The sequence below is a fragment of the Triticum aestivum genome, chromosome 7B (genome assembly GCF_018294505.1).
Source record: "Triticum aestivum cultivar Chinese Spring chromosome 7B, IWGSC CS RefSeq v2.1, whole genome shotgun sequence".
Lineage (NCBI taxonomy): Eukaryota > Viridiplantae > Streptophyta > Magnoliopsida > Poales > Poaceae > Triticum > Triticum aestivum.
The window spans coordinates 645770343-645842431 of NC_057813.1; the positions used below are offsets into that span (position 1 = coordinate 645770343).

At 44.6% G+C, this 72089-nt stretch overlaps 2 protein-coding genes and 1 long non-coding RNA gene across 3 annotated transcripts; 2 read left to right on the plus strand and 1 right to left on the minus strand.

Annotated features, from left to right (window-relative positions):
* Positions 1 to 7548: 7548 nt before the first annotated feature.
* LOC123162330 (uncharacterized) lies at positions 7549 to 9068 on the minus strand. The gene is made up of 2 exons (XR_006481230.1): positions 8654 to 9068; positions 7549 to 7950 (listed from the first exon to the last, which is right to left on the minus strand). It is a non-coding gene; the product is annotated as an uncharacterized lncRNA (long non-coding RNA).
* A 10161-nt stretch (positions 9069 to 19229) lies between these two features.
* On the plus strand, positions 19230 to 20853 carry LOC123160954 (inorganic pyrophosphatase 2). Its single transcript, XM_044578804.1, has 3 exons — positions 19230 to 19457; positions 19699 to 20037; positions 20109 to 20853. Exons 1-3 carry the CDS (start codon positions 19305 to 19307, stop codon positions 20511 to 20513), a joined length of 897 nt encoding a protein of 298 aa, XP_044434739.1. The 5' UTR covers positions 19230 to 19304; the 3' UTR covers positions 20514 to 20853.
* A 1998-nt stretch (positions 20854 to 22851) lies between these two features.
* Positions 22852 to 34834, plus strand: LOC123158339 (inorganic pyrophosphatase 2-like). Its single transcript, XM_044576373.1, has 4 exons — positions 22852 to 22980; positions 33453 to 33698; positions 33944 to 34282; positions 34368 to 34834. The coding sequence occupies exons 1-4, from the start codon at positions 22852 to 22854 to the stop codon at positions 34773 to 34775; spliced, it is 1122 nt and encodes a 373-aa protein (XP_044432308.1). The 3' UTR covers positions 34776 to 34834.
* Positions 34835 to 72089: the final 37255 nt, after the last annotated feature.

The following is a 72089-nucleotide window of genomic DNA, read 5'->3' on the forward strand; positions in this document are numbered from 1 at the left end:
GTGTGTCAAAAACCATTACAAAACATCATGAATAGATAATTAAGTGACCAAATTAATAGAAGTTCATCATCACATTAAAACCAAAGTACATAAATAGTTCTCATTGAACAACATATAGCTCTCCAGAGCCTCTAATTAATTAAACATACATTGAAACTTTGTAAAACATTTCAATGTGAAAACAAATACGATCATAATCGCAACCAAGGGAATAATTTATCCAACGGCATAATGATACCAAGCCTCAGTATGAATGGCATATGTTCTAATCTTTCTAATTTTCAAGCGCATTGCATCCATCTTGATCTTGTGATCATCGACGACATCCACAACATGCAACTCCAATATCATCTTCTCCTCCTTAATTTTTTTCCTTCAAGAAATTGTTTTCTTCTTCAACTAAATTTAACCTCTCGACAATAGGGTCGGTTGGAATTTCTGGTTCACATACCTCCAAGATAAATAAAATCGATGTCACGTTGGTCGGCATAATTGTCACAAACAATAAATGAACCAAATAGTTATCAAATATAATATATACCACATCCGAATCATAGACAGGACGAGGGCCAACAGGGGCTGATACCAAAACCATTGCACTATATAATAAGAAGCAATAATAAAAGTAAGAAAATTATACAAGTATCTATCTAAACATACAAGTAAGAATTTTTTTCCTTTCAGAAAGAAGATAAGAACAAGAGGCTCACCACGGTGGTGCCGGCAACGAGATCGGCGCGGGCGATCGACGGCGGTGAAGATGGGGACGGGACGTGACAGACCACTAAACCTAGACAAATATTGAGCAAAATGGAGTTTGGAGGTCGAGCTTGGAGAGGAGAAAGCTTAAGTAGTGTGGCTCGGGCATTCCATCGAACACCTCATGTGCATAGGAGGTGAGTTAGAGCACCACAAAGCCCTCCCCTCTCCGGCCAAAAAACAGAGCAGTGTGGATTGCTCTGCTCGCCGGCGAGGGGGTATATATAGACACATCATTGGTCCCGGTTCAAGGCTTGAACCGGAACTAAAGGACACCCTTTGGTCCCGGTTCAAGCCACCAACCGGGACCAATGATGGTGGGCCAGGAGCGAGGTCCATTGGTCCCGGTTCATCCCACCAACCGGGACCAAAGGGGCCAAACGAAGCGGAACCAGTGCCCCCACGAGGCCCGGTAGGCCCCCTGGCCTCATGAACCGGGACCAATGGGCCAGGTTCGTGACTGAACCGGGACTAATGGGCTTATCTGGCCTGAACGAAAGCCCTGCTTTCTACTAGTGCAACTATGGTCCATAGGAACCAATCGAGGCGACGCCCCGGCATAGAATGGCGGCTCTAGCACAAGGGCGAGCAGGGCGGCCGCCCCGGATCCCTGATTGCAGAGCAGAGAACCCCCCTACTGCTCCCCTCCATCTCCTGCAGCGGCGCATTGCCATGGGAGGCAGCATCAAATTTCCATGTCTAGATGGAATATATAGGAGAGATTGGAGGGATGGGTCGCCCTGGACTGGCCAAATAGGCAACTACCACAGCTCGATCACAAGAAAATCCCCGCATAGCCGCAACAGACGCCTCCTGATCTCTCTCAATCCCTAGCGACCAGCAGCTGGACGTCCGCCCCAGCATCGACGCCGATGGACAATGGAGAAGAAGCCAAATGGATAAAGGGCGGGACCAGGGCCGGTAGTGTAACGACAGCGGTGGCGGCGACGGTTGAAAGAGACTGGAGTAGCGCCTCTACAAGTCCATACGAGTACGGCGTCAACCAGTAGTAGCAAGTACCAATTTATCCCCTTCCCAGTCTACAAGTTTGGACTTCTGTAATTTAAGCTGCTCTAGGTTGATGTTTAAATGTTCAGTATTTTCCATAACTCCATGTTAGTAGGACCAGAGATTGATTAGAGCTAGAATCTAGAAATGTAGAATAATTAATTCCATTGTCATAAATTGATGTGAAATCCATCAAGTTTTTTTTTTTGATGAAAAAGCAGCAGGAGCTGAACTTCATTGATGAAGAAGGAAAGTAGGCCTATGCTGTTACAAGGAAATGGCACCGGCAGCCATCCTGTACAAAACTGGTTAAGAGCTACTCAAGGGGGGTCAAAGAACTTCGACATCGGCTTAAGCCCGCCATACAACCAACATCTGGCATCGTCTAGTATCATGTGATTAACCTGTGTTACAGAGCTCGTTGTGGCATTGAAAATCCTTGCATTGCGCTCCTTCCAGAGGCACCGCGCGACCAACAGGCACACGGCCCTCCTGGTGTGTCTGTTGGCCTTCGGCAGTGAGGTCTGCCTTCGAAATCGCTACCGCAGGCGCCCCTGGTCGTGCAACTGAATGCTGTCGTATGGAAGCCCCAGCGCAGCCGCCGTTCTTGCCCAGACCATGGTGGAGAAAGGGCAGTTGGCGATGAGACGCGCGGCCGTCTCTGGAGCTTGCTGACAAAATGGGCGGAGGGGATCATGAGGGATTTCCCGCTTCGCCAGGTTGTCCGCCGTGAAGCACTTTCCCTTAGCGGCAGCCAAGCAAACGCCTTCGCCCGCGGCGCCGCCTTGGCCTTCCAGATGATTTCATTGTCCGTGGACTGGATGGATCCCTGGAACAACATGCGGTAAGCCGACGCGGCCGTGTACTCCCCAGAAGTAGTCCATTTCCATCTTATCGAGTCCGGCGTGCCCTCTCGGAAGACGATCGTCTGTGTTGCATCCCAGAGCTGACAGAGTTCTCGTAGGGCAGCCGGCAAAGGGTTGGCCTTGACGTATTGCATCCATCTGTCGTCCGTGATCGCCAGGCGACGCCCATTGTAGTGCCGGAAGAGGTTAGGCCAGCGGTCAGCTGGACGACATCCGCCTGCCTACTGGGAGCGCCAGAAGTTAGCCCTGGAGCCGTCGCCAACGTCGATCGTCGTGGAGGCTCTGAAAACACACTCGACCATGGGGTCAGTGGGTAGGTGAGCTCATGCCATGGCCTACCATCGTCAGACCAGGTCCTCCAGTGCCAGCGCGCTCGAAGGGTCGCTCCATGCAGCTGCAGGTCACTGATCCCCAAGCCACCGAAAGCCCTCGGTTTGCAGACGTCTCGCAAGCGCTCAAGGCACCTGCCAGCCGGAGAAGTCTCGTCTGCCGCCCACAGGAATCCTCGACGCAGCCTATCCACCATCTTGAGAAACCACTTTGGCTGAGCGAGGGCCATGATCCTATAGATGGCCATGGCTGACAGAACAGTTTGCACCAACTCAATTCTGCCAGGTAGGGCGATCAATTTTGCTTTCCATCATCGTAGCTGCTTTGCCAGGGAGTCAAGTACAGGTTGCAAGTCATCTTTCCTGAGCCGGCCGTCCGATAATGGCAGTCCCAGGTAGGTGACTGGGAATGCCTTAGTCACACATTTTGTATCTTGCACAACAGGGCTAACGTGCACGTCCTCACATCAGATGGGTGTGATAGCGCTCTTGGTCCAGTTCGTTCGCAGGCCCGAATGGAAGGCATTGAGTAGACTTATCGCAGCATGGAGTTCTGTCCTTAAGGGATTGATGAAAGCTACAACGTCGTCAGTGTACATGGACACTCGGAAAGGCATGACCTGCTTCCCAATATCTGCCAGGACCTTGCTTCTGCAGGCTGCATCGAAAAGGGCAGCTAGGACATCCATGGCAACCATCAAGTTTGTGTTCCTGAAGTATTTGATGGAGCCAATATCATTGCCCATCTTGGTATTATGAAGTAAGATTAAGATCTATCTTGACGGCGTGTAGCGGTATTGTCAGAGGGGCAGTGCAGTGAAGTCATCTTGAATAATTTTGCCTGAACTGTTAAACTCTTATGATTTCGGGATATATGGTTGTAATGGAAGATCTTCAAGGTCGACAAGATTCTTATGAACTTGTGTCATTCGTGGCCGTGCAGTTCCTGGACGTCCACATATCCCGCTACTATTTGGATTCAGGACAACCTCAAGTACACTCTCTACTTCATCTTTACATGGTGGTTTGCAAATTTAGATGGACAATATCAAATTTTAATATTGATGTAACAATGTGATTGTACAACCATTTCATCTCTCTGGTATTAAGGGAATGTTCAGAGTTCTAACAGGCTCTCTCCATTGTTTCTCCAACATTTACTAGATAGTGGCAATTTTCACTTCAGCAAGAATTGCTATTTGAGCTGATTGTAGGTTTATATCCTTGAGGAAATTGACTGTCGGCTGTTGTGGTTTTCTTGTGCAATATAAGCTCACCTTTTCTTTCTACTTTCAAGTACAACATTTATTGGGTCTGTCTCTAAATCGATAATCGTAGAGTTACAGATGCAATTGATTAGGACCCGGGGAGCACAAACCTTACTTGAGGATCACATGGAAGCAATTGCATGATGTATGGAAGTGAGCGTGCTCTATCCGGAACCCAGGGGACAAGACCCATTCCATATCTGAGGCAAAAACTTTCCAGATCTAGATCACAATAAAGCAGTTCGTGCCAAGCAACGGTGGAGCAGAAATGTGGTGGCTTTAGAGGCGCAGCCTTATGTACGAGATCATCAGAACATTAAATAGGGACTGGAGACCAACAATGTGACATGTGGATATCTGGTGCTACTTGACACCTCTATCAATGCAGTGCACAATGAACAAAAACATTCACCTAGCACTGCTACTGTACCTATTGATGCACATACAAGTGTTAAATCTTCCGAAAATTAAAAGCAATAAGATGATTCAGAGTGCCTTATAAATGTAGAAAACATAAACAACAAGCTTGTGTGGTAAAACACATATGAAATTCACAAGGTTCTTTGTAGGTAGCTTAACAAAAAATGTTTGCAAATGTAAACTATGTCCCAAACCAACCAGGAATCACTTTGCCTAAATCTGAAGCAAGCTACGGTAAACCAACAAGGCTAAGTGGGTACTTGTCTAGGTGAGTGCAGGACAGTGCACCAAAAAACATGACATATACAGGACCTGACATTTCAATAAAGCAAAAATATAAAATTTCCACTCTGATAGTTGTATGACTTGATAAAAATCTGTGTTGTAGCAAAGATATATGACACAGCCCACAGGGAGGAGTGGAGCCTAGGTCTCTCGTGGTGTGTTCAGTGAAGAGAATAGGCAATATTTTATCAATCTGTGTGACTATTCATCATCCAGGGTGCAGAATAAGTTATTCTTCATCCGAGGTAATCTTACGATCGCTTCCCAAATAAATTACGTTTAGAATATAAATAGTTACATGCATATTGATTCAATATGTAAAATTTGGTATTAAAAAAACAAAAATATAGGTTATAAGACCAGAAAAATCACATTTATGTATGTTTTACACTATGTTTTTACATTCGAAATTTTACGTAACATAAAATATTTTTTACAGCGAGTACATACTTTCTTATGTTCTCTTTCTATGTATGAAATAAGACAAAATTTACGTAACGTAAACATACGGTGCATGATGTCAAAATAGAGTACGTTACGTAGAATTCCAAATGTAAAAGCTAGTGTAAAACATACATAAAATGTGATTTTTCTGGTCTTATAACCTATATTTTTTATACAAAATTTTACATATTAAATCAATATGCATGTAACTATTTATATTCTATCTCGAGTGAAGAATAACTTATTCTGTACCCTGGATGATGAATAGTAACACTATATATATATATATATATATAGGCTTGCTATAATAAGCCAGAGCGCACAATAAGTAATCGTACGCTCCGCCCAGCGCACGAGCCAAATAGCGACCGGTGCGTTAATTAGCCCCAAACCACCCACTGCCCACATTCCTGGGCGGCCTATATACATCCATCGTAACAAGCCAATTCACATGGTAATGGATATTGCGCGTACTCCCCGTGAAGTGATACTAATTAGCAAAGGAACTTACTAATAAATTTACCATAATTAGCGAAGGAACCTAATAATCACGCATATCTGTTACGAGAAGGACTTTGTATGAAGTAGTACACAAAAAGTCTGTAGTTTTACCATGGTTAGAAGAATTGTGTGTTTGATTTACATCATGTGGCAATTCCATTACTATATTTGCAACTTGTGTTAATTCCATTACCATATTTGTGATCTATTTTACCATGATTAGAAGAATAGTTGGTTTGCAGGAACCAAGAATGGTAATTTCATTACCATATTTGTAACTTATGATAATTCCATTACCATATTTTTCAGCTATTTTACCATGATTAGAAGAATCGGTTGATTTGCAGGGGATGGTAATACCATTACCATATTTGCCAGTTATTTTACCATGGTTTCTGGATTGTGCATGGCATATAGTAATATATTTGAATCAATTACTATTTTTGCCAGCTTTTTTACCGAGATTAGAAGAATGACTAATTTGCGGAGCGGAGTCTCATGGTGACTGGCAGTAACCAATTTAATTTCGTTACTTTTTCTTGCATGTGGTATTACCTTCATGATTAGTGGGGTGGTTCAAAGCAACGGGAGCATGGAGTGGTAACCGAAATTACACACATTACTATATTTTGTACTTCCCTTTTACCCTCAAACAATTAGCAGGGTGAGGTTCCAACCGACCGGCGCGCAGAATAAGAGTTTTGCGCCATCGTGTGTGTGTGTGTGTCTAACCGATTCTTTAGTTTCGATAATACTTTTTTTTTAGGATCAGTTTGGATAATACCTAATCGCAAGAAACAAACAGCCAGCAAAGAAAAAACAATACTGTTGCATGCAACGACTACACGCATGCATGCGTCTGGTTTGATCCTAAAATTAAGGGATTCAATACCAGGTGCCTAATCCATCCATATGTATGCACCGTTCAACAAAGAAAAATATCCGAGCTTCAAAAATAAAATATCCATACATTCTTTTATGGCCCCGCAAGAAAAAAGGGATATATACTGTTTTTATTGAGTATACACTACTTTTATCCAAATGAGTGTGTACAGAACTTTTTTATTGAATATATACTGCTTTGTTTTGCTGGTATAGTATATAGTATATACTGCTTGGTTTCATAATTTGGATATACTGGGATTTTTTCAGTTAGAATGAGTAGGTATTGCTTGTGATCAAAAGAGGTATGTACTAGTTTTATTGAGTATATACTGCTTTTATACAAATGATCGAGTGTGTACTGTCTTTTGATCAGTATATACTGCTTGTTTTTGCGGGGCTAGGGTATATACTGCTTGATTTCATAATAGCCATATACTGGTTTTCTTTCCTTCAGAAGGACCATCTACTACTAGTACTTCATCGCCAAAAACTGAAAGAAGTATATACTGATTGGCAAATTTATCCGTGTATGTTAATCTAATGGGTATATGCTACTTCCAAAACAAATGAGTCTACTACAATTTGAAAATAAAGGGTTTGTCAGTTTTTAAGATCGGCCGAGTATGCACACTACTTAGCAACAAAGTAGTGTACTACTTTTTTAATCATGTCAGGCACATATTTACTTAGCGAACACAGTATCGTCGATTAGTAGTATATACTACTTTTTTTGTAAGCAAAAAGAATACACAATGGGATATCTTTGATTTACCTCAAGAAGTATCCATATTTTTATAATTGAACAAGGGGTATCACAGTACTGTTCACTATGCGTGTTATACACTCCCTCCGTCCCAAAACAAGATAAGTGTCGCTGATTTAGTACAAAATTGGTTTTAGGACGGAGAGAGTATATAAAACAAAAGTCACTCTGCTTCTTCCATGGTTACTAAAGGTACTTGATACATTGGTACATGATGTACAGAAATTTGCATCTTTATACAAACATGTACACCGACTAAGCAAACTTGACTATGCAACTACTTCTACATCGTCAAAAAGGTTTAAATGCTAAAAACTGGAGAAGAAAAAAGAGGAACATCTTCCAGCAAGCTTCAGATAACACATGTACTTCTGGAGGGTCGAGTACAATGGAGCTGCTCCTCGGTCAAACAAATCTACAGCCTTTGCATACATGGATATTCAATGGAAAACAATTAGCAACATAAGTTAGACTTGATTCAAGAAACATTGTTTAATTGTAAATTAGCTAATATCAAGCTATATATACAGAAAAAACTGAACTGGGTACTATGAGAAAAGAAACAGAAGAAAAATCTTAAAAATTGTTTACACTAGCAGCTGTAAGAGTAACATGATTTGCAGACCTTGTTAAGGTGTTTAAGAATAAAAAATTAATTAGGTTGATTGGGTGAGACAAAGGGCTTCTCATCTGGTACTACAATCAATTTGGCCGACCGGTGATGGCTTCACTTAAACAGAGAACTGGATTTAAGCTCGGCGACAATATACTCAATATACTGCCGAACATACTCACTTGATTTAATAGATTTTGCACTAACGGGATGATGAATGGGTCTCATATCCTCCGTTAGTCATAAAACTTGAGATGAGTATAACAATTAGTATTTGGCATCGCTAATACATTAACCCCTTAATTATTAGAAGAAAAAAAATGCAGAAAATACTGCACGGAACCAAGTCGTACAACTCGTACCAGATCTATGATGGTTTCTGCACTGTTGCGTAAAAGATAGATTTAGAAGAAGAAGAGCGGCTAGAATCAATGCCGCTCAAGGAGAGGAATTGTGGATATGAGGAATTTTGTATCTAGATGATAGCGAGACAAATCGATGAGGTATCTAACCAGTGATTTGTGGACTCCAAAGCTGCTTGCGGTTGGAGAACTTGGAGTAGACTTTTACATCAAGCAGTAAGAACTGGGTTCCATTGTTCTCATGGATGACACTCTGTTGTTGGAGACGCGGAAGCAGTGGCTGCCTGATTCCAGCCACCTAGAAACAGAAGCTGGGAGTTAAGTGCCTTGTACAAGATCCGATCTTAAAACATACCTGGTCAGTCAGGCCGCCGTTGTCCGGTGAGAAGATGACCCGCAGACAACGGAGGCTGCTGCCGAGCGAGCTACTTCCCTTGGAGGCAGATGTAATCCTCCAGCCGTGCGAGCCGCCGCCGCCGCATAACGCCAATCAGACGGGAGGAGATATGGATAAGCGCAGCGCATGTAAAAGCGCCTTAAAAATCGGATAAATGACCTTTGTTTGTTTTAGGTGTAGTTTTCTTTCTTTAACTAAAAGCTAAATGGCTCTGTGCGGTAGGATTCTATAGCGCCAGCGACCGCCACGTGTGTAGGAGTACGTACTTCTAAGAGTACCAACCACAGAACTAGTTAAGGTTTTCAACGGTGTAAAAGTTCTCTAAAATCCTGAAAAAAATACTGAACCAACACACCTACAATATAACATGATTCAACGGATGGATTGAAAAAATATGACTACATGTGTCCTGGACAAAAAGAACAAATGTTTTATATAATACTATTATATACTACTATTATATAATTGAAAGCACCATACGAGTCTCCACGTTAATCCTCAAAAACAAATGATAAATAACCATTAGATCTTAATCCTACGTCTAGAATTAAACGAGATAAGGAAACTCTATTCCATAATGTTTAGAAGTCCATGCATTCAAAGTGATCCATTCCACCCAAGAGTCCATAGCTACTAAGCTGGCAAAGAAATCGTGTGACGTGAAAAAAAAGAGGAAGCGTGCAATTCCCCAAAACAAAGGAAACATGCAAACTAAATCAGCTAACAAGCTATAGATTTTCTTTTTCTGGAAACATACATTTACACATGTCCCCACCCAATGCCCCACATCCTCTCTAGAGATATCTATTCAACCGATGCACTCCTAGCTGTAAAAAAAAAAACCCTAAGAGTTTTAACAACTACAGCCACATCTGATGGATGCTAGGGAAAATCTAGAATTTATTATCACAAGATTATGCCCAACCTTTCCATCACGTACATAGTCTTTCCTTTTCACATAGCCACGTTACCCTTCGCTCCAGCCCCATGTCTTTCCACTAGGAAAAAAGAAAATACGAACATCACGGATGGACGTTGTTCTTCTTCCCTAAAATCCGCGTACACTATTTTAGTGTACTCTGCATAGATCTAGGTACGTAAACTATTTTTTCTCATTGAGAAATCACCACACACACAACTACAACCGATACATGCATGTACTATACGCCATGTCCATAAATCACACTTAACTATATATTCCCAAATTTGTACTTGGCATGCACATAGTGCTTTCAGAAAATATAAAGAAATTAGTTTTGAAAAAGTTCTAAATCTTGGTCAGAAATATATTTAATAAAAAATTGCAGATTATATTCAAGAAATCACTAATCATTGTGAGTGTATAATGAATTATTAAAAATACATATAAGGCTTACATGAATTTAAAAGAGAATTTCAAGAAGTTTAGCGATCTTCCAAACATTTAAAAATATAAAAGAATGCGCTTCAAATGAGCCATGGACCGTAGGACGTGTGCGAAACTGATGAGCAATTGACTGGTGGGTGCGATGATGAATTAGATAGGGCTATGTGTGTGTGTCTGCGCGTGTGCGTGTGTAACACACACAACGTCGGAAGGACGCATGGATGGGGCTGAGAGTGATTGGCATAACTTACTACTGAGAGAGAATGGTTGTTTGTCACACATGTTTTGCAAAAATATTTAAATCACATATATGCATAAGGAAACATGGGTAACCGATAAAAACATAGAACGTCTTCATATGCATTTGGTCATTGCTAAATTTAGTATACATTAAATATGTGTAATGTAGTTGCTACCATATTTTGTTGTGGCACAAAGATTAATCTGAAAATTTCAAAGATATATGATAATCCGCTATGTTTTAAGTATAGGCATATGAAAATATAATATTTTATACGCTATGAAAATAAGTAGTAAATATAATGAAAAATATTCCATACTTTCGATTTATATGATATTTATAGTAAATAATTACTGGAACTTTTTATGTACAATATTATAAATTTAAAATTTTTACTAGCCCGTGCAGTAGCACGGGTTGACGACTTTGATGGGTCAACGAGAGAAAGTGAGTTAAAACCAAGTTCAGTAACCCAAGTGATATCTTCATTCATTTTGAAAGCTTCTCTGGACTGCATCTCCAAGATAAGTACTGCAAAGTTTGAATCAGAATTATAAGGTTTGACAATGATTTATAACATTAGTTAAACTAAAATCTCAATAGATTGATATTAATTCAATATTTTTACCTGCGACAGTTCCTTCTTCACATTTGCCCTTTCAGTTCTTTTGATTTTTTTGGAGAGCTTCTTGTTTTATGAATATCCCGCTTCTTTCTGTTTACAATATCTTCATCTGAATTCTTAGAAGATTTGTTTTTACTACTAGATGTTGCTTGTGTTGTGCTTTATGTTCTTCGTCGCCTAGATGACCTAAGAGTACTCTGCGGCTACCTGTCAGATCAGATCAGATCAGAGCCCCCGCGCCTCCATCTTCCCCCTCCCCTCCGCCGTCGTTGGATGAGGCCGCCGAACGAAGCCCTGGGCAGCTAACGGGAGCGGCGGAGGCCCTCTTCCTCCTGCGTCGCATCGGGTGAGGCGGGTCTCCCGCGATCTGTGACGCGGCAGCGCGGTCGTTCCTCCGGCGACGACGCAAGGTGGCGGGTGGTGAGGGGTGGACGCGACGGAGTTGCAGGCTTCGTGGAAGATCTGGTGGTGTCAGTCGCTCAGAGGGCTTGCATGGCCATGGGGGCGGAGGTCGCATTGGCCGTCGGCTTGGCCGGTCGGCAACGGCGGAGCAAGGCCGGCGGCAGCGGCGACGTTCTGTCTGGATCCCGGGGCGGCGTCCTAGGATGGTGGCGGCGGGTGAAGCTCGGGCTTCCCGCGACGGCATGGCGTGGTGCAGTCCCTGTCCAAGGCGGATCTGTGATAGCGATCTGATTGCAGATTGGTTTGGATCAGAGTCGGTGACGAGCGCGCAGGATCCATCTCGGCGTCTCTCGCGGTTTGGCGAGGTGGGGGTGGGAGCCCTCCTCCCAGGCTCCAGTGGTGACACACTCTGGCAGTGGCCGGTGCACCAGGGCTCCTACAGTGGCACTACTATTGCGGTTGGTCGCCGGATCTAGGTGGCTAGATCTGGGGCTTTGAAGGCGGTTGAGACGGTGCACAGGTTGTCAGGTGGATTCCTTGGGACGGATCCGGGTGAAAACCTGGTATTCGGTCGTTGGCCGGAGCCGGTGATGAAGATTCCCTTATCATCGTTTCCTTCATGAAGGCATCATCGAGATAAAACTCCCAACCCCACCCAATACCTCCGGGGAAAACCCTTGATCAGTTGATCAGATGACGACGGCATTCATGTGTCGTTACCCCCTTGGGGGCGACATTCTTGGAGATGCACTCGGGCTCGAGGGACCAGCGGTTGGCTTCTTCGGTGGAGCGGTGTTTCTTTCTACATATTCATGGCGGAGGTTCTTGGCGGCATGGAGCAACGGAGACTTGGCAGCTGATGTGTGGCGATGGACACGCGCAGGAGGTCGACGCTATCTGGCGTCGTGGTGGTGTCGGCAGCAGCTAGACCGGGCAAGTTAGATGCAGCAGTACAGCTCTGAAGATGGATTGGTGGCAGGTGGCTGCGGCGTCCTCACACCCAGCAGGCGTCCTGGTTGAGGAGCACGCCGGACTGGCGGGTGCCCATACCCGGCAGACGTCCTGGTTGGGACCTCAGGTATTAGATGTTAGGTTTGGCTGCGAGGTCTGTTTAGTATTAGGCCCAGACTATCAGCATCCCTTCATCAATTGGATAGGAGTAGCGACAGTTTTGTTGCCTAGACGATGGCTTCAGCCTTATTGTTGTATGACTTTATAAGGTCTTGTGTGAATAATTAATAAAATGGCTGCATGCATCGTCTAGATGCGGAGGCCGGAGGTCCTCCTACATTTCTAAAAGGAAAAAAAAGAGTACTCTGCGAAGACTCATGAACTCATGAATAGGTACTGGCGTATCCATTTTGTAATGTAGATAACAGAACAATCAATAGTTGTATTATATATTTCAAGGAATGATAATAACAATAATGAGCACCGTTAGAACAATTTCTAATGACAATGAAGAAATTAGACCATTTCACAAGAGATGTTTGTAAAAATTTAAGATAGACAGATAATAAATACAATTCAATAAATTTTTGTTGAGTTTTGCAACTCAAACTATGAGACAAACTATCTTTGACAGATAATATTGTGACGCCCCCGATTCAATCGTACACTAATCATGCACGCAAACGTGTACGATCAAGATCAGGGACTCACGGGAAGATATCACAACACAACTCTAAAAACATAAATAAGTCATACAAGCATCATAATACAAGCTAGGGGCCTCGAGGGCTCGAATACAAGTGCTCGATCATAGACAAGTCAGCGGAAGCAACAATATCTGAGTACAGACATAAGTTAAACAAGTTTGCCTTAAGAAGGCTAGCACAAACTGGGATACGGATCAAAAGAGGCGCAGGCCTCCTGCCTAGGATCCTCCTAAACTACTCCTGGTCGTCGTCAGCAGCCTGCACGTAGTAGTAGGCACCTCCAGTGTAGTAGTCGTCGTCGACGGTGGCGACCGGCTCCTGGGCTCCAACGTCTGGTTGTGGCATCCGAGAAGAAGAGGAAAACGGGGGGAAAGAGGGAGCAAAGCAACCGTGAGTACTCATCCAAAATACTCGCAAGCAAGGAGCTACACTACATATGCATGGGTATATGTGTAAGGAGGCCATATCAGTGGACTGAACAGCAGAATGCCAGAATAAGAAGGGGATAGCTAGTCCTATCGAAGACTACGCTTCTGGCAGCCTCCGTCTTGCGGCATGTAGAAGAGAGTAGATTGAAGTCCTCCAAGTAGCATCGCATAGCATAATCCTACCCGGCGATCCTCTCCTCGTCGCCCTGTTAGAGAGCAATCACCGGGTTGTATCTAGCACTTGAAAGGGTGTGTTTTATTAAGTATCTGGTTCTAGTTGTCATAAGGTCAAGGTACAACTCCAAGCCGTCCTGTTACCGAAGATCACGGCTATTCAAATAGATTAACTTCCCTGCAGGGGTGCACCACATAACCCAACACGCTCGATCCTATTTGGCCGGACACACTTTCCTGGGTCATGCCCGGCCTCAGACGATCAACACGTCGCAGTCCCACCTAGGCCTAACAGAGAGGTCAGCACGCCGGTCTAACTCCTATGGTGCAGGGGTCTGAGCCCATCGCCCATTGCACACCTGCACGTTGCGTGGGCGGCCGAAAGCAGAACTAGCCCCCTTAATACAAGAGCAGGCTTACGTTCCAATCCGGCGCGCGCCGCTCAGTCGCTGACGTCTAGAAGGCTTCGGTTGATACCACGACGTCGAGTGCCCATAACTGTTCCCGCGTAGTTGGTTAGTGCGTATAGGCCAGTAGCCAGACTCAGATCAAATACCAAGATCTCGTTAAGCGTGTTAAGTATCCGCGAACGCCGAACAGGCCCAGGCCCACCTGTCTCCTAGGTGGTCTCAACCTGCCCTGTCGCTCCGCCACAAAGTAACAGTCGGGGGCCATCGGGAACCCAGGCCCACCTTTACCGGGATGGAGCCACCTGTCCTTTGAGCCCCCTCATCAGAATCACTTGCGGGTACTCATCGAGCTGACCCGACTTTAGTCACCATCTGTACAGTATGTAAGTATGTATAGTATATACCCGTGATCACCTCCCGAGTGATCACGGCCCAATAGTATAGCAAGGCAGACTGACAAGAATGTAGGGCCAATGATGATAAACTAGCATCCTATACTAAATATTTAGGATTGCAGGTAAGGTATCAACAGATGTAGCAACAATGTCAGGCTATGCATCAGAATAGGATTAACGGAAAGCAGTAACATGCTACACTACTCTAATGCAAGCAGTATAGAGGAGAATAGGCGATATCTGGTGATCAAGGGGGGGGGGGCTTGCCTGGTTGCTCTGGCAAGAAGAAGGGGTCGTCAACTCCGTAGTCGAACTGGGGGTCGCCGACAGTCTCGGGGTCTATCGGAAAGAAGTAACGGAGAGGGAACACAATAAATAACAGAGCAATCAAAGCATCACAAAGCGTAACATGGCAATACACGGTGCTAGGTGTGCCCTAACGCGGTAGTAGGTGACACCAGCGAAAGGGGGAAACATCCGAGAAAGTATCCCCGGTGTTTCGCGTTTTCAGACAGATGATCCAGAGGGGGATAGTTGCGTGTTATCTATGCTAGGGATGTGTGGCGGACGAACAGGCTGTATATCGGAATTCGTCTCGTCGTTCTGAGCAACTTTCATGTACAAAGGTTTTCCATCTGAGCTACGGTTTATTTTATATTAATTTTAAAAGTTTTAAATCATTTTTAGAATTTATTTAATTTATTTAGTTCAACATTATCCAGAATAGTGCATGCTGACATCATCATGACGTCAGCATGACGTCAGCAGTCAACAAAGGTGTTGACTGGGTCAATCTGGCATGTGGGTCCCACTGGTCATTGACTCAGGTTAACTGAACCGGGTTAATTAGATTAACTAAGTGATTAGGCTAATTTATTTTAATTAGATTAGTTAAACAGGATCAATTAATTAATTAATTATTAATTATTAATTTATTTATTCTAACATTTTTCTTTCTTTCTTCTTTTTTAACAAAAACGTTCTGGGGCGGGGCCCATCTTTCATAGGCCCTAGTGGCCATGGTGGGTTCGGGTGCCGCGGGGGCTGCCCGAACAGGCAACGCGGGTGCGGACGTTGGGCACAACCCCAGCGAGCGCATGCCCACAGGCGCCGGGAATGGTGGCAGACCTGGCAGGTCGCCAGGCCGGTGTGGGTGAGGCCAGCACGGGCCAGCCAGGGAGCGAGCGGCGGCGGGCACGGCCCCGTGTGGGCGGGCAGAAGCATGGCGCAGCCGTGGCGCGAGCGGGGCGTGGGCGTCCGACAGGGCGGACCTGAGCAGAGGCCGTTGGGGCGCCGCGGGCGGCTCACCGGAGCGTGGCCACGGCGAGCAGGCATGGCGCGGAGGTCTCCGTGCGGCACCGTGGGGCGAGGACACGGTGGCGACGAGGCGAGCGGAGTCCAACTGGTCCCTGGCGCTGGCTGGGGCGCATGAGCGGAGTCGGGCGTTGGCAACCACGGGACGAGCGCGGGGAGCACGGCGTCGGGCGGGCGGGCGACCGTAGTGGCCGCGGTGACCGAACAGGGAAGGGGAGAGGATCTGAGGCCGGGGGAGAGGGCGCGGCCACGGCGGAGCGGGCGCGCGGCACGGCAGAGAGAGGAGGGAGCGGTGCGTGCTCACATGGCCGGTAGGGAAAGGGCAGCGGGGGTCGGGGTGGTCGATGAGGACGACGGCGTCGAAGGAGGCAGACCGGCGGGGAGGAGGAAGCAGGCCGGCGGGGGAGCTCCGGGCGCCGGCGCGGTCCACTAGCCGCGACGGGCGATGGCGTCGGGCACCGAGCGAGGGAGAAGGGGATCGGGCTCCCGATCCAGATCCAGCGGGGGTGGGGGAGAGCGAGTGGGGGGAGTGGGGGTTACGTTTAGGGTTTCGGGGTCGTGGGGGGGGGGGGGGGTTAAGTGGGAATGGGGTGGGTGGCCGGTTGGGCCGGTTAGGCGGCCTGCTGGCCTGCTGGGCCGAAGCCCATTGAGGAGGGGTGTCCTTTTGTTTTTGTCTGTTTTATCTATTACCTTTTTATTTATTTTCTTTTCTGTTTTCTTTTATTTCTTTAATGGTTACAGTTTTATAAAATACACAAATGGTTTCTAAATTAGTATTACTATATTTATTACTACCACATTAATTTGGGTAACTAAATAAAATAGTTTAACATTTTATAAATAATAAAAGGCATTTATTAAATTGGTTATGTTGCTGTTTCAGTCACATTTGAGTATTTAAACATTTTATAAAAGGGTGGTTTCTCCACCATAATTTCCTATGAATTATTTGGTTCACTCCGAACATTTTAGTTTCAACGTTTGAAAACTTTTGTTGTTTGCCATAATTTGAATTTGATTTTTGAACCGATTTTGGAGCTAACGAGAGATCAGCAACAGTAACGGAGGTGACGTGGCATCGTTAACCGGGGGATTACTATAGCCTGATTATCCGGGCATCACAAATATACATTTAACCCAGAAATTGAAACATAGACTAATTAATATTGAATATGACCAAAAAAAAATACACTAAGGTTTGGGCTAGAATGCATGGGAATTGAGTTCTAGGGTTCTAACATTTAACAAACATCCGGATGCGGTAATTTATTGTCAAAATATAAATATACCGAAAAGAACTTGCGCATGGCTACTAGCCTCAGAGAATTATTGTTTGAGAACTTTGATTCCGTTAGTTGATTCGGTACTCAACGGCGTTGAGTAAAGGAAAAAGAAGTCACGTATTTCATGCCTAGAATAAGTCAGAGAGAAAAAGGAAAACCTCAGAGGGAGTCAACCAAGCAGAAAATAGGAAGAGAGATAAAATGATTATTTCTCGAAGAACTGGTACCAACCTGAGAAGAGGGTTTCCGGCATAGATTAAAATCGCGGGAGAAACGATTTCACGGCGGCCTCTCCCAGCAGCTATAGCGGCGCCATAGCGGGCAATCACGGCAAATAGCGGAAAATTTTACCGTGGGAGAGATGATTTCTGGAGGGCTTTACTGATTTTTGAGCCATTTAGAGGGATATGTGGAGGTTTTCGCGGCAGCAGCCATAACGTAGCGGCGAGGCTCCCGGGCAGCTATAGCGCAATTTGGATCTATGGTTTCCGGTGAGGCGTTGGCGGAAGGTAAGAGACCAAGTGAAACCGAACGGAGGTACTCCCTCCTTTCCGGTTTATAAGGCTCAATTCAAAAATTTCACCAACCAAGGTAGATGATGAGTGGTGGAATACTTTTTGTAGTTTGCAAAAGCACCTAATTAATACTCTTGTTTTTCTTAAAAAATTATGTTTATCAATGCATTAATTGCAATGCATGCATGCATAAAGTACATGTATTGGTCAATTTTCTCTCAATATTTGCATGCAATGATTTAATGCACCTTGTAATCTGAACATGTGATAAGAAACAACCAAATTGAGCCTTATAAAATGAAAAAACTAAAATTTTGAGATAAGCCCTATAAACCGAAAAGGAGGGAGTAAATGGCTAGTGGGTCATGGGGTAAATCAGTGTGGTGCCAGTAAAATATAGTTTACTTACCGCGGCTGTCCCCACAACGACATGACGTTATTGGTAATACACCAGAACACCAAACGCAATACAACCAAATACATTTTGTGTGGGTTTGGCTCCCCACGAATCTTGATGAAAACCATCAGTGGATGGTTTACCGGTACCTCCCAACGCCTGCAAAAAAATGCAATTCGAAGGAGAGTCGCACCCGACACCCTTCAGCGCAAACAGATGCATCCTGTGATGTTACAAGGAGCCCCGCTTCAAGATTCGTGAGAGAAATCGAACGGCTGCTGAGACGTTCGCTCGAACCTGCAGAAAAACTGACGCTCGATTTGTAAGATTTGGTTTATTATCGTAATAGAAGGGTGTTCGCGCTGAGGGGATCCTCCCATTGAACGGTTTGGTTTGCTCAGGGGAACTACTGTTCCCTTCACGATCTCTCCTAAGCTGACGTTTCTTGTTACGATAATGATATCTGACAAACTTTAGCAAGGAAAAGGGTGACCAGCGAACTTTTCTTTATGGCATGTTTACGTGGTGGGAGATAGCAAATCCTGCCGCAATTTTTCTCTTCTTCATAGAAATTGTCATGTGTTTATGAAGAAATTGTCATCCTCCCACAACGTAAATTGTCATCTAAAATGTTCGTAATTATCATCCCCTCGGTCATTCCCGCGTCCTTTCTTGTTACTCTCTCAGGCAACGTATGTCTTCTTCTCCCAGGAAACCAGGGAAAAGGCAAGTGCGCCACGCAGGAGCCGTTATAACCGCCTGAAAAGCGGTGGCCGAAAAAGTTTCTTTTTTTTGAAAGCAACGGTGGCGGAAAAGTGAAGGAACGCACATAGTACACTCGATCGCCCGCTCCCAGAATATTCCCAAGAACAATCCTGGCAATTAGTAATCAAATCCAGCCTCCATTAATTAGCTGGTGCGCCTCCCAAAATTAACCCACCCGCGCGAGTGGAAAGCGGGGAAAAAGGCCAGATCTCGCGGCAATGCGGACGGCATCACGGCGCATTACGACGCTGCCGTGCCTAATAATCATACTCCATTAGCAATAGTTTCCGTTCGCCATTCCGATTCATGGCCTTACGGAGGTCGCCCGCCGCTATAAATACGTCGGCCGTGTCCCTCGATCCGACCACTCCAACGCACCATCATATTGCTCTCTCGGTTCTGGTTGAGTTAGATATCTCTGGGGTGCAATAATGGCCGCGAGCAATGACGCCGGCGTGGTGGTCGTCTTCGACTTCGACAAGACCATCATCGACTGCGACAGCGACAACTGGGTCGTCGACGCCCTCGGCGCCACCCAGCGGTTTGACGAGCTCCTGCTCCACCTCCCATGGAACTCCGCCATCGTAAGCCTCTGTTTGTTCGCATCGAACAGTAGGTCACGTCTTTTTCTGTCGCAAATGCACCTGGTAATCGTTCCAATGATTGCTCTGGTCTTAGATATCACTTTACGACCTTTTGCAAACCAAATCTCAGCAGCTGCAGTGCGTATTTCACTCTAAATATTTAAATTTTCGTGGAGTGCGTGCGCACGTAACGAAGAAAAGCCGCGATTTTTGATGGAATTGTTGCGTTCTTTTTTAAAAGGACGCCATGATGGGCGAGTTGCACTCGCAAGGCAAAACGATCGACGAGATCGCGGGCAGCATCAGGACGGCGCCTCTGTCCCATCATGTCGTGGCGGCCATCAAGGCCGCGCAGGCTCTCGGCTGCGAGCTGCGTATCCTCAGCGACGCCAACGCGTTTTTCATCGACACCGTCCTTGCGCACCACGGCCTGGCCGGCTACTTCTCGGAGATCAGCACCAACCCGGCCAGCGTCGACGCCGGCGGCCGCCTCAGGATCACCCCGCACCACGACTTCCGTCATGGCTCCTGCAGCAGCCACGGCTGCGCCCTCGCCACCTGCCCTCCCAACATGTGCAAGGTGACGCATCAGACACTTTCAGATTTCACTGTATCTTTTTTTGCCTGAACATTTTTGTGTGCAAAAATCAGGGCAAGGTGATGGAGGGGATGCTGCAAGAACTGTCGGCGGCGGCGGCGGCAGGGATGAGGAGGCCGAGTAGAGTGGTGTACCTCGGCGACGGTAGGGGCGACTACTGCCCCACCCTAAAGCTGGCCGAGCGGGACTACATGATGCCCAGGAAGGGCTACCCCGTGTGGGACCTCATTGCCGGCGACCGGCGGGCCGTCCGCGCAGGCGTGCGCGGGTGGGCCGACTTCAAGGACCTGGAGACGGTGCTGCTTGACATCATACACGAATGCGCCGCGGCCGCCATGGTGGAACAAGACGGCGGCGATCAGGTGGTGGTGGGCATGGTGGTGCCAGAGTGCCGTGCCCTTTCGGCTCCCAAGATGGCGATGGCAGTTCTCCCCAAAGCAATTCATGCGCCCAACTGACACGCATCTTTGCCAAACAATATGGATGTTTGGTGACTCGATGGAAGCATGGGAGATATAATGGCTTTTCCCAGCGTAAAGTAGAAAAACTATGCTGCTCCTGGTTCCTTACGTCTACAGCAGTAGCTTAAGTGTGGGACATGATTAGCTCGATCATATACTTCTCTTGGAACTGGAAGCCAATGGACGTACTGCATGCACCGGTGTAGGAGCCAGCTGACATCCAGAAGCTGTTATATCCCTAATTTGGGTCAATATTAATCACTTGCCTCTTTTAGGGAACCTTAATGATTTGCCTGGAAAATAATAAAATTAAGAGTATCGATCAGTTTTTCTGTCATCGGTCCCCACCCTTTCATGTTAAGGTCCTGCTTGTTTCATAAGTCCTAGAACCATTTTTAGTCCCAATTAAAAAGTCGCTAGTCCCTAAAAAGTCCCTACCTGTTTGGTTCCTGGGACTAAACATCGACTAAAAGACCATGTTACAACTAAAAGTCCCAAAATGACTCTCACTCAGTGTCTTCTTTCATAAGTCCCAAATGCCCACTTTAAGTCCCTATAAGTCCCTCCTGTTTGGTTTAGATGGGACTAAAAGAGACTTTTTAAAGTCTCTACACCAATAAGTCCTTGTAAACAAACACCCCCTAGCTCACCGTTCCCTCCCTGGCGTATCCCCTTCCTCCCTATTTCTTGGCTGGTCGACTGACTCGTTGCCGCACTATTTCATCACGAGATACTACCCCAACAATGACCTCCCCAAGTCCAGTGGTAGCTATCCTCCGCTCACCACATCTCTCTAGTCATAAGGACAAAAGGACAGATGATAGCGGGTGGGGATAAAATAAAAAAACCCACATAATATATAATTTAATAACATTAGTTCTTAGCGCTTTTCCTGTTTCATTTCTTTTCATTCTTCATTTTTTGTTTGTTTTTGTTTTATTACCTTTTCAGTTTATAAAATAGAAATATGTTCAAATAATTTTGATTATTTAAACTGTGGCAAAGAGGCAATAACATTTTTTTAATACTGAATAAATTTTGGCTACATGAACATTTTAATAAAAATGCAAGAACACCTTTGAAAACCAGACAAATCACCTTCTGACCTATTTGAGGTAGGTATAAGAAGTTCCTTCCCTTTGATAATTCTAATTCCTTAATATAGGGTAAACGAAGATATCAATTTTTGAGCTGTTTAAGGTAGGAAACTATCAACTAAGGTTCTAAAGGAAGGAACTACCTATTTCGACCGAGGAGCACATGCCATTCTATAGGCTGGTTCAGAAATTGGGGAAGCTTGGTTTGAACAACCTACTGAGTATTAGCTATAGCACTTACTCCTGGAAATTATATTGAAACACAAAACTGGTTCAAGATTACGATGAGCTTTGATTTGAATAAGTCCCGTGTTTTTTTTATTTTTTTCTATTTATACTTTTGTTCCCTTTTTTAAATAAAATATAAACATCCATTCCTCTAGTTTTTAATATTTTTTTCTATATCTTGAATTCTGTAAGGAATGATTGCAATTCTTGCAGCGGTATCCATGGTTACTACTCTTTCTTTCTTGTCCCGCAAAATAGAGATTGCGCCGAAGCTTCTATTTATAGGCGAGCCATCAAATAATTTTCATTATTCGGAATAGGGTAAAGTGGTAAGAACACTTGTTGAAATAGTGAAGTAATTTTGAATACTTGAACATTTTTTATTAAATTCAAGGACACCTATGAAAATTAAAAAAATCACTGAGTAATAATGCATGAATAGTTTTGAAAATTGTGTGAACATTTAAATTAGTTTGTGATTTTTTTAGTAACATTTTCAAAATGGGCTAACAAACTTTAAAACTCGACCAGCACCAAAAATTAATAAATACTCCCTCCGTAAAGAAATATAAGAGCGTTTAGATCACTACTTTAGTGATCTAAACGCTCTTATATTTCTTTACAGAGGGAGTACTTTTTAATGTACTTAAATTAATTAAACAAGTAGAAATGTGCACAAGGAAGGCAAGCAGATCAAGTTTACCTTTGAAGAAGAACACGGAGGGATATTGGTTCCAGATATTGCGGCAATGATGTTCTGTCGCCATTACGCATGAATACATGGGATTTGAGCACCAATGGTGCATGTTGGGAAAACGAAAGACATGAGCTATACCAAGCAAGAAAGAGGGGAAACAAAGGATCCGTTTCGATCATGAAGCTCCCACCTCAATCATGGATCAAGGCACACTGACATGTCCCCTCGGGAGCTCAAACCTTACTTGAGGATGAAATGGAAGCGGCTTCATGAAGTACGGAGGTGAACATGCTCTGTCCGGAACCAAGGAACCATGACGTGCATATCGACGACCGATTCTAGATCTGAAGGAAAAAAAGTTCCAGATTGGGGCAAAGTAAAGAAGTTCATGCCAAACAATGGTGGAGCAGAAAATGTTGTGGCTTTAGGTGCACAGTCTTATGTACCGAGATCATCATAGTTTTAAAGTGGGACTGGAGACCGACAGAGTGACATCTAGATATCTGATGCTACTTGACACCTATGTCAAAGCGGTGCACGATGAATAGAAACATTCACCTAGTGCACTACTTTTGTTCCTACTAATGTACATCCTAGTGTTAACTGGTCCAAAATTAAAAGCGAGAAGATGATTCAGAATGTCTAATAAAGGTAGAAAACATAAATAACATGCTTGTCTGGTAAATCAAATCTGAAATTCATAAGGTTCTTTGCAGGTAGCTTAATGTAAAAGAATGTTTGCACATGTAAACTATGTACCCAACCAACCAGGAACCACTTTGCCTAAATCTCAAGCAAGCCACGTTAAACCAATAAGGTGAGTGGGTAATTTTCTAGGTGGCTACAGGACAGTGCATGCAAAATCATGACATATATACACGACCTGTCATTTCCATAAAGCAAAAATATATGGATTTCCACATTGATAGTTGCATGACTTGAGAAAGGTCAGTGTTGCAGCAAAGATATATGAACATGTAATTACATTTAGATGAACATGAGAAATTATAATAAAAAGATTATGCTCAGAATTGGCAATATGGCCAAGAGATTTGAGCCCACGACACAGGGAGGAGCGGAGGCTAGATCTCACGCGGTTTGTTCAGTGAAGATTGAATAGACAATTTTTTTTATCAAAATGTGAGTATCACTAATATGGGTCAATCTGAATCACTTGACTCTTTTAGGGGACCTTAATCAATTTCCTGGAAAATAATTAAATTAATAGTGTTGATTAGTTTTTTCTTGGCATAGGTCTCCACCCTTTCATCTTACATCGCCGTTCCCAACCTCGTGTATCCCCTTCTCCCCCTATGTTTGGCTGGTGGACTGACTAGTTACCGCGCTCCTTCGTCATGAGATACTACCCCAACAATGACCTCCCCAAGTCTAGTGGTAGCTATCCTTCGCTTACCACATCTTTCTAACCCTAGAGAGGGCATAGTCGTAAGGACGAAACATCAAATGGTAGACGTGTGTAGATAAAATTAAAAAACCACATAATATATAATCAAATAGTAGTTGTTCTTAGCGCCTTTCTTCATTGCCTTTACCTCTTTCTAAATTGCGGGATTTTCTTGTTTCCTTTTGTTCATTCTTCCTTTTTTTTGTTTGTTTGTTTTCTTTCCTTTGCAGTTTAATAAAATAGAAACGTGTTCAGATAATTTTGATTATTTAAACTATTGTAAAGGATTAATAATTTTTCTAAATATTGAATACATTTTGGATACATGAACGTTTTTTATTAAAATGCAAGAACACCTTTGAAAACCAGACAGACAATTTCTGACCTGTTCGAGGTATGAATAAGCAGTTCCTCCCCTTTGATAAATCTAATTCAGTTAAGATAGGGAAACTAAGATATCAATTTCTAGGACGTATGAGGCAGGAAACTCTCAAGTAAGATTCTAAAGGAAGGAACTACCTAGTCCGACCTAGGAGAACATGCCATCCTGTAGGCCGGTTCGGAAATTGTGGAAGCTTTGTTTGAACAACCTATTGAGTATTGGAAACAAACTACAAAGCTTACTCCGGGAAATTATAATGAAGCACATAATGGTTGAAGATTACGAAGATCTTTGGTATGAATAAGTTCCATGTTTATTTTTTCTTTTTCTCTTTCATTCTTTATTTTTATTTTTCAAGTTATCCATTTTGTTTCCTTTTCAGTAAAATAAAAAATAAACATCCATTCCTCTAGTTTTTCCTATTGTTTTCTATAACACTGGCGGGAAATTTTGTTTCCTTTTTCTCTTTCAGTATAATAAGTTCCTATTGTTTTTCCTAGTTCAGATAATTTGAAAATGATATAGAATTATTTAAAGGAATGATTGCAATTCTTCTAGGGATATCCATGTCTTTGATTCGTTCTTTCTTGTCCTGCGAAATAGAGAGTGCGTTGAAGCTTCTATTTACAGGCGAGCCTTCAAATAATTTTCATCGTTCGAACTAGGTTACAGTGGTAACAACACTTTTTAAAATAGTGAAGTTAGTTGAACATTTTTATTAAATGCATGAACACCTTTCAAAATTAGAAAAAGCAATTTGTAATAATGCATGAACACTTCTGAAAATTGTGTGAATATCTACAAAATAGTGATTTTTTAGTTACATGAACATTTTCAAATTGCTCAAACACATTTGAAAATTCCACCAACACTAAAAACTAGTAAACACTTTTTAGCCTACATAAATTCGAACCGGTTTGTGAGGGCCATTGTCCAGGTTCGCGAACCGCGACTAAAAGGTCGTAACTAAAGCCCTACACCTTTAGTTCCGGTTCGATCGGGAACCGGGACAGATGGGGCTCCACGTGGCCGGAGCAGCTTGCCCAGGCAGGGGGGGGGGCTTTTGTCCCGGTTGGTGCCACCAACCGGGACCACAAGGCTTCCACGCGTAAGCTGTTTAGTGGCTGGGTTTTTTTTCCTGAAAGATGGGGGGGGTGGGGTTTTTTGGGGGTTTTGTAGGGTTAATTTAGGGGTTTCATATATTGTGTTAGATCGCTAACAGAGACGAGTGTCCTCTCTTATCTCTGTGCTTGGTCGACGCTACATATAGACTCGACACGCTAGCTAGCTAGTAAGCAAATGACAGAAACCATTAAGTACAGAAGATCGTCATGAACATATACACAGAGAGAAGTGATCAACCTCTCCTTCTTCGATAGATTGGTCGAACAACAAGTTTTCGTATAAGATCTCTTACGTCCCCTAACATATGAACTCAACTTCCACATGGTATTCCCCGTGTTTGTCGATGACGTGGTCAAGAAAGAATCCCGCCAATTCCTCGTGAATATTATTGCTTATGCACTTCATATTGTTGTTTAGAGTAGCCCCGCTCGCAGGTGGTGTGGTGGATGAACTCGCAAATGTAGTATCCACACAAATCATTCCCAAGTTCCTGCCATAACCACTTTACAAGAAATAGAGGTCAATCAAACTGATAAGCAAAGCATGCTAAATGGTATTGATGAAGTTAGCTAGAATCAATGGGAGATGCGTGGAACTAGCTAGTAGCCAGTACTTACTTTCGGGTGGTCAAATCGCAGTTGTGCCGGCACTCCCGGGGCTTGTGCGGTGAACTTTTTCCAAACCCTGCTAGACAAAGAAAACAATTACTTGATATCAGGAAATGAACAAAGTTGCCGATATGGTGCGATAATGATCGATTGAACTTACTGTCACGCCCAATATGCGATACTATCCTAAAGAGACTCGAAGGTCCCACCAAGGATAGAACCGCAAATTGATACGCTTTTGCAAGGTGGATATCATTAGATCAACATTACATAATAGATGGGGATACATACAAAAGGCATAAAATGCCACACGAATACAACATCATCTTACATAAGAGCACCATCCGACTACGGATGAAACACAAACAGAAACTCAAACGACATCCACCCTGCTAGCCCAGGCTGCCGACCTGGAACCTATCCCCTGATCGAAGAAGAAGCAGAAGAAGAACTCCAAAAAAGCAAACATCGCTCTCGCGTCATGATCATTGCATAACCTGTACCTACAACTGTTGTTGTAGTAATCTGTAATCCACGAGGACTCAGCAATCCCATTACCATGGGTATCAAGACTAGCAAAGCTTAATGGGTATGGAGAGGATAAGTGGTGAGGTTGCAGCAGCGACTAAGCATGATATGGTGGCTAACATACGTAAATAAGAGCGAGAAGAGAAGCAAAGGAACGACCGTGAAGCTAGCAATGATCAAGAGGTGATCCTGAACTCCTACTTACGTCAAACATAACCCAAAACCGTGTTCACTTCCCAGACTCCGCCGAAAAGAGACCATCACGGCTACACACACGGTTGATGTGTTTTAATTCGGATCTGGTGTCAAGTTACCTACAACCGGACATTAACAAATTCCCATCTGCCACATAACTGCGGGTGAGGGAGTTCCGGACTAGGGGGTGTCCGGATAGCCGAACTATCATGATCGGCCGGACTCCAAGACTATGAAGATACAAGATTGAAGACTCCGTCCCATGTTCGGATGGGACTTTCCTTGGCGTGGAAGGCAAGCTTGGCGATACGGATATGTAGATCTCCTACCATTGTAACCGACTCTGTGTAACCCTAGCCCTCTCCGGTGTCTATATAAACCGGATGGCTTTAGTCCATAGGACGAACAACAATCATACCATAGGCTAGCTTCTAGGGTTTATCCTCCTTGATCTCGTGGTAGATCTACTCTTGTAACACACATCATCAATATTAATCAAGCAGGACGTAGGGTTTTACCTCCATCAAGAGGGCCCGAACCTGGGTAAAACATCGTGTCCCTTGTCTCCTGTTACCATCCGCCTAGACGCACAGTTCGGGACCCCCTACCCGAGATCCGCTGGTTTTGACACCGACATTGGTGCTTTCATTGAGAGTTCCTCTGTGTCGTCACCGATAGGCTCGATGGCTTCTTCGATCATCATCAACGACGCAGTCCAGGGTGAGACCTTTCTCCCCGGACAGATCTTCGTATTCGGCGGCTTTGCACTGTGGGCCAATTCGCTTGGCCGTCTGGAGCAGATCGAAAGCTACGCCCCTGGCCGTCAGGCCAGATTTGGAAGTTTGAACTTTACGGCTGACATCCGCGGGGACTTGATCCTCGATGGATTCGAGCCACAGCCGAGCGTGCCGCACTGTCACGGCGAGCACGATTTAGCTCTGCAGCAGGACAGTACCCCGGAGGCCGCACTCGAACCCGCTCCGATCTTCAATTCGGAGCCGGCTGCGCAGATCGAGGACTGATGGCTAGACACCGCCTCGGGGGCTGCAACCTCTACGGCGATAGAGCCGAACACTGACTTTGTCCCTCATAAAGCTCGTGACTCCGAGGTGCCGGACTCCTCGCCGGACTCCGAACCTCCCGCGCCCCCTCCGATCGAATCCGATTGGGTGCCGATCATGGAGTTCACCGCAGCGGACATCTTTCAACGCTCACCTTTCGGCGACATCTTGAGTTCGCTAAAGTATCTCTCGTTATCAGGAGAGCTCTGGTCAGACTACGGCCAGGACAGTTGGGATGCGGACGACGAAGAAATTCAAAGCCCACCACCACCCAATTAGTAGCCACTGTCGACGATCTAACTGACATGCTAAACTATGACTCCGAAGACATCGACGGTATGGACGACGATGCCGGAGACGACGAAGAACCAGCGCCTACCGGGCACGGGAAAGCCACCCCAACTCACGACGTATACATGGTGGATACACCAAAAGGAAGCGATAATGAGGAGAAACGGGATGTGGCGAAGGATAACTCCCCCAACAAACAACCAAAACGGCGACGCAAGCGCCGCCCGAAGACCGGCCTCGATAAAAATGGCACCCATACGGACTCGGCCCTAGAGCAGGGCGAAGCAGTGGATGACGCACATGTCACCAAGCAGCCAGCCGGACATGATGAACTGGACAAGCAACCCATCCCCGGCGAAGACGATCTCACATCACCAGAGCATACGAACCTTCATAGAAGGCTCGTCGCCACTGCAAGAAGTTTGAAGAAGCAAAAGCGGAAGCTCAAAACAACGGAGGACGCACTCAGAATGAGATGGAGCAGAGTACTCAACACCGCAGATAAACATGGCGCTAGTCACCAGACAAAGAGCTATCCGAAGCGCAAACTGTTGCCCGAATTTGACGAGGAGGCCTTAGAGCCCCCGCAGTCAAAAAAGAAAGAAGCCGCCTGGCCGGATAGACGACCAGATGACAGGCCAAGAGCAACAAGGGGCGCCGCACACAAGCCGGCACACGATCAGCATAAAGATCCTCGGAAAAAGGATGACCCAGTCAGATCCATCTATGGGTCAAAAAAGAAGACTCCAGGAAGCAACATAACCCGCCGAGCATTTGAAGACAACGGCACACCCAAATACAGGGGCGCCGCACACCCACTATGTTTCACCAACGAGGTACTGGATCATGGATTTCCAGCGGGATTCAAACCCGTAAACATAGAGGCATATGACGGAACAACAGACCCCGGAGTCTGGATTGAGGATTACATCCTACACATACATATGGCCAGAGGAGACGATCTCCATGCCATAAAATACCTACCCCTCAAGCTCAAAGGGCCAGCTCGGCATTGGCTTAAAAGCCTCCCAGAAAATACCATTGGAAGTTGGGAAGAGCTTGAGGATGCGTTTCGAGCAAATTTTCAGGGGACCTATGTCCGCCCTCCGGATGCAGACGATTTAAGTCACATAACTCAACAGCCCGGAGAGTCAGCACGCAAATTCTGGAACAGGTTCCTCACTAAAAAGAACCAAATAGTCGACTGTCCGGACGCTGAAGCCTTAGCAGCCTTTAAACACAACGTCCGAGACGAATGGCTTGCCAGACACCTCGGCCAGGAAAAACCAAGAACAATGGCCGCACTAACAAGCCTCATGACCCGCTTTTGCGCGGGGGAAGACAGCTGGCTGGCTAGATGCAGCACCAGCGACCCGAGTACATCCGAAGTCAGGGATGGAAATGGGAAATCACGACGCAGAAAAGATCAGCGCCGGAATAAGGAAAATGGCCCGAATAGTACGGCGGTCAACGCCGGATTCAAAAGCTCTCGGCCGAACAACAAAACACTGCCCCTCAAGGACAACAGTGACGAGCTATCCAACCTAAACAAGATTCTGGATAGACTATGTCAAATACATGGTACCTCCGGGAAGCCTGCAAACCATACCCACAGAGATTGTTGGGTCTTCAAACAGTCCGGCCGACTTAATGCCGAACACAAGGGGCTCGACACACCAAGCGAAAGTGACGAAACCCAAAAGCAGCACTCCGGAAAACAGAAGACTTTCCCACTAGAAGTCAAAACAGTGAACTCACTTCATGTGATAACACGAAAAGACAGCGCGGCACCTGCAATACCAGGACACCGCCCGCAGAATGGGGATAGACCCTACCAAAATTCGCCATAGCAGCACTTCCTTCAAAGGAGTGACGCCAGGCCTTTAAGCCAATTATACAGGCTCTGTACCACTAGAGGTTGTGTTCGGTTCATCCGACAACCTCCGTCGCGAAAAGCTCACTCTCCATCGCCCCATTCAAACAGTAGCCCTTAAGCACTACTGGGGCGCGCAGCTTTCGCCAGCCCTAATGCAATACCACATTATGCGTTTTTATGCTTAAGAATGCCCGGTCAATGTGGCATAATTTCATTAAAAAGTAACTCCGAGTGTTCCTCGACCACGGAGAACGTGAGACTGCTTCGACAGCCACACACTAATCAGACCTTGCAGGTCAAAGCCCCTAAAAACAGGTCATTCAGACCTCGGACATGGTTAGGCGAGTCCGGCGTAACTAAACAAGGGGCTTCCCAGCCGCATACCCCCTTTATAAGGGGCCGCGTGTATAAATGACAAGAGCCAATAAAGCTCAACTTTCTTCATTTTATTCTATTTTAATACAACTTCTGCACGATATTTCTTGGAAACTAAGTCCTTCTCTTTTACAGATGAAGCATGTGCTACACCCGTCCAGGATACAGCACAACGGAGACACAGGCGCAGACGTGCAGCAGGGACCCGTTGCAAGGATTCTTTTCAGATTAAGACCCTGCGTAAACCTTTCTTACTGTCTCTTGTTGATACACATCCCCTGGTTTCCCACCATAGCCGAGGAGGAGGCTGGCGTTTTGGCATCGGCCGCGTCAGAAGTTCCCGCCTGTACCTGGACACAAGGGGCTTAGGGCATTGTTCTGCCCGGTATCATAAAGACCGAACACCTCAGGGAGTGTTCGGCGTCTCGAGTTAGGCCTTATATGCATCAGCTCCGAATCATGTCTTTGGTCAAATGTTGGGTTTGCCCGGCTCCTGTGTTTTGCTGCCTTACGTTCCGCATCATCGGCTAACGCGGCACCAGGAGAACTACTGCGATTGTGCCCCGGTTCGGCCGGGCGAGCACCTCAGTAGAGAAAGCCGAAAACTGACTGTCATGATATAGCGAGAGACTGGTCAACCACTCGATCGACCATTGGAATGTTTAGAATTCCTCCGCTTTGATGAAGGACCGCTTCCCGGTCAGGCACATACGCGCCCCGAGTTCGGGAAGAGCGGTGCCACCAGGGGCTATATAGTAGCCCCACATTCGAGCTCCTATGGCTAAGTGAAAGTGATAAAGCATTATAGTCCGGTTGCCTAGTTTGCTACGCTATCACCTCCTTAAAAGGACCAAGACATTGGATTAAGTGTGAAAAAGCGCTTTTCTTTTTGCAAACACCCCCGCACCATGTGCGTGGGGGCTGAAGCCAAAGACTGCCATCTTTCAGATTATACATACATATACGGCCGCACAGGAGATAGTTCAATACTTGAACACACAAGTATAAAAAGTTATTGCATTATAAACATGATCTCAGAAATCAAACATGTCATTCAAACATAACATCTTTCGAGCACTGCGACTCTATTAAACGAGCGCCCTGCATGACTTCCTCAAAATAGTGCTCGGTGGGGAATCGGCTTTTGTCCGAACCCCAGGATGCAACAGCGGTGGCATCCATCTCCGCCCAGTATGTCTTACCACGGGCGAGAGCCATCCGTGCACCTTCTATGCATGCCGACCGCTTCATTGCCCCAATACGCGGCACCGCCCCAAGGAATTGCTGCAACAAGCCAAAATAACTCTTCGGTTTGGGCCTTTTCGGCCACAGATGAGCGACCACATCCGTCATGGCAAGTCCGGACAATCTATTCAGCTCAGCCCACTCAACCAGCCGATCACTCAACGGAAGTGGACGCTCCGGACTATGGAATTGAGACCAGAAAAGCTCTTCCATTTCGTGATCCTTCTGGCTTTGAAAGTGCACGACTGCGTCCGCCGCACTCGCCGCCAAGTCCAGATAAGGATCCTCCACACCGCACAATCGGCCCAGCTGAGCATACTTCGGATCCGTGAACTTCCTACGTAGCATAAAGGGCTTTCTAGCCACAATGTCTCCGACCTGACGCAGTTCCTTCTTCATAGTCAGCATCGCACTACGGGCATCCTTGGCTTCGGCGTCGGCCTTCTTCAGGTCCTCTTGCTCCGCTCGGCGTTCTCTTTCAAGAACCTCCAGGCGGTCGGTAGCAAATTTTAATTTCGTGGCCATTCCGGCCATCTCCTCCCTGCTTCGGCAGTGAGCAGCCTTCTCGACTTCTAGCTCTTCCGCTGCCTTCGAGGCAGCCGCCTCGCTTTTTCTGGCTTGCTCCTTGGCCCGAGCAAGTTCTACTCGAAGGCCTACCACAACAGCAGCACTATCTGCATCAGGCATACAAATTGTAAGGAATGGGCGTCAGCTCCCTTACTAGGCGACCGCAGAGCAACCACATACCTTGTGACTCATCAAGTCGTTTATTGACCAGCGAGATGTCCGCATGCGCAACGTCGAGTTGCCTCTTCAGCTCGGCAAATCCATCGGTCCGGCTGGCCACCGAACGTTCCGCCACCTGCATAGGAAAGGCGACAATCTATAACTGAGATTATGATCCTCGGCACGTTGTCGCTTTCGACAGCATACCAAGTCTCAGGGGCTACTATCTATACAGGGCGCACTTCATGTGCAAAACTGTCAAAAGGTATGTCATTTTTGCGTACCTCAAACCCCGTCAGCAAACTTCCGACGGCCTCATACAACCCGCTTTGGGCGGACGAGATCCTTTCAATCACCCTACCCATTAATGTGCGGTGGTCTTCTGAGACAGACGCCCTCCTGAGCAAATCCTGCAGCTCCACCGACCGTACTCCAATTGGTGCCGAACTCTCCGTCCCCGCCGGACTCGAGGAGACCCTCCGTGACGACACCTCAGGGTCGCCCGCCCCGCACGACGGGGCGGCAGATGGAGGCGTTTCGCTCTCCATCATCTCCGGACGAAGGTCTCCCGACGATGAGCTGTGCTGGGATGGGCTGAGATCCGAACTACAAGGTGAAAACTTCGGTTACCCTTAGAAATTAAAGAGGGATGTCCACTATTACAAAATCCCCCTCTTTACTTACGGCTCGCTAGAGGGCTGATTCCTCCGAGGAGACAGTACGGCCGGGGCTCTTCCCGGCACAGAACCTTCCGGTACAGATTTCTTTCCTCCGAGGAGAGGCTGGATAATTAATTTGTTCACGTTTTCATGTATAGTTGGCTAATTTAACTCATTGCTTTTTTTTTTGAGAAAGAGAGAGCCATATGAGAGAAGAAGACTTGCATGCTCTCTTCCCATGCTCCCATACGTGCTCCTTCTAGCAGAAATTTTTGGGTGATCGATGGACTGCTGAAGCAATTAAGACATGGTTACACACACAAATTTGCGCACATCCATCCATCCAAAAAGAAAAGGAAAAACGTTGCTTCGTAGTCTGGGCCTTGGCCTCCAGGCTCCAGCGTGCTTGGGCGGCTATGGCTGCATCAATCATGAAAGGAAGGAGAAAGGAAAACAAAAAAGAAGAAGAAAAAACAGAGAGCAATCAGAAGCAGAAGAAGAGGTGGTCGTGGTCTGATTTCCCCTTTGGCTGCTGGATCCATCCATGACGCCGGCGTGGTGGTCGTCTTCGACTTCGACAAGACCATCATCGACTGCGACAGCGACAACTGGGTCGTCGACGCCCTCGGCGCCACCCAGCGGTTTGACGAGCTCCTGCTCCACCTCCCATGGAACTCGGCCATCGTAAGCCTCTGTTTGTTCGCATCGTACCGTATGTGATGCCTTTTTCTGTCGCAAATGCACCTGGTAATCGTTCCAATAATGATTGCTCTGGTCTTAGATATCCCTTTACGACCTTTTGCAAACCAAATCTCAGCAGCTGCAGTGCGTATTTCACTCACAATATTTAAATTTTCGTGTAGTGCGTGCGCACGTAACGAAGAAAGGCCGCGGTTTTTTATTGAATTGTTGCGTTCTTTTTTAAAAAGGACGCCATGATGGGCGAGCTGCACTCGCAAGGCAAAACGATCGACGAGATCGCGGGCAGCATCAGGACGGCGCCTCTGTCCCATCACGTCGTGGCGGCCATCAAGGCCGCACAGGCTCTCGGCTGCGAGCTGCGGATCCTCAGCGACGCCAACGCGTTTTTCATCGACACGGTCCTTGCGCACCACGGCCTGGCCGGCTACTTCTCGGAGATCAGCACCAACCCGGCCAGCGTCGACGCCGGCGGCCGCCTCGGGATCACCCCGCACCACGACTTCCGTCATGGCTCCTGCAGCAGCCACGGCTGCACCCTCGCCACCTGCCCTCCCAACATGTGCAAGGTGACGCATCAGACACTTTCGTTAACGCGTTGCTAGATTTCACTGTATCTTTTTTTGCCTCAACATTTTGGTGTGCAAAATTCAGGGCAAGGTGATGGAGGGGATGCTGCAAGAACTGTCGGCGGCGGCGGCGGCGGCAGGGATGAGGAGGCCGAGTAGAGTGGTGTACCTTGGCGACGGTAGGGGCGACTACTGTCCCACCCTAAAGCTGGCCGAGCGGGACTACATGATGCCCAGGAAGGGCTACCCCGTGTGGGACCTCATCGCCGGCGACCGGCGGGCCGTCCGCGCAGACGTGCACGGATGGGCCGACTTCAAGGACCTGGAGACGGTGCTGCTTGACATCATACACGAATGCGCCGCGGCCGCCATGATGGAACAAGACGGCGGCGATCAGGCGGTGGTGGGCATGGTGGTGCCAGAGTGCCGTGCCCTTTCGGCTCCCAAGATGGCGATGGCAGTTCTCCCCAAAGCAATTCATGCGCCCAACTGACACGCATCTTTGCCAAACAATATGGACGTTTGGTGACTGGATGGAAGCATGGGAGATATAATGGCTTTCCCAACGTAAAGTAGAAAAACTATACTGCTCCTGGTTCCTTACGTCTACAGCAGTAGCTTAAGTGTGGGACATGATTAGCTCGATCATACTTCTCTTGGAACTGGAAGCCAATGGAAGGAACCAGGAGCAGTATTAAAATGTTCATGACCCAAATTATCAAGGGGTAATAACATTTTTCGATTTAGCTACATGTCATTCAGCTGATTTTTTGATTTTGGGTCAGTCGAATTTCTGGCTGTTGGATTTGTGCTTTGAGATGTGTGCTTTAGTTTTTTCCACTTCTGTATTTTGTGTTGTGTGGGGCCTAGTTGAAATCGACTGACCGTTGTTTCTGGTCAGTCCAAGCTTGGGTGCCTGTTTTGCTTGCTTTGTTTTGTTCAGCAATGAAATCGTGCCTGTTTGGCTCGTGTTTGTTTTATTATTTTCAGTTCATTTCTTCTTAACGGGAAACCAATGACGCTAATTCATGGTTTCTTAGAGAACTTAACTATTTTAATTTTGTTTAAGTTTTTATTTCATTTTTTTATTCTTTAAGGGTAATACCACTACCTTTAATTCATTCCTACTTAGGATTCTTTTTTGTGGAGTTTCACTATTTGTGCTTATTCTTGCATACTATAAAAAAAGCGCAATTTCTATTCAAATCGCTTGCAAATTTTGTCATTATTGTTTTTTCTCTTTCTTTCTTCTTAAACGGTAATACCCATACCAGTAATTCATTATTTTGGTCTAGAGAAGTAGAGACACCGTTGATCAAATAACAATGACACTAATTGATTCGTTCTTTAGAAAAAAATTCTTTATGCAAAACATTGACTATTATGTGTTTATTCTTGCTTATTATAACAAAACACTATTTATGTGCAAATTTGTGCAAATTTTGTGATTATTTATTTTTAGCTTTTTATACCATTTTCTTTCCTATTTTAGGGTATTTTTGCTTCATTTTTAATTTCTGTTTTCTGTTTCTATGGGTTTTATTTTTCCCTTTTTCTTTCCTTTATTGGTTATTTTTGCTTTTTGTAGGTTTTTGGCTTAGTGTAATTATATACAAACAAATACTATATAATATGTGCCAAAATTTCATGATTATATGTACACTAAAAATGCGCAACTTCTGTGCAAATTGTTTGAAAATATTTCATTATTTGATTTATTATTTTTAGTTCCTTTCTCCTAGAAAGCTTCACTATTCTAATTTTATTTAAGTTTTTATTTTATTATCTTTATTCTTTAAGGGTAATACCAATACCTCTAATTCATTCCTACTTAGGAATTTGTTTAGTGAAATTTCACTATTTGTGCTTATTCTTGCGTATAATAAAAAAGCGCAATTTATATTCAAACTGTGTGCAAATTTTGTCATTATTGTTACTTCACTTTTATTTTTCTTAAATGGTAATACAGATACCACTAATTCATTATTTTGATCCCGAGAAGTAGCGACACCATGGACCAAATACCAATGCCACTAATTTTTTATTTTTTATTTTGTTTTAGTTTTCATTTTCTTTTACTCCCTTCGTTCGGAATTACTTGTCGCAGAAATGGATGTATCTAGACGTATTTTAATTCTAGATACATCCATTTCCGAGACAAGTAATTCCGAATGGAGGGAGTATTTCGTAAAGGTAATACCGATGTCACTAATCCATTGCTTTATAGAAAGCACTATTTGTCGCGGAAATCTCACTAGTGTATGCTTATTTTGTATCGTAGTAATACATTTTTGATATAAACATATGCATATATGTATTGTATGCATCTATAAAAATAAATATACATGTGCGAGATTGCAAATATAAAAGTAAATAATTCATTCCTTCTTACAAAATTTCTTTTTTGCATAAATTCCACTCCTATATGCTTATTTTTTCATATCGTACAAATGTGCAATTTTTTGTGTAAGTTGTCTGCATTTTTGTTTGTTTTCTCTATTTTTGTTTTTGCTTATCAACGGGCCATTCTTTTGCATTGGGCACATGAAGTCTTGTGAGCTGCTGTTGGTTTTGTATGCAAAAAGACTTAAGATGTGCTATAACACTGAAATTGGCTAACCACAATTTTTGTTCAGTCAAATGCTTAGGAATCGACTGACCCATTTCATAAAATCAGGTGACTGACCAGTAGCGGTCCCAACATTTTTTTAATATTGAATAAATTTTGGCTACATGAACATTTAAAAAAAATGCAAGAACACCTTTGAAAATCAGACAAACCACTTTCTGACCTGTTTGAGGTAGGTATAAGAAGTTCTTTCCGTTTGATAATTCTAATTCATTAATATAGGGTAAACGAAGATATCAATTTTTGAGTCGTTTATAAGGTAGGAAACTATCAACTAAGGTTACCTATTTCGACCGAGGAGCACATGCCCATTCTATAGGCTGGTTCGGAAATTGTGAAAGCTTGGTTTGAACAACCTACTGAGAGCAAGTACAATAAAGCTGAGTCAACGGGCTATATGAAATAAATTAATATATTTTTGCTTAGTTGGAGGAAAGAGAATAGGAGAGAAGGTAAGCGGGCTATTCGTGAAGAGCCAGCTCTAGCACGTGCTCCTAGGCACTTTGTGAGAATGAAAGGTGGGCCACATAATAAAAAAGTAATACACTCTTTTAACAACTATTGTACATATTGACTATAAGATGGGCTGTAGATGACATGGCACTGGCTTATAGCCAGCAGCTGGCTATACTATTAACCATGCTCTGAGTATTGGAAACAAGCTATAGCACTTACTCCGGGAAATTATATTGAAGCACAAAACTGGTTCAAGATTGCGACGAGCTTTGATTTGAGTAAGTCACGGGTTTCTTTTTTCTTTTTTTTCTATTTATACATTTTATTTCCTTTTTAGTTTACTATAATATAAACATACATTCCTCTTGTTTTTACTATTGTTTTCTATATCTTGAGTTCAGTAAGGAATGATTGCATCTCTTGCAGCGGTACCCATGGTTACTACTCTTTCTTTCTTGTCCCGCAAAATAGGGAGTGCGCCGAAGCTTCTATTTATAGGCGAGCCATCAAATAATTTTCATTATCCGAAATAGGGTGAAGTGGTAAGAACACTTTTAAAATAGTGAAGTAAGTTTTAATACTTGAACATTTTTATTAAATTCAAGGACACCTATGAAAATTAGAAAAATCGTTGTGTAATAATGCATGAATAATTTTGAAAATTGTGTGAACATTTAAATTACGTTCGTCTCCTTGTCCTTATTGCCGATCATGAAATCGTGATGTAGTTACTCGCTTATTCACGGTGCTTTGGGCAGACTACCAAGAAGCCCTCGTGTATGAAGTACGGGTCAGCGACATAAATATAAGTTATCTGCTCAGTCCTAATTATGTGTAATTAATGTAGAAGGCAAAAAGGCGGACAAACGTAAAATCCAGCTTTTTGAAGTGAAACATATCGAAGATTTAATCGAATCGAAGGAAGAACTTCTCCGCGGGGAATGTGTCGGCATACAATCTTTGCTGCAGCATGTTAACCACGTAGAGCGGGTATTCTGGATTTTTCAACGCGATCAGGTTTTTCTCTCTACGCAGCACATCGTCATGAAGTCTCCTTAGATCGCCGTATATGGCCTCTACCGCTGCCTTAGGTAGGATCAGATCACCGGGTATATGCCATTTTGCCGCACCAGGGATAGGTATATGGTCTTGAACCCGGCAAAGGCAGCTGGATCATAGAAGAAGCTTTGTTGCCTTTCCTCGATCTCTTCCTATGTTTCTTTGCTACTGGAAGTGAGCCTATAATACATTCATCCTCCGGCAATTCAGGCACCAACTCATCACGCTCACCCTGAGTACTCATACTGTTGAGCCATCAATCATCCGTCGTCATAGGCGCTGGTATTGAGATATTGTAGGGCGTCATCGTCATCCTCGTCGATGGCATCATGCATTGCTTCTTCGATGGTAGCGTCATCAACCATTAATGGAGCCTCTTCCTCACCGGGCACGACAGGCGACGCTAATTGGGTAGGTGGGGTGCTGGTGTTCATACCTTGCTGAGGCTGCTTGGTTGTGGGAGTGCTCCCAGCCGCCTCCAAACGAAGTAGACTCTTCGGCCACAACAGGAACCAACGCTTGCAATCGCCAAGCCGCCGCGGGGTCTCGTCGTCATCTCCCCCTAGTGCTACCGGAGGAGCCAAATTCTCGTGGCCTGGTTCGACACTGGCCACAGAAACCTTGAAGACGTCAGGAGGGATCGGCCGGCTATGGAATAATTGTTCCTTCGGCTTCACTATCGTCGTCTTTCCCACGTCCACCTTCTGGCTGCTGATGGTGTACAGTATGGTGTACGGGGTTACGTCGGCCTGCAAAGATATGTCTGCGACGTGAGACATCTGAACGGCAATGGAAACGGGAGATTATACATATATTGAAGAGGGCCGACGTGAGAGGTACCGTGAGGGCGTCGAGCTCGGCCAAAGACGAAGCCTCGCCGAGCACGCTAGAGTCGGAGGACGGGCTGCTAGCGGGTGCGGGAGCAGGTGCACTAAACGAGCTGCTCCCGAAGAAGTTGAAAAGGAGAAAGTCCGCTACATCTTTATCTGGATTTTGCTTGGTCCAACTGACGATAGACAGAACCAAGACACTATACGAAGCTACCATCTCCTCTTTTGCGGCAGCTACCGCTGCTTTGACTGTCTCTGCTGATTTCCTCTCAACCGTAATCTCAACCTTCTTGTGGATGTTTTATTCATTTAACCTCTGTCGTTCCTTTCTCTCCTCCGTGGTCTCACGGTAGTACTTCTTCCACGTGGCGCTGTCTCCGACGCGTGCATGCGTCCATACGACGGCTGAATGTCCACCAGGAGTCCTTTTAATATGTTCAAGTCCAGGTTGAATGGGATGTCCCACATGGGCCTCGCCAATGCCTTAGACGACGGGTCGCTTTCGGCCGCAATCCTGTGATGCTCTTTCTGCAAAAGGAACGTGGATCGTTTACAAATGTAACTAAATGTGTAGTCGAATTGATCAGATGCTAAAATTACGGGGCAAATTAATAATTACCAGCAGTCTCATGAACTCCTTCGTGATCGCATCCGTATCGAAAATCTTGTTGACTCGGTCCCAACGGTACCGGGCCCTGATGACGTCACGCTCTTGCGGGATGGTGAACTCCGCCAAGGGGTCTGGGATCCCCAGACTTTCGCATTCCACGTCCTCCTTGGACCATATGGGCCTCTTCCCCGCGTAACCACGACTTTCGAGATGGTGGCACCCCATGTTCCTCTCTTGGAGCCCCTTCATGTACTCTGACTTTTCTTTGGCATCTTCGGTAACGCAAGCCTTCTTGAATATTTCGAATTGCTCTTCCATAATTGTCGGATTATCCTTTACAATGTCGGAGTAGGGTTCCTTTTTGGCGATGATCCCATGTTTCACCCTTACTTTCCAGGCGGACAACGCGCCGCTAAACTTTCCCATGGCACGTTTGTTTATCTTCTTCATTGCCGGGCACTACTAGGGAAAAGGCTAGCAGCAACGCGGGTTTTATATGTATCAGTAGCGCGGGGACAGGCGCTACTAATAAGGCGCTACAACTAACATATAGCAGTAGCGCGTGCTCACCGGCGCTACTGCTACACAAGTGTAGCAGCAGCGCTGTTTGCGGAAGCTCGCTACTGCTAGTAGCTCTAGCGCTTTTTACCTTGACGCTCTACTGCTACCGCGGTGCTGCTGCTAACTTTTGTACACTCGCTACTGCTAATTTAAGTAGGTTTTTTTGTTATTTTTTTGGCATATTTGTTTTGTATTTGAACAGGCTTTATAGAAGAATCTTTAGCACATAGAAATGTCATCATGATACACATACAAATGTCTGCGAGACCACAAATGTAATCATAGCATGTACATACAAATAGTCTCATCATAATCATCATCCAACACAAAGTGATATCTTGTCATCATCTCGAAAATAGCGATACATGCAATTCTCGAATACTTGCAACTACAACAACGTCATCCATCTAAACAAAGGTATACGCAAGAAGTGCGATCACTATGAGTGAGAGCGGAACTATGCAGTACATGAGGTGGCGGTTACGAGTCCTCTCTCGCGCTAGCGTGAACCTCAAGTAACTAGCTTCTCCTTCTTGTCTGCTTTTGAAGCCTTTATGGCTGGCGCCCATGAACCCATTCACTTGCGCCTGACACTCATGTCACTCGTTGTACACCCCCGGAACCTTCCCTTTGTACACGACATAGCAATTCAATCTCGCCATCAAGAAACTAGGTACCTGTTAGAGATGCATGTTCATGAAGAGGATGTACAATCATATATATGCAACAAAATATACTAGAGCAACACTGAAAAAGAAAGGATTAGCAACTAGATGCAACATACAGTACGCAAATTAATTAACTAGAGGTACGCAGGTCATCGTACGCAAACTAACAAAGTAGCGTTACGCAAGTTCGGCATGGACCGTGGACATCACAAAGTTTCATCGCTACAAGAAGTATACAAGTTCAACCGACACATATCATCATCATCGGCATCATAAATCACTAGAAGTTCCATCCTTCCATATCATCGAGGACGAACCCCAGCTTCTTGAACGGCGTGAGGTGTAGACGTTGCATGCCTATGCGAGTTCGGACGTCAGCTCGCGATATAGGGCCGTGATGGAACATCCCCTTCTTATCGACGACTTCTTTCATGATGATCGTCGCAATGTCGCTTTGGATGCGAAAGAAGTCATCTCTAAGTTTATAATCCGCTTCTCCATGAGATTCTAGCCACTTGTGGATACGATCATCATTTCTGCTGTTAATGCGAAGCTTTTGGTGATCCGTGTTGAACTGAATCATGAGATGGACGATGTAGAGTCCATCCTTCTTGCTTGATTTTGGGACATGGATGCAGGAGAAGTTAGTTTTATGCGCGAAACCCATCTTCTTGTTCCTTTGTTTCTTGATCTGCACGTGGCCACCTCTAAAGCTGAAGCCTTGGAGAGCATCATCTAGAATATTCATTATGTGGGTGTAGTCTTTTTTCTCGTAGTCTCTAGAAGGGTCAAATTACACCGCGTGGGAGACTTGCGGGTAAAGAACGATAAGGACGGCGCGCCCGTTGCTGCGGGGAAAAGACACCTCAAATTATTCCCCATATGAGAGAGAAGGAATGATTGAAATGTACGAAAGGGTTGTCCGGAACTGACTTACTTTGGATGATAAGGCACGAGGACAATTTCCTGGTCCTTATTCTGTACCATGAAGTTTTGGAGGTACTCCCTAGCAGTTTCACGCTCAAAGTCGCCGAGACTCAAGAAAGACTCGTGCATGTAGTACGGATCTGCCACACAGATTTGCGAGACTTCTTCACTCTTCATGACGGAGCTCATATGTAGCGCAAAAAGGTGGACGATAGTAAAATCAAGCCGCCTTGTTAGAAACATCTCAAAGATATGGTCAAACCGTAGGAAGAACACCTCCGCGGGCCGTGTGTCAACGTAGCACTTCCCCTCAGGCACACGAGCCGCGTATGTCGGATATCCTGGATCCTTTAAGGCTAGTAGGCTTTTTTCAGTCGACAGCACATGGTCGTGCAGTCTCCTGAGATCCCCTGATAGTGCCTCCAGCGGTTTTGGCGGTAGCATCGGCTCGCCCGTGAGATGGAACATGACCGCACTTTTCACGGGTACACGCTCTTCAGAATGCATCGTCTGGCTGCTATGTGCTTTGGCTTGTTTGGAGACAGTTACCTTCCCCGATCTCTTCCTCTCCTTTTTCTTGGGCACACCTTCCAGACCCTTCCTTAACCCCTGCCCCAGTGTTCCCGGGCTAAGTACTGTATGACCCTAGCGCCCGGCTAGTTGAGCCTGTGTTGAGGCGGCATCTTCAGGCGTGTCCTGTGAGGATTTCATGAAGAGAGACTTTTTGCAATCCATGCTACGACCCTGCCCGGGCATATCATCCATATCCTCATTAGCAAGCTGATAGCCCGATTCGTCATATGGTTGACTCATCATATCTATGTCACAGTCATACGCGTTTGTATTGAGGTAATCCATAGGGTCGACCTCCGTCTCATCATCCATTCTCTGTTCTACAGGAGAAATTACATCAGCCAGTACTATTGCACCCCCTTCATCATGTCGTCTGCCGCTCTCACCCGGCACTACTGGTGCTGGTAATTGCGTAGGCGGGGTGGTGGTCTTCGCACATGCTTGTTGATGTGTGGTAGTTATTGGTGTGCTCTCGGCCGGCTCCAGACGAATAAGATTCTTCGGCCATAGCAGCACCCAATTCTTGCAGCTTCCAATCCGCGGCGGGGTCTCGTCGTCCGCTCCCACATGCTGTACTGGAGGAGGCAAATCCTCATGCCCCGATTTCACACTGGTCAAGCTAACCCTGAAGTGCCCAGCGGGGATCGGCTGGTTGTGGAACGTGCGTTGAGAGGGGTCCATTATCATCCCCTGTCCCACGTCCACCTTCTGGCCTTTGATCAAGTAGAGTATGGTGCATGGGGTTTCTTTCGCCTGCAAACACATATGTCTGTGGCGTAAAACAACCGAAAGGCAACAAAAATGGAATATTATATATATATATATATATATATATATATATATATGTTGGTGCGACATGTAATTACCGTGATAGCGTCGAGCTCAGCCAAAGCCGAAGGCCCACCTAGCGCGCCTGAGACTGAGGACGGGCTGCTATGAGTGGGAGCAGCTGCGAGAGGAGGCCCGGTTGCGTGAGCAAGTGATGGTGCGATGGTGTTGTTGTTCATGGAGTTGCTCCCGACAAAACTGGGCATCGGGAAATCATGTACCGTCTTGTCTGGATTTTCCTTCGCCCAGTTGATGATAACTGGAACCAAGTTAGTAGTGAAATCATTTCTGCAGGCAGTTACAGCTGCATTGACTGCCTGTTGTAGCAACTCATATTTGTCCTCGGCTGCTTTTTTTTGCGTCCTCAGCTGCTTTTTTCTCGGCCGCAAGCTTCACCTTCGTGTCGATGTCCGCCTGACTAAACTTTGTTTTCAGCTTCTTGGCCTCCAGGCTCTCGTTGTAAAACACCTTCCACGTGGCGCCGTCTCCAGCGCCGTGCACACGAGCATATTGCGGCCGCTGATCCAAAGGGAGTCCCTTAAGTTCGTTCAAGGCCCGGTTGAGAGGGGTGTCCAACTTGGGCCTCATCGGAGAAGTAGGGCTTTCGGCTGCAAGCTGGTGTTGCTTCTCCAGTAGTCTAATCAATTTCCTCGTGATCTTGTCCGTGTAAAAAACCTTTTTCTCCTTGTCCCACTTGTAGCGGGCCCTGATGAAGTCATGCTCCAAGGGGTTGGTGAACTTCGCGAAGGGGTCTGGAAGACCCGCGGCTTCATGTTCCGCGTCCTCCTTATCCCATATGGGCCTTTTACCGAGGTAGCCACGGCTTCCGAGGCGATGCTTCCCCGTGTTCCTTTGCTGAAGGCTCTTGAATTTCGCAGCCTTAGCCTTGGCTGCCTCGCTAGCGCAAGTGTCCTTGAACTTTTCGAACTCCTCTTCCGTAAGTGTCGGATTTTCCTCCAGAATCTTGGACAGGGGTTCATCAGCCTCAATAGCTCGTTTCACCCTCGTTTTCCAGGAGGCCAAATCATTGCTGAACATGCCCATGGCGTGATTGTTAATCTTTTTCATCTTCGGATCATCCCATGGTTGTTCTATGTTATCATCCCGGTCGGGGAACTTGAATATCTTGTGCAACTTTGTTAGGAGCAACTGCGTCAAATGTTCTTTACTCCTTAAGTCATCATCGTTGATGCTCGCGCATTCCCGTAGGATGCATCCTACCTGGTTCCCATAGCACTTGCGAGGTTCTTCCGGCTCTAACGGCTCAAACTTGCCAAGTGCCTTCTTTGTGATCACAAGTCGTCCAATCCCTAGTTTGTTAGGTTTTCGTATCCTCTGCTTCTTATGCTTCCTCTTTTCGGTAGCGGCATCGGGGCCGGTACCTTCCCCATCGGTACCTTCCCCATCGGTCTCGGTGCCGTCATCGGTGCCGGCGTTGTCGGTGTCGCTGTCGGCGTTAGTACCATCATCGAGGCCAACCTGCAAACCTTGCTTAGCAGTCAAATAGTCGAGGTACTCTTGTTCACCCTCATAATCCATCTCGTCTGCATCTTGGTCAGAAGGCCCAGTTTCTTCGTTGTTCGACATGTTTCCTATGATTAAGTGTCCTCATTTATTTCTAAAAGTATGAATAAATGAGAAATGACATAAAAAGAAATCTATGTGCCAGCAATCGATATGCCAACTATGTAGCACAAAATCATGCCTTTATTCACGGGAAATTTCGGCATGACCTTTGCTAAAAAATGGACATATCGAGCGCCTGAAATTCACCGGAACGGAAATGAATCAACATTCCGGCGTAACATAGGCCACTCGGATCATTTTCCAAACATGACATGTCCAAAACATGACATATGCACATATCACATGTCCAGTTCAAATTTGCACATATCACATGTCCAGTTCAAATTTTGAAACCTAGCTAAATGCATAACTAAATAGATAACCTAATTAACATACTGCCCTAACTAAAACCTAATTAAATTAATCGAAGAACCCTAGCAGAGAGAGAGAGGGGGGTTTACAGAGGGTGCAAGGGCGAGGAGGCAGGCCCGACGACGGCCGGGAGGGGAGAGGAGGGAGGCGAGGGCCGACGGGTCGGGGGCGAGCGCGCCGGGGTCGGGGGTGAGGGCCGGGTCGGGGGAGAGCGCCGGGGTCGGGGTCGGGGGCGAGGGCTGGGTCGGGGGCGAGCGCCGGCGCCGGAGTCGGGGGCGAGCGCCGGGGCCGGGTCGGGCGCGGCGGTGCGACGGGGGAGAGTGGGGATTTTTTGGGGGGGAAAGGCGGGATGAAGCAGGGCAGGTGAGAATTTTGGGTTAAGTGGACATAGCAGTAGCGCATTTGTATGAAAAGCGCTGCTACTACCTTCAGTAGTTGTAGCGCTTCATACGAAATTTGCTTCTACTAACTTCAGTATCTGTAGCGGTTTAGGCAAAACGCGCTGCTACTACCTTCGCTACTGCCAGTTTTCCTTTTTCTTTTCCTTTATTTTATCCCACTTTTATTTCCCGAGGGCAGTGAACGAAGGGAGGGCGATATATATTGCATCATTTGACGGTTAAATATGTATGCAAAATAGGAACATATATATTACACATCATTGGACCCATGCATAATAATGGCTAAGTGTGTATACAAAATAGGAACATATATATATATATATATTACATCATTTGACCGATAAAATAAGTTTCCTCAATGCTGAAGTTTTCGTTTTTGAGTCAGCTTCTTTCCCTTCTTGTTCGTCGAAGAATAATTGAGCCCCTCATTGTGACTTTGCCTTTTCCATGGAGTACGATTTTTCTTAGGTAATGTAGTATTGATTCTTCTTTTGACGTATACTTCATCATCATCGTCATCTTCCCTCATTGGGTTGCCGTACTGATCATAGTCTTCCTCGTTGGCGACTCCATCAATTCCAATGATGTTCCTTTTGCCTCTCCTCAGGACAACACGGCTGGGATTGCGCGGGTCAGTTATGAAGAAGCATTGTGTCACGTGCTTAGCGTGTACCCATGGCTCATTTTTTGCGATAGCGTTCACGGTAGCGCTCTTGGCGTCGGGTATAGTCATGGTAGTGAAAATCCGGCTTTCTCTTTCGACATTCTTAGCCCATCTGACACGGAACATCGTCGTGTTGTGCAGTCCAGAGTAGTCAAGCTCCCAGATCTCCTTGACCCTTCCATAAAATCGTTTAGTTGCGCCATTGTCGCTGCCGGTCATGCATTCCATCACCATCCCTGAGTTCTGATCATCACTGTCCATATCTTTGGCCTCCGTGTAGAACGTGTATCCGTTGATATCATATGCCTGATAGGTTACGAGGTTGGGCGAGGGGCCATGTGCTAAGGCGTATATGAGCAATCCGTCCTTAGAGCCCTCCTCCGGAGGATTAGCATAATATGCTCTTTGAACCAATGCAGGAAAGTGGAGTTGTGCTCTCTAGTAACTTCGGCGTCCGTCCTGCATACCCCCCGGTCACGATACTTCTTTGCGATAATTTCTTTGTGCAGTGCCACGAAAGGATCTACCTCGTCTAGGTGTTGTAGCACTACCAAGTTTGCTCTGTCAAAGTCACTGCGTCGATCTGAGTATGCCACATGCAGTTCTCTGCGACCGTTGCAGTGACCATCTCCTTCCAGCCTCCCATCGTGCTTGTTAACGGGCAAACCAACACTAACACCAGGCGTCTGGTCTGCGCCATATAGAAAATTATCACAGAAAGAGATGCACTCTTGTGCCAAATAGCCCTGGACGATGCTTCCATCCGGACGGGACATGTTACGAACGAATCCTTTGATGATCCCATTCATCCTCTCAAATGGCATCATGTTGTGCAGGAATGACGGCCCCAGGTCTATTATGTCATCCACAATATGGACACACAGATGCACCATCACGTCAAAGAACGCGGGCGGGAAGTACATCTCAAGCTCATTCAGTATCACAACGATCTCTTCCTGTAGCCTTTGGAGCTGCTTCACACTGATCGACTTTCGAGAGATGACGTCGAAAAAGTTACAGAGACCAATAAGCGTGTCACAGACGTGCTTGTCCATTATCCCTCTAAGGGCAACAGGTAGTATCTGCGTCATCATCACATGACAGTCATGAGACTTCATCCCGCTGAACCTTTTCTTGTCCGTGTCTAGATATCTGCTTATCTTGCCGCAGTAACCAGAACTAACTTTGACTCCGGTAAGGCACTTAAAGAAGGCATTGATCTCAGCCTGACTTAAGGTGAAGCAAGAAGGGGGGCAATAATCCTCTTTCTTTATTTTCTTGCCCTTCTTCTCCCGTGCCTCTGTCTCCGTCTCTGTCTCGTCTGACATTTTACGGGGCGGCATGTGCAGATCTTCCCTAATTTTCAAATCTTGCAAGTCTTTTCTTGCCTTCGGCCCATCCTTGGTCTTATCCGGCAAGTTCATCAGTGTTGCGAGCAAGCTCTCAAGGACATTCTTACAGATATGCATTTGATCAAGGCAATGAGGTGTATCGAGTTTGTGCCAGTACTCCAAGTCCCAGAACACAGACCTCGTCTTCCATACCTTCAGCAGCGGCTCCGGTGCCTTTCTCATCATCTTTCCCGGCGCGGGGCACTCCTTCCAGTTTTTCAACAGCTCATCGATTTTGGCACTGCTCCGCTTACGTGGAGGTCCTCGATGCTCAGCGTGACCATTGAATAGATCTCCACGGTTTCTACATGGGTCGTCCTGTTCAAGCCATCTTCGATGCCCCATGTACACGATTTTCCCAGACCCGCCATCTTTCCTTGACGTTAGCTGCTGAGACGTCGTATCATCCTGGCCTGCCACATATCCGTAACCGAGATAGTCCTGCACTGTCGTGATCAGCACGGCTCTCATGTTGAAATACTCACCTTTGCTGGCGTCCCATGTCTTGGCCGGTGTTTTCCATAACGTGTCTAACTCCTCTTGAAGTAGTCCTAGATACAAATTAATATTATTTCCTGGTTGTTTCGGCCCTTGAATAAGCATGCTCATGTGAATGTACTTCGATTTCATGCACAACCAGGGGGGAGGTTGTCCATACAAACACGGGCCATGTGCTATGGTTGGTGTTCTGGTTGCCAAACGGATTCATGCCATCGGTACACGCGCCGAGCACGATGTTCCTTGCATCACATTCAAAATACCGATAGAAGTTGTTCAACGCTCTCCATTGGCTTCCATCCTTCACGTGTCTCAGCTTCGGATCATCTCCATCGTCGGGCTTCTTCCTCTCCGCGTGCCAGCGCATTAGCTTTGCTTCCTTGGGATCTACAAAATACCTCTGGAGACGGGGAGTGATCGGTAAGTACCATACAACTTTCTGGGGACATTTCTTCCCGGCCTTCTTGTATCGAGAAGCATTGCACACCGGACAGCTTGTTTTTTCCGCGTGCTCCTTCCGATAAATTATGCAATCGTTGATGCATGCATGGTATCTAACGTGTGGCAGATCAAGAGGGCACACGATCTTCTTGGCCTCATGAACACTAGTAGGACATAGATTACCCGCGGGAAGAACATCCTTTAGGTACTTGAGATGCTCATCGAGGCTAGTGTCGGTCCATTTGTTTTTAGCCTTCGTCTTCAGGAGTTGGAGCGTGAAACTCAAGCGGGTCACCTCAGGATTGCAACCATCATACAATGGAGTGTTTGAGTCTACCACCAGCTGCTCCAGCTTAGCCTCCTCTCTAGAAGCAGCTCTCTCAGTACTCGTCTCCTTGCGAAGCAATTCTTGAACATGAGGGTCCCGCACGATTGAACTTAGTACAGACGAACTCTGCTGCGTGGAGTCCATGTCGTTCTCTCCGTCGCCATGTCCGGCCCCTTCTCCTCCGCCATGTCCGGCCCCTTCTTTGCCGCCATGTTCGGCCTCTTCCCCGCCGCCATTATCGATCATCTCTTCGTCTTGCCCCGTGTCATCATTGCCTGCCCCGTCGGCATCCTCAACATCGTCATCCTCATCTTCAATTATCCACCGCGTATAGCTATCCATGAAACCAGTCATGAGCAGGTGCGCTTCGACACGACCATCGTCATGGGGTTCGAGCCAAACTATTCCTTTGCATTTTCGACACGGACATAAAACCTCTGTCCAGTTATTTTCTTTCATGTCCTGCACCGCCGACCGCAACCACCTGTCCACCATCGTTCCACTGACCATCGTCAACTCTGCATGGTAATAATAAACAAATTTATTATAAAAATGCATGCATGCATCAAAGTCATACAAAAATTTGGCATGACCTTCCCTAAAAATAGGACATATATGGATCTAGAGTTTGCCCAGAATTCGCCGAAACGGAAATAAATTGACATTTCGGCAAAACATAGGCAACTCAAAAGCACAATTTGGCGTGCCACACACACAATTTCCTCAAACATATCACACACACATTAACATATTTTCATTTTGCAAAAGCATGAAATTTTCATCACCTCTATCTCGATCGAGATCGAGCACACGGTGGAGATGATGTTGTAGGGAGATCAAAAGTGCACAAAGCTCTTCTTGACAAAGATAGATCTAGTTAGGTGGCAAATAGGTCACTTAAATAAATGCTACATCTACCTAGATAGCTAATTTGGGAGGAGACAACTTCAACTAGTGGAGGGGAAAGGAAAAAGAGAAAGGAGATGCATTAATGGAGGTGATGTAGTTAGGTAGGAGTAATGAAGAGAGAGAAAGGTGGATAGAAGAGAAAGAGTAATGGGGGAGAAGTATTGAGGAAGAAGAAGAGTGAGAGTGGGAGCATGTGGGGGAGGTAGGGGGAAGGGAAGAGAGGAGGGGGAGGGGAGGCACGGGTGGGGAAAGGTGGTGGGTTGGTGCGGGTTAGCAGTAGCGCGGGTGAAGAAATGCGCGGCTGCTAAAGAATTAGCAGCAGCGCGCTTTGGGCAACAGCGCTACTGCTAACAGTGACAAAAAATTTGCCAATTTGAAATGTAGCAGCAGCGATCCCAATAAAAGCATGCTACTACTACATCCGTAGCAGTAGCGCGGTTCGGGCCACGGCACTACTGCTAAATGGAGCTCGGTGAACACCGCCGGTGGATATTTGTAGCAGCGCGGTTTACACAAAGCGCGCTACTGCTAAAAACGTATCAGCAGCGAGTTTCCCGCACACTCGCTACTACTAATTAGCAGCAGCGCTCCTTTTTGAGCCGCGCTGCTGCTAAGATTCTGTGTATAGGCTTTTCCCTGGTAGTGGGGTCTTGCCGTGGTCGAGTATATTTTATTTCACGCCGGCCCGGGAACAAGAATACCTGGTGCCGTTGATGGTGGCGGTTGCCTGGAGTATATTTCACGCCGGCCTGAGCAGCGCTCCTTTTATATAGCAACACCAATGCAGCCTATTTGATTGCCATAGCACTCGCTCGCTTCCGCTGGCTCTTTTGGCTCAAAATTGCCGGAGTCCACCTCCATGACCACCAGTCTAGTAGTGATGAGCTTGTTTGGGCGCCACACCCTCTTAGGTTTCGGTTCTATACCGGCTTTGCCAATCTCGGTGCCGGTTTCGGCGCCGGTCTCAGTCTCAGCGCCGGTCTCGATGTCGGTCTCAGTCTCGGATGTGACAGGTGGGCCCTGCAACAACCGATGCTCGCCGAGAAGGTTCAAATAGGCGTCTGCCGCCTTGTAGACGTTGCAATCACCAGAACCCTATCATTCATCGTTCCTAGCCATGTTTCCTATCATTAAATCTAATCAGTTAATTTTAAACCTAATAAAATGAATAATGATATAAAAATGATTATGTTTTGTAGGAATGTTGATTCATTGCCGTTGCAGAAAATCCCGGGCACTCGATATGTCCTAGTTTGTAGCACAAGTCATGCAGAAATTCACGGTAAATTTCGGCAGGACCTTTGCTACAAAGTGGACAAATCGAGCGCCTGAAATTTGCCGGAACGAAAATGAATCAACATTCCGGCAAAATATAGGCCACTCGGCCTCATTCTCTGCAAACAACAAAAGGCCACTTGGGCACACAAACCACTTCAATGAAAAGATATAACATGACCACTTCAATGAAAAGATATAACATGACCACTTCAATGAAAAGATATAATCAACAATAATGGAATGTGCAAATGAATATCAATGAAATATATCATATAACACCAATATTGTTTTACCTTTATATAGCAACAATTACTGTAACCTTTGCAAAATGACCTCACTAAACACTTCTCTGCCTAGGACATAACCCAAATTATGTTCTAGCTATTCCTCTCTCTCTCTCTCTCTCTCTCTCACACACATTATTTTCTTTTCATCCAAATTGTTTTAGAGCAAATATTCCAACAATACTTGACTGATACGTCTCCAACGTATCTACTTTTCCAAACACTTTTGCCCTTGTTTTGGACTCTAACTTGCATGATTTGAATGAAACTAACCCGGACTGACGCTGTTTTCAGCAGAACTGCCATGACATGTTTTATGTGTAGAAAAGAAAAATTCTCGGAATGTCCTGGAAATCCACGGACGCACTTTTTGGAATTAATAAGAATTTTTGGTGAAAGAATTAGTGCTAGGGGGCCCACGGCCTGTCCATGAGACAGGGGGGCGCCCCCCCTAGGGTGCGGCCTCCTATCTCGTGGGCCCCCTGGACCTCCTCCGACCTCAACTCCAACTCCATATTCCGTCTCAGGGAGAAAAAAATCAGGGAGAAAGTTTCATCGCGTTTTACAACACGGAGCCGCCGCCAAGCCCTAATCTCTCTTGGGAGGGCTGATCTGGAGACCGTTCGGGGCTCCGGAGAGGGGGATTCATTGTGTCGTCATCATCTACCATCCTCCATCACTAATTTCATGATGCTCACCGCCGTGCGTGAGTAATTCCATCGTAGGCTTGCTGGACGGTGATGGGTTGGATGAGATTTACCATGTAATCAAGTTAGTTTTGTTAGGGTTTGATCCCTAGTATCCAGTATGTTCTGAGATTGATGTTGCTATGACTTTGCTATGCTTAATGCTTGTCACTAGGGCCCGAGTGCCATGATTTCAGATCTGAACCTATGTTTTCATGAATATATGTGTGTTCTTGATCCTATCTTGCAAGTCTATAGTCACCTATTATGTGTTATGATCCGACAACCCCGAAGTGACAATAATCGGGATACTTCTCGGTGATGACCATAGCTTGAGGAGTTCATGTATTCACTATGTGTTAAAGCTTTGGTCTGGTTCTCTATTAAAAGGAGGCCTTAATATCCCTTAGTTTCCACTAGGACCCCGCTTCAACGGGAGGGTAGGACAAAAGATGTCATGCAAGTTCTTTTCCATAAGTATGTATGACTATTTACGGAACACATGCCTACATTACATTGATGAATTGGAGCTAGTTCTATATCACCCTATGTTATAACTATTGCATGAGGAATCGCATCCGGTATAATTATCCATCACTGATCCATTGCCTACGAGCTTTTCATATATTTTTCTTCGCTTATTTACTTTTCCGTTGCTACTGTTACAACTACTACAAAACCCCAAAAACATTTATCTTTACTTTTGCTACCGTTACCATTGTTATCATACCACTTTTGCTACTAAACACTTTGCTGCAGATACTAAGTTATCCAGGTGTGGTTGAATTGACAACTCAACTGCTAATACTCAAAAAAAAAATTTGGCTCCCCTTGTGTCGAATCAATAAATTTGGGTTGAATACTCTATCCTCGAAAGCTGTTGTGATCCCCTATACTTGTGGGTTATCAAGACTAATTTCTGGCGCCGTTGCCGGGGAGCATAGCTCTATTCTCTGGGTCACATGGGATTTATATCTGTTGATGACTATGAAGAACTTGAAAGATGCTAAGACCAAGATTTTGCACTCAACTACGAGGGGAGGTAAGGAACTGCCATCTAGCTCTGCACTAGATTCTCCTTCCGTTATTAGTAAGCTTGCGACACCTAAACCTGCTACTGCTATGAATTCTGATATGTTGCATGTTATTGATGATGCCACTTCTGCTATGCATGATGAAACTACTTCTGTGCGTGATACTACTTTGCCATTACGTGAATTTCTAGATGAACAACTTGCTAGAGTTAGGGGGAATGAAAATGTTGAAGAACCTATTATTGATGATAGTCATGATGAAGGTTCCCCCAATGATTATGTATTACCTGTTGTTCCTAAGGGTTATGTTATGAATGAAAAAGCTGCTATGGAAATTTTAGCTTGCAATGATAGAAACGATCTTAAGAAATTATTAGCTAAATGGAAGCAGCAGTCTCTTAATGCTAGAATGAAACCCGATCCTGCTTTTGCTACTTCACCTATTTGTGTTACTGATAAGGATTATGAATTCTCTGTTGATCCTGAGATTATTACTTTAGTTGAATCTGATCCTTTTTATGGCCTTGAATCTGAAACTGTTGTGGCACATCTTACCAAGTTGAATGATATAGCCACCCTGTTTACTAATGATGAGAAGTCTCGCTATTTATATATCCTTAAGATATTTCCGTTCTCATTAAAGGGTGATGCTAAGACTTGGTATAATTCTCTTGCTCCTGGTTGTGTGCGTAGTCCCCAGGATATGATTTATTACTTCTCTGCTAAATATTTTCCTGCTCATAAGAAACAAGCTGCCTTGCGGGAAATATATAATTTTGTGCAAATCAAAGAAGAGAGTCTCCCACAAGCTTGGAGGAGGCTTCTCCGGTTACTTAATGCTTTGCCCGATCATCCTCTTAAGAAAAATGAAATACTTGATATCTTTTATAATGGACTAACCGATGCTTCCAAGGACTACTTGGATAGTTGTGCTGCTTGTGTTTTCAGGGAAAAAACAGTCGACGAAGCTGAAATACTATTGAATAATATGTTGACTAATGAAAATAATTGGACTCTTCCCGAGCCAGTTCCTGAAGTAATTCCTGAACCAATTGAGCCAACTCCTGAGCCTATTCCTAAACCCACTCCGAAGAAGAGAGGTGTTTTATTTCTCAGTCCTGAAGATATGCAAGAGGCAAAGAAATCAATGAAAGAAAAAGGCATTAAATCTGAAGATGTTAAGAATTTACCTCCTATTGAAGAAATACATGGTCTTAATTTACCGCCTGAGAAACCACATTGTCTTGATAACCCGACACAGGTAGTAAAGGTAAATTTTCTCTATAGATATGATAAAGTTGAAATACCCTCTACTAAATTTTATAGCCCATGCTTAGATGAATTTGATGACTTTATGACTAGACAAGAAAGTTTTAATGCTTATGTTGGTAGAGAGTTAAAGAATAATGCTTTCGAGATAGGACGCATAGGTGATAATCTGGCTAGAGTTAAATATGAACTTCACCGCGTTAGCAAATATGATTCTATGGTTGCTACTCAAGGTGAGCAAGTACTTAAAGCTTAAAATGATTTGCTTAATGAATTAAATAATAAAAATGACTTTGTTGTTAGAGTGGCTACTAGAACTGGTAGAATGACTCAGGAACCTTTGTATCCTGAAGGCCACCCTAAGAGAATCGAGCAAGATTCTTAGAGAAATAATTTAGAGGCACCTAGTTCTTCTAAAAAGAAGAAAAAGAAAAACGATAGAACTTTGCATGCTTCTAGTGAACCTACTGTAGACACACCTGAGAATCTCAATGATATTTCTATTTCTGATGCTGAAATACAATCAGGTGATGAACATGAACCTAGTGATAATGTTAATGATAATGTTCATGTTGATGCTCAACCTAGCAAAGACAATGATGTAGAGATTGAACCTGTTGTTGATCTTGATAACCCACAATCAAAGAATCAACGTTATGATAAGAGAGATTTTGTTGCTAGGAAGCACGGTAAAGAAAGAGAACCATGGGTTCAGAAACCCATGCCCTTTCCTCCTAAACCATCCAAGTCAAAGGATGATGAGGATTTTGAGCGCTTTGCTGAAATGATTAGACCTATTTTCTTACGTATGCGCTTAACTGATATGCTTAAAGTAAATCCTTATGCTAAGTATATGAAGGATATCATCACAAATAAAAGAAAGATACTGGAAGCTGAAATTTCCACCATGCTTGCTAATTACACTTTTAAAGGTGGAATACCAAAGAAACTTGGAGATCCGGGTGTACCAACTATACCATGCTCTGTTAAAAGAAATTATGTTAGAACTGCTTTATGTGATCTTGGAGCCGGTGTTAGTGTTATGCCTCTCTCTTTATATCATAGACTTGAATTGAATAAGTTGACACCTACTGAAATATCTTTGCAAATGGTTCATAAATCAACTGCTATACCTGTCGGTATTTGTGAGGATGTGTCTGTTCTGGTTGCAAATGTCACTATCTTAACGGACTTTGTTATTCTTGATATTCCCGAGGACGATAGTATGTCTATTATCCTTGGTAGACCTTTTCTTAATACTGCAGGAGCTCTTATTAATTGCAACAAATGCAATTTCACTTTTCATGTTAATGGTAATGAGCATACGTTACACTTTCCGAGGAAACAATCTCAAGTTCATAGCATCAATTCTATTGAAAAAGTTCCAACTATCATTTTTGGAGGTTTTGAATTTCCTCTCCCTACTGTCAAGAAAAAGTATGATATTCTTATTGTTGGGGATTTTCATATCCCCGTTGAGGTAACTTAGTGTTATTCGAAATTTCTCCGGTTCCGTGTTATTCGGAATGAGTTTGTTAACAAGACTTGATCAACCTTGTTAGTGGGTTCATTTTGATGATCACGAGATGGATGAAACTAGAAGGCACAACCTTCTGTACCGTCTTTTTACTTTCTGTTATTTAGAATAAATAAAGCAAAAACAGTATTATCCGTCTGTTTTCTAAATTATCCGTGCATTAAAAATAGTCCGAAAATAAAAGTGCTCCAAATGCCCTGCAAATTTAGTATGATTTTTTCTGGAATATTTGAGGATTTTAGGCACTGAAAACATTGTAGGAAGGGCAAGCACCAGGCCACGAGAGAGGAGGGCGCCCCCCCTGTAGGGCGCGCCCCCCTGTCTCGTTGGCCCCTGATGGCTCCCCTCCACTTATGCCAGCACCCACACACCTCATCTTCTACCCAAAAAAAATCCCCATCCAGCTCAAGCCCGAGTTCTAGCTCGTTTTGCTGCGATTTTCGATCTCTTAGCTCAAAGCTCCATTCTCAAAACTGCTTTGGGAGATTTTTGCTTGGTATGTGACTCCTCCATTGGTCCAATTAGTTTTCACTCTAGTGCTTTATTCATTGCAAATTTTTGCTGCATAGGTGACCATGTTCTTGAGCTTGCATGTTAAATTTTTGAGGTCCCAAGCAATTCCAATACATGATATAGGCTCTAGGGACTTGTAGGAGTAGTTGCTATCAACCTTGTTTAGTTTTATTCACTTTTATTTTGAAGTTACTAAAATTTCAGAAATTTTCAGAAAATGTTAAGGAGGCTCTTTAAAGGCTCTTCTAGCCAAAGCTCTAAGGAAAAACAAGACAAAGAGAAGGAAAAACCCAAGTATAATCTTCCTCGCTTAGCGGAAGTACGGTCATGTGAATGGCCGTGTGCGGATTTCTTGAAAGACGCCGGAATTCATGAAGACTTTTATGCTTTAATCGGGACTGCAGGCCTCACCGGTTTCATGAACGACCGAATCGATCAGTATCTCTTACTTACCAATACTTTTGTGCAAAACTTTTATTATTATCCTAAGAAGTCACCGCCTGCAGTATCATTTCATTTATATGATGAATTCAGAGAAATGTCTTTATGTCATTTTTGCGCGGTGTGTAGGATACCTTATGAGGGAGAATTAGATGAACCCCATCGTGAAGATGTGGGTGGCTTTGTTAATACTATTGCTGTAGAGGAGCCAAAGAAGGGCTCCGAGGCGAAGAAAATCGCCTTATCACGCCGAAAGCAGTGAACAACCATCTAGCCCAAGCTTTTACTCCAGAACCTGAACCTGAGCCGGAACCTGAGCTGGACCCTTATCGTGCATCATCTGTCCAGTGGGATCCGGAGATGACCAGCCAGTGGTATCCTGATTACACCTCCCACTACACCGGGGAGAGTAGCGGAAGTCCTTGGTATTAAACCAACTTAGGCCAAAAGCCTAAGCTTGGGGGAGTACGTATTTCTCACCGACTTTACATTCAAGTTCACACACTAGTCGTCGGTGCTCATACTCTTTCATTGTATTATCCATGCTAGCTTAAATTTCTTTTTCTAGTTTTCTTCTTGTGTGTTTGATAAACTTTAAGAAAAACCAAAAAAATTAGTTAGTTTAATTTCCATTGCTTGTAGTAGAAATTAAAATTGAAAACCCAAAAAGATTTTTAGTTCTTCTTTTTACTTGTTGGGAGCTTTCCCGTGTAAATAGTTTTCTTTTCTTTTCTTTCTTTTGGGGGTCGAGAAGACCATATTGAAAATACTTAGTGGCTCTTATATGCATGATTGTTTATTTAATTTAGAGCCCATATTACTTGTCTTCTCTCTTGAGTTGAATGCTTGCAGATTCCAGCTTAGTCCAATGCACATGCACTCTTATTATTATACACATCGTTCGGTCGTGCAAGTAAAAGGCAATAATGATGATATATGATGGACTTATTGGGATGAGAAAAGCTTGTACGGACTCGACCTCTCTTGTTTTTGTAAATATGATGAGTTCATCGTTCCTGAGTCAGCTATTATGAAGTAAACATATTTGCAATGACATTTAGAGATTATAGTTGCGTGTGCCATGCTTGATTAGCTATGAGTTATAATGGTTTACCTTGCGTGCCAACATGCTATTAGAATGATTATGATGTGGTATGATGGGATGGTATCCTCCTTTGAATGTATTAAGTGACTCGACTTGGCACATGTTCACGCTATAGGGGAACGTAGTAATTTAAAAAAATTCCTATGCACACGCAAGATCATGGTGATGTATAGCAACGAGAGGGGAGAGTGTTGTCCACGTACCCTCGTAGACCGAAAGCGGAAGCGTTAGAACAAGGCCGACCGATCAATCACCGAAACTACGGCACCTCTGAGTTCTAGCACACGTTCAGCTTGATGACGATCTCCGGACTCCGATCCAGCAGAGTGTCGGGGAAGAGTTCTGTCAGCACGACGGCGTGGTGACGATCTTGATGTTCTACCGTCGCAGGGCTTCGCCTAAGCACCGTTACAATATTATCGAGGACATTGGTGGAGGGGGGCACCGCACACGGCTAAGAGATCAAGAGATCAATTGTTGTTGTTTCTAGAGGTGCCCCCCTGCCCCCGTATATAAAGGAGCAAGGGGGGAGGGGGCGGCCGGCCTAGAAGGGGCGCGCCAGGAGGAGTCCTACTCCCACCGGGAGTAGGACTCTCTCCTTTCCTTGTCCAACTAGGAGAGGGGAAGGAAGGGAAGGACAAGGAGAAGGAAGGAGAGGGAGGAAAAAGGAGGAAAGGGGGACGACCCCCTAGTCCAATTAGGTTTGGGCTAGGGGGGCCGCGCGCCCTGCCTCCTCTCTTCCACCACTTGGCCCATGAGGCCCATTGCTTCTTCCTCGTATTACCGTAACTCCCTGGTACCCCCGAAAATACCTGAATCACTCGGAACCTTTCCGAAATCCGAATATAGTCGTCCAATATATCGATCTTTACGTCTCGATCATTTTGAGACTCCTCGTCATGTACACGATCTCATCCGGGACACAGAACTCCTTCGGTACATCAAAACTCATAAACTCATAATATAACTGTCATCGAAACCTTAAGCGTGCGGACCCTACGGGATCAAGAACAATGTAGACATGACCGAGACACGTTTCCGTCAATAATCAATAGCGGAACCTGGATGCTCATATTGGCTCCCACATATTCTACGAAGATCTTTATCGATCAAACCGCATAACAACATACGTTGTTCCCTTTGTCATCGGTATGTTACTTGCCCGAGATTCGATCATCGGTATCTCAATACCTAGCTCAATCTCGTTACCGGCAAGTCTCTTTACTCGTTCTGTAATGCATCATCCCGCAACTAACTCATTAGTCACATTGCTTGCAAGGCTTATAGTGATGTGCATTACCGAGAGGGCCCAGAGATACCTCTCTGATAATCGGAGTAATAAATCCTAATCTCGAAATATGCCAACCCAACATGTACCTTCGGAGACACCTGTAGAGCTCCTTTATAATCACCCAGTTACGTTGTGACGTTTGGTAGCACACAAAGTGTTCCTCCGGTAAACAGGAGTTGCATAATCTCATAGTTTGTAGGAACATGTATAAGTCATGAAGAAAGCAATAGCAACATACTAAACGATCAAGTGCTAAGCTGACGGAATGGGTCAAGTCAATCACATCATTCTCCTAATGATGTGATCTCGTTAATCAAATGACAACTCATGTCTGTGGCTAGGAAACACAACCATCTTTGATCAACGAGCTAGTCAAGTAGAGGCATACTAGTGACACTATTTTTGTCTATGTATTCACACATGTATTATGTTTCTGGTTAATACAATTCTAGCATGAATAATAAACATTTATCATGAAATAAGGAAATAAATAATAACTTTATTATTGCCTCTAGGGCATATTTCCTTCAGTCTCCCACTTGCACTAGAGTCAATAATCTAGTTCACATCACCATGTGATTTAACACCAATATTCATATCTGTATATGATTAACACCCATAGTTCACATCGTCATGTGACCAACATACAAAGGGTTTACTAGAGTCAATAATCTAGTTCACATTGCTATGTGATTAACACCCAAAGAGTACTAAGGTGTGATCATGTTTTGCTCATGAGAGAAGCTTAGTCAACGGGTCTGTCACATTCAGAGCCGTATGTATTTTGCAAATATTCTATGTCTACAATGCTCTGTACGGAGCTACTCTAGCTAATTGCTCCCACTTTCAATATGTATCCAGATTGAGACTTAGACTCATCTGGATCGGTGTAAAAGCTTGCACCGATGTAACTCTTTACGACGGGCTCTTTTATCACTTCCATAATCGAGAAATATTTCCTTAGTCCTCACTAATGATATTCTTGACCAATGTCCAGTGATCTACTCCTAGATCACTATTGTATTCCCTTGCCAAATTCAGAGCAAGGTATACAATAGGTCTGGTACATAGCATAGCATACTTTATAGAACCTATGACTGAGGCATAGGGAATGACTTTCATTCTCTTTTCTATTTTCCGCCGTGGTCGGGATTTGAGTCTTACTCAATTTCACACCTTTGCAACACAGGCAAGAACTCTTTCTTTGACTGTTCCATTTTGAACTACTTCAAAATCTTGACAAGGTATGTACTTATTGAAAAACTTATCAAGCGTCTTGATCTATCTCAGTAGATCTTGATGCTCAATATGTAAGTAGCTTTACTGAGGTCTTTCTTTTAAATAACTCCTTTCAAATACTCCTTTATGCTTTCTAGAAAAATTCTACATCATTTCTGATCAACAATATGTTACTCACATATATTTATTAGAAAGGCGGTAGTGCTCCCACTCACTTTATTGTAAATACAGGCTTCACCGCAAGTCTGTGTAAAACTATATGCTTTGATCAACTTATCAAAGCGTATATTCCAACTCTGAGATGCTTGCACCAGTCCATAGATGGATCGCTGGAGCTTGCACATTTTGTTAGCACCTTTAGGATTGACAAAACCTTCTGGTTGCATCATATACAACTCTTCTTTAAGAAAACCATTAAGGAATGTAGTTTTGACATCCATTTGCCAGATTTCATAAAATGTGGCAATTGCTAACATGATTCGGTCAGATTTAAGCATCGCTACAGTTGAGAAAATCTCATTGTAGTCAACACCTTGAACTTGTCGAAAACCTTTTTGCGACAAGTCGAGCTTTGTAGATAGTAACACTACTATCAGCATCTGTCTTCCTCTTGAAGATCCATTTATACAATATGGCTTGCCGATCATCGGGCAACTCCACCAAAGTCCACACTTTGTTCTCATACATGGATCCCAACTCAGATTTCATGGCCTCAAGCCATTTCACGGAATCTGGGATCATCATCACTTCCTCATAGTTCGTAGGTTTATCATGGTCTAGTAACATGACTTTCAGAATAGGATTACCGTACCACTCCCGTGCGGACCGTACTCTGGAAGACCTACGAGGTTCTGTAGTAACTTGATCTGAAGTTTCATGATCATCATCATTAGCTTCCTCTCTAATTGGTGTAGGAATTACTGGAACTGATTTCTGTGATGAACTACTTTCCAATTCGGGAGAAGGGACAAATTACCTTATCAAGCTCTACTTTCCTCCCACTCACTTCTTTTGAGAGAAACTCCTTCTCTAGAAAGGATCCATTCTTAGCAACGAATGTTTAGCCTTCGGATCTGTGATAGAAGGTGTACCCAACAGTTTCCTTTGGGTATTCTATGAAGATGCACTTCTCCGATTTGGGTACGAGCTTATCAGGTTAAAACCTTTTTCACATAAGCATCGCAACTCCAAACTTTAAGAAACGACAGCTTAGGTTTACTGCTAAACCATAGTTCATACGGTGTCGTCTCAACGGATTAAGATGGTGCCCTATTAAACGTGAATGCAGCTGTCTCTAATGCATAACCCCAAAACGATAGTGGTAAACCGATAAGAGACATCATTGATCGCATCATATCTAGTAAAGTACGATTACAACGTCCGAACACACCATTACATTGTGGTGTTCCAGGTGGCGTGAGTTGCGAAACTATTTCACATTGTTTCAAATGAAGACCAAACTCGTAACTCAAATATTCGTCTCCACGATCAGATCGTAGAAACTTTATTTTTCTCGTTACGATGATTTTCCACTTCACTCTGAAATTCTTTGAACTTTTCAAATGTTTCAGACTTATGTTTCATCAAGTAGATATACCCATATCTGCTCAAATCATCTGTGAAGGTCAGAAAATAATGATACACGCCGCGAGCCTTAACACTCATCAGATCGCATACATCGGTATGTATTATTTCCAATAAGTCAGTAGCTCGTTCCATTGTTCCGGGGAACGGAGTTTTAGTCATCTTGCCTAAAAGGCACGGTTCGCAAGCATCAAATGATTCATAACCAAGTGATTCCGAAAATCCATCTTTATGGAGTTTCTTCATGCGCTTTACACCGATATGACCCAAACGGTAGTGCCACAAATAAGTTGCACTATCATTATTAACTTTGCATCTTTTGGCATCAATATTATGAATATGTGTATCACTACGATCGAGATCCAACAAACTATTTTCATTGGGTGTATGACCATTTGAAGGTTTTATTCATGTAAATAGAACAACAATTATTCTCTAACTTTAAATGAATAACCGTATTGCAATAAACATGATCAAATCATATTCATGCTCAACGCAAACGCCAAATAACATTTATTTAGGTTTAACACTAATCCCGAAAGTATAGGGAGTGTGCGATGATGATCATATCAATCTTGGAACTACTTCCAACACTCATCGTCACTTCCCCTTCAACTAGTCTCTGTTTATTCTGTAACTCCTGTTTCGAGTTACTAATCTTAGCAACCGAACAAGTATCAAATACTCAGGGGCTACTATAAACACTAGTAAGGCACACATCAATAACCTGTATATCAAATATACCCTTGTTCACTTTGCCATCCTTCTTATCCACCAAATATTTAGGGCATTTCCGCTTCCAGTGACCATTTCCTTTGCAGTGTAAGCACTCAGTTTCAGGCTTTGGTCCAGCTTTGGTCTTCTTCACGGGAGTGACAACTTGTTTGCCATTCTACTTGAAGTTTCCCTTTCTTTCCCTTTGCCCTTTTCTTGAAACTAGTGGTCTTGTCAATCATCAACACTTGATGCTCTTTCTTGATTTCTACCTTCGTCGATTTCAACATCACGAAGAGCTCGGGAATCGTTTTCGTCATCCCTTGCATACTATAGTTCATCACGAAGTTCTAGTAACTTAGTGATGGTGACTAGAGAATTCTGTCAATCACTATCTTATCTGGAAGATTAACTCCCACTTGATTCAAGCGATTGAAGTACCCAGACAATCTGAGCACATGCTCACTAGTTGAGCGATTCTCCTCCATCTTTTAGCTATAGAACTTGTTGGAGACTTCATATCTCTCAACTCGGGTATTTGCTTGAAATATTAACTTCAATTCCTGGAACATCTCATATGGTCCATGACGTTCAAAACGTCTTTGAAGTCCCGATTCTAAGTCGTTAAGCATGGTGCACTAAACTATCAAGTAGTCATCATATTGAGCTAGCCAAACGTTCATAACGTCTGCATCTGCTCCTGCAATAGGTCTGTCACCTAGCGGTGCATTAAGGACATAATTCTTCTGTGCAGCAATGAGGATAAACCTTAGATCACGGATCCAATCCACATCATTGCTACTAACATCTTTCAACACAATTTTCTCTAGGAACATATCAAAATAAACATATGAAAGCAACAACGCGAGCTATTGATCTACAACATAATTTGCAAATACTACCAGGACTAAGTTCATGATAAATTTAAGTTCAATTAATCATATTACTTAAGAACTCCCACTTAGACAGACATCTCTCTAGTCATCTAAGTGATCACGTGATCCAAATCAACTAAACCATGTCCGATCATCACGTGAGATGGAGTAGTTTCAATGGTGAACATCACTATGTTGATCATATCTACTATATGATTCACGTTCGACCTTTCGGTCTCCGTGTTCCGAGGCCATATCTGTATATGCTAGGCTCGTCAAGTTTAACCTGAGTATTCCGCGTGTGCAACTGTTTTGCACCCGTTGTATTTGAACGTAGAGCCTATCACACCCGATCATCACGTGGTGTCTCAGCACGAAGAACTTTCGCAACGGTGCATACTCAGGGAGAACACTTCTTGATAATTAGTGAGAGATCATCTTAAAATGCTACCGTCAATCAAAGCAAGATAAGATGCATAAAGGATAAACATCACATGCAATCAATATAAGTGATATGATATGGCCATCATCATCTTGTGCTTGTGATCTCCATCTCCGAAGCACCATCGTGATCACCATCGTCACCGGCGCGACACCTTGATCTCCATCGTAGCATCGTTGTCGTTTACGCCATCTATTGCTTCTACGACTATCGCTACCGCTTAGTGATAAAGTAAAGCAATTATAGGGCGTTTGCATTTCATACAATAAAGCAACAACCATATGGCTCCTGCCAGTTGCCGATAACTTTGGTTAGAAAACATGATCATCTCATACAATAAAATATAGCATCACGTCTTGACCATATCACATCACAACATGCCTTGCAAAAACAAGTTAGACATCCTCTACTTTGTTGTTGCAAAATTTACGTGGCTGCTACGGGCTGAGCAAGAACCGTTCTTACCTACGCATCAAAACCACAACGATAGTTCATCAAGTTAGTGTTGTTTTAACCTTCGCAAGGACCGGGCGTAGCCACACTCGGTTCAACTAAAGTGAGAGAGACAGACACCCGCCAGTCACCTTTAAGCAACGAGTGCTCGTAACGGTGAAACCAGTCTCGCATAAGCGTACACGTAATGTCGGTCTGGGCCGCTTCATCTCACAATACCGGTGAACCAAAGTATGACATGCTGGTAAGCAGTATGACTTGTATCGCCCACAACTCACTTGTGTTCTACTCGTGCATATGACATCTACGCATAAAACCTGGCTCTGATACCACTGTAGGGGAACATACTAATTTTAAAAAAATTCCTACGCACATGCAAGATCATGGTGATGTATAGTAACGAGAGGGGAGAGTGTTGTCCACGTACCCTCGTAGACCGAAAGCGGAAGCGTTAGAACAAGGCGGTTGATATAGTCGTACGTCTTCACGGCCGACCGATCAACACCGAAACTATGACACCTCCGAGTTCTAGCACACGTTAAGCTCGATGACGATCCCCGGACTCTGATCCAGTAGAGTGTCGGGGAAGAGTTCCGTCAGCACGACGGCGTGGTGACGATCTTGATGTTCTACCGTCGCAGGGCTTCGCCTAAGCACCGCTACAATATTATGGAGGACTTTGGTGGAGGGGGGCACCGCACATGGCTAAGAGATCAAGAGATCAATTGTTGTTGTTTCTAGAGGTGCCCCCCTGCCCCCCGTATATAAAGGAGCAAGGGGGGAGGGGGCGGCCGGCCTAGAAGGGGCGCGCCAGGAGGAGTCCTACTCCCACCGGGAGTAGGACTCCCTCCTTTCCTTGTCCAACTAGGAGAGGGGAAGGAAGGGAAGGAGAAGGAGAAGGAAGGAGAGGGAGGAAAAAGGAGGGAAGAGGGGCCAGCCCCCTAGTCCAATTCGGTTTGGGCTAGGGGGGCCGCGCGCCCTGCTCCTCTCTTCCAGCACTTGGCCCATGAGGCCCATTGCTTCTTCCTCGTATTCCCGTAACTCCCCGGTACCTCCGAAAATACCCGAATCACTCGAAACCTTTCTGAAATCCGAATATAGTTGTCCAATATATCGATCTTTACGTCTCGACCATTTCGAGACTCCTCGTCATGTCCCCGATCTCATCCGGGACTCCGAACTCCTTCGGTACATCAAAACTCATAAACTCATAATATAACTGTCATCGAAACCTTAAGCGTGCGGACCCTACGGGTTCGAGAACTATGTAGACATGACCGAGACACATTTCTGGTCAATAACCAATAGTGGAACCTGGATGCTCATATTGGCTCCCACATATTCTACGAAGATCTTTATCGGTCAAACCGCATAACAACATACGTTGTTCCCTTTGTCATCAGTATGTTACTTGCCCGAGATTCGATCGTCGGTATCTCAATACCTAGCTCAATCTCGTTACCGGCAAGTCTCTTTACTCGTTCTGTAATGCATCATCCCGCAACTAACTCATTAGTTACATTGCTTGCAAGGCTTGTGGTGATGTGCATTACCGAGAGGGCCCAGAGATACCTCTCCGATAATCGGAGTGACAAATCCTAATCTCGAAATATGCCAACCCAACATGTACCTTCGGAGACACCTGTAGAGCTCCTTTATAATGACCCAGTTACGCTGTGACGTTTGGTAGCACACAAAGTGTTCCTCTGGTAAACGGGAGTTGTATAATCTCATAGTTTGTAGGAACATGTATAAGTCATGAAGAAAGCAATAGCAACATACTAAATGATCAAGTGCTAAGCTAACGGAATGGGTCAAGTCAGTCACATCATTCTCCTAATGGTGTGATCCCATTAATCAAATGACAACTCGTGTCTATGGCTAGTCAAGTAGAGGCATACTAGTGACACTATGTTTGTCTATGTATTCACACATGTATTATGTTTCCGGTTAATACAATTCTAGCATGAATAATAAACATTTATCATGAAATAAGGAAATAAATAATAACTTTATTATTGCCTCTAGGGCATATTTCCTTCACACGCATGTAGTTGAATCAAATCAACATAGCCTTCATGATATTTATGTTCATGGTAGATTATATCCTACTCATGCTTGTACTTGGTGTGAATTAATTTTAATGCATGTTTACGACTGTTTTCGCTCTCTCAATTGGTCGCTTCCCAGTCTTTTGCTAGCCATAACCTGTACTAAGAGGGAATACTGCTTGTGCATCCAAACTCCTTAAACCCTAAAATTGTTCCATATGAGTCCACTATACCTTCCTATATGCGGTATTTACCTGCCGTTCCAAGTAAATTTGTATGTGCCAAACTCCAAACCTTCAAATGAAATTATGTTTTGTATGCTCGAGCAACTCATGTTTCAACTAGGGCTGCCTATATCTTCCATGCTAGGTGGGTTATTCTCAAGAGGAGTGGACTCCGCTCCTCATTCACGAAAAAGGGCCGGTAACCGGGATGCCCAGTCACATGATCCAAAAAGATCAAAACAAATCAAAATAATTAAACAAAACTCCCCGAGGGTTGTTGTATGTTGGAGGCACTCGTTGTTTCGAGCAAGCCATGAATTAATGCTTGTTGGTGGTTGGGGGAGTATAAACCTTTACCATTCTGTTTGAGAACTGCCTATAATGCATGTAGTATGGAAGATACAACCATCTCATAGTTGTTGCGTTGACAGCAAAAGTATGCCGCTCAAAATGTTATTCAATTTCTATTTTAAAATCGAGCTCTGGCATCTCTACAAATCCCTGCTTCCCTCTGCGAAGGGCCTATCTATTTACTTTTATGTTGAGTCATCATCCTTCTTATTAAAAAGCACCCGCTGGAGAGCACACTGTCATTTGCATTCATTATTATTGGTTTATATTGGGTAAGATTTGACTGGATCTCTTTTATCATGAATTACAATGTTTAGTCAGTCCTTGATCTTTAAAGGTGCTCTGCATTTATGTTTTGCGGTCTCAGAAAGGGCTAGCGAGATACCATTTTGTTATATCATGTTATGATTATTTTGAGAAAGTGTTGTGATCAGAGTTTTATTATTATGGCTCGCTAGCTGATTATGGTATTGATATGAGTAATTGTGAGACCTATGTGTTATTGTTAGTATGGTTAGTTCATAATATTTGCTGAAACTTGAATGCTGGCTTTTCATGTTACAACAACAAGAGCAAACCGAGTTTGTAAAAGTTTTTCTTTATCACTTTCAGTTTATCAACTGAATTGCTTGAGGACAAGCAAATGTTTAAGCTTGGGGGAGTTGATACGTCTCCATCGAATCTACTTTTCCAAACACTTTTGCCCTTGTTTTGGACTCTAACTTGCATGATTTGAATGAAACTAACCCGGACTGACGCTGTTTTCAGCAGAACTGCCATGATGTTGTTTTATGTGTAGAAAAGAAAAGTTCTCGGAATGTCCTGAAAATCCACGGAGGCACTTTTTGGAATTAATAAGAATTTTTGGAGAAAGAATTAGTGCCAGGGGGCCCACGGCCTGTCCACGAGACAGGGGGCGCCCCCCTAGGGCGCGGCCCCCTATCTTGTGGGCCCCTGGACCTCCTCCAACCTCAACTCCAACTCCATATATTCCGTCTCGGGGAGAAAAAAATCAGGGAGAAAGTTTCATCGCGTTCTACGACACGGAGCCGCCGCCAAAACCTAATCTCTCTCGGGAGGGCTGATCTGGAGTCCGTTCGGGGCTCCGGAGAGGGGGATTCGTCGTCGTCGTCATCATCAACCATCCTCCATCACCAATTTCATGATGCTCACCGCCGTGCGTGAGTAATTCATCGTAGGCTTGCTGGACGGTGATGGGTTGGATGAGATTTACCATGTAATCAAGTTAGTTTTGTTAGGGTTTGATCCCTAGTATCCACTATGTTCTGAGATTGATGTTGCTATGACTTTGCTATGCTTAATGCTTGTCACTAGGGCCCGAGTGCCATGATTTTAGATCTGAACCTATTATGTTTTCATGAATATATGTGTGTTCTTGATCCTATCTTGCAAGTCTATAGTCACCTATTATGTGTTATGATCCGACAACCCCGAATTGACAATAATTGGGATACTTCTCGGTGATGACCGTAGTTTGAGGAGTTCATGTATTCACTATGTGTTAATGCTTTGGTCCGGTCCTTTATTAAAAGGAGGCCTTAATATCCCTTAGTTTCCACTAGGACCCCGCTTCAATGGGAGGGTAGGACAAAAGATGTCATGCAAGTTCTTTTCCATAAGCACGTATGACTATTTACGGAATACATGCCTACATTACATTGATGAATTGGAGCCAGTTCTATATCACCCTATGTTATAACTATTTCATGAGGAATCACATCCGGCATAATTATACATCACTGATCCATTGCCTACGAGCTTTTCATATATTGTTCTTTGCTCATTTACTTTTCCGTTGCTACTGTTACAACTACTACAAAACCTCAAAAATATTTATCTTTACTTTTGCTACCGTTACCATTATTATCATACCACTTTTGCTACTAAACACTTTGCTGCAGATACTAAGTTATCCAGGTGTGGTTGAATTGACAACTCAACTGCTAATACTCAAAAATATTCTTTGGCTCCCCTTGTATCGAATCAATAAATTTGGGTTGAATACTCTATCCTCGAAAGCTGTTGCGATCCCCTATACTTGTGGGTTATCATTGACCTTATTAGAAATTGCAAAGGAACTCCATTTTCTCTAAACCTTCTGACCTCATCAAAATTTCCACGGCAAGACCTTAGTACCTACAACCAGTTTGTTCAAAAATATTCAGGTCCATAGTCCAAATAATTCAAATTTTAGTTGAATGAAATTTGGACCAGATTCAGGTCCATAGTCCAAATAATTGAAATAGTCTAAGTATTTTTTATAGCTAAATGCTACCATTTTTTGTTTATAGCCTCTATTAATTTAAAGCTAAATGCTACTATTATTTATATACCCTCTGGTAATTTAAAGCTAAATGCTACTATTATTTATATACCCTCTGGTAATTTAAAGCTAAATGGAATTACTGTTTAGGCATTTTTCATAAAAAATTGCCCTAGCCAATTTTCTTAAAAAATTTGCTAATCTTTTTTCGTAAATGCTAAAAAAATGCCTACTCCCCTAATCAAATCTAGAGTTCATATGAACATCATCACAACAGCAACATATGAATTTCCCTAGCAGAGAGAGAGAGAGAGAGAGAGAGAGAGAGAGAGGGAGGGAGGAAGGGAGGGAGGGAGGGAGGGAGGGAGGGAGAGAGAGAGAGAGAGAGAGAGAGAGAGAGAGAGAGAGAGAGAGAGAGAGAGAGAGAGATGCGGCAATGTTGGCGCTAACACGAGGCCTGTGGGAGGTCAGACTACTTGGCTTTGAATTGGAGGCCATTACAAGGGGTACGGAGATGAACAAGCTCCATCCCGAACCAGGGAGGTAGGTTGTGATGAGCGGCGACCACAAACTCAGAGTATGATGGGTTTGCTACCAATATTTGGCTAGCCAAATGTTGGTATTGCCAAATATTGGGAATACCAAGAGTAGCGAAATGTTGGTAACTTTATATGAGATAGGCAAGATAAGTTGGTAACCAACCAATTAGTAGCCAATATTTGGCACAATCCCAGACATTGGCATACCAATTTTTGGCACTAAACCAGTTATGCTATCATTTCAAATGTGAGACTAGTTCTCCGGGAGGAGCGGAGGCTAGGTGTCATGGTGAATTCACATTTAGGCGAGTCATAATCACATGCCTTTTTTGGGGGACCTTAATTACTTGCCTCAATTTCATAGAAATTAATAGCACCAATTTGTTCTTTCCTGGAAGAGCCCCCCCCCCCCCCCCCCCCCCCCGCCCCCGGCGGCTCCTCCTAGCTGTTGTCACTCTCATGCACCATGCACCGGCCCTTTGGTTAGTGAGTGAGTTACAGAAACCATTGACTTCACAGTTTTGTACCAAAAATCGTAAACTTTGTGCTTAATCTTTTATGAAAAACACTGGCTGGTGGCTCTGTGCATTTTGATCATGATTATGACGTGTGGGTCCCGCTGGACAGGGTGATGTGGCAAAAAAATGCCGCACATTCGCCTTCTAGGGTTGTGGGGTTACGTCCTGATTTGGGGTGTTCATGTTTAAACACATAGACGGTGGTCTTGGGTGCGCTCGCGGCTACTAAGTGCAAGCAAGTTCGCCATTTGATGCCCGTGAAGACGTGCCCCTTGTGCGGTACAGCTGATGATGATGTGTATCATGCACTGGTCACATTTGATAATGCTACTAAACTATAGCTGAAGGAACATGTCGCGCACACTGGTGATGAACTGTTGTTACATCTGCTTGCGGTGCATTCGAGTGAGGTGCATGACATGATCATCATGCTCACATGGAGAATCTGGAGACTCCGTAGTGACTTGGTTTACGGGAAGAATATTCCACCCACTGAAGAATCTAAGAATTTCTTGTGTACCTATTTAAGCTCTCTTTCTCAATACGAAGCAGCTGCATACCGAGGAGATTGCCAAGGGCAAAGTTCCTGTAGATGGGACTGTCACTAGGTGCAATTCGACAAGCGGTCGGCGGACCAGCGATGGCCGCCACCACCGGGCACAGGCGGACTAGTTAGCGCTCTCTGTCGATCGATCTCTCTCTCCGGGTGATAGCTCATCAGGTGCAGGCATCATACTCAGAAACACACACATGAATCTTTGCCTCTGCCAACTGTTCTACTGCAATGATGCACTCGAAACCAAAATACATGCAATACTGGAAGAATGACTATCACTCCAATGGTCAACTCTCCGAACCACAAAAAAAAAATAGTGTAGTCGGATTCTTTGGGAGCTTTATCTGATGACTCTCTTGTCAGATCGCCGTATGGCCATATGATCAATGAAAGCAAGACAATCATCATTGTTCTATCTCATAACTCTCTTGTCGATCGTGGTATGGTCACCTGACCAATGAAATCAAGACGCTCATGGTTGAGGGGGAGTTTATTCTGGCCAAGATTGCTAGAACCCAGAATTGGGTTTCACACTGTCATATGCTAATTATGTTCGCACAACTCGGAATACCGTTTGTTGGTTGCAGGCCCCGCCACCGTTCATTCATAATCTTGTATTAACGGATTGTAATTCTATAGTTATGGAATAAAACAGACAGATTTCTCACAAAAAAACCTAACGCTATTTAACTGTCTAAAAAAATAACTGCCTTGTAAGGCAAACTAATCAGGATAAGGCTTTTCCATGCTGGCTCGGTCCCCTTCCTCTCTACCCCTAGGAGGCCTCAAATTTTGGGAACAACATGTTGGAAATTTCAGCTCATTGTT

Bases quoted from the DNA above. Each gene is read 5' to 3' on its own strand.
- LOC123160954 (XM_044578804.1), top strand. From the start codon at position 19,305: ATGGCCGCGAGCAATGACGCCGGCGTGGTGGTCGTCTTCGACTTCGAC. The intron at 19,458-19,698 runs GTAAGCCTCTGT...CTTTTTTAAAAG, and splicing joins TCCCATGGAACTCCGCCATC to GACGCCATGATGGGCGAGTT. The intron at 20,038-20,108 runs GTGACGCATCAG...TGCAAAAATCAG, and splicing joins GCCCTCCCAACATGTGCAAG to GGCAAGGTGATGGAGGGGAT.
- LOC123158339 (XM_044576373.1), top strand. From the start codon at position 22,852: ATGACGTGCATATCGACGACCGATTCTAGATCTGAAGGAAAAAAAGTT. The intron at 22,981-33,452 runs GTACCGAGATCA...CAATCATGAAAG, and splicing joins CTTTAGGTGCACAGTCTTAT to GAAGGAGAAAGGAAAACAAA. The intron at 34,283-34,367 runs GTGACGCATCAG...TGCAAAATTCAG, and splicing joins GCCCTCCCAACATGTGCAAG to GGCAAGGTGATGGAGGGGAT.